At 51.2% G+C, this 68,410-nt stretch overlaps 1 protein-coding gene across 1 annotated transcript; it reads right to left on the reverse strand.

The window, feature by feature from the left end:
• Nucleotides 1–20,054: 20,054 nt before the first annotated feature.
• Nucleotides 20,055–58,081, reverse strand: SORL1 (sortilin-related receptor, L(DLR class) A repeats containing). The gene is made up of 47 exons (XM_010581428.1): nt 57,968–58,081; nt 57,525–57,650; nt 56,507–56,668; nt 55,109–55,176; nt 54,579–54,759; nt 53,215–53,316; nt 52,647–52,816; nt 52,281–52,473; nt 51,973–52,090; nt 51,360–51,433; nt 49,478–49,566; nt 49,188–49,366; nt 47,582–47,768; nt 46,362–46,490; nt 46,043–46,128; nt 44,139–44,311; nt 43,787–43,918; nt 43,170–43,261; nt 42,159–42,405; nt 41,537–41,675; nt 40,672–40,845; nt 40,383–40,496; nt 39,083–39,205; nt 38,296–38,415; nt 35,656–35,781; nt 35,348–35,455; nt 34,746–34,877; nt 34,354–34,485; nt 33,517–33,651; nt 32,979–33,134; nt 32,245–32,394; nt 31,706–31,834; nt 30,074–30,200; nt 29,344–29,513; nt 28,649–28,761; nt 28,200–28,304; nt 27,194–27,266; nt 25,896–25,978; nt 25,518–25,614; nt 24,760–24,944; nt 24,159–24,278; nt 23,893–24,057; nt 22,875–23,049; nt 22,224–22,330; nt 21,337–21,529; nt 21,007–21,219; nt 20,055–20,635 (listed from the first exon to the last, which is right to left on the reverse strand). The coding sequence occupies exons 1-47, from the start codon at nt 58,055–58,057 to the stop codon at nt 20,568–20,570; spliced, it is 6,330 nt and encodes a 2,109-aa protein (XP_010579730.1). The 5' UTR covers nt 58,058–58,081; the 3' UTR covers nt 20,055–20,567.
• Between the last annotated feature and the right edge of the window lie 10,329 nt (nt 58,082–68,410).

Raw genomic sequence — 68,410 nt, forward strand, 5'->3', positions numbered from 1 at the left:
ACATCTGAGGGGTTTTCTGTTTTCCTTAGAAAAATTGCTTTACCTTGCTTGTATTTATTTGTTGCCAGTGATGGGGAAAAGAGTGCCGCCTGAACCAGGCTGCGCGCTGCTGCTGCTGCTTCTGCTCTGCAGAGGCTAAACCGAGACAGAAAAGGCATGGGCAGCCAGGAGGGAAAGGGAATTAATCATGTTTTGCCGGGGTCTCAAGCCCACAGATGGGACAGACACAGAGGCACCGTTGCTGAGCTAGGAAGAGAGTTCTCACCCCCACGACCATCTCGTTTTGCTTTAGTACCCCCTGCCCAAGAGCAAGGGCGGCAGCCAAACAGGGGAGGCGAGGGGTCCGCTGCGGGGACCCAGGGGATGGGGAGAGATGCGAAGCGTTGACGTCGTACAGGGAGCCTGCGACGGAACACCTCAGGCTGCCAGCCAGGTCTGTGACCCCAGCCAGCCGCCGTCGCCGCCTGTGACAAACTGGATTTAGATGGGTTCCTGCCTCTGCCCAATTTTCATATTTATACGTGCAACATTTCTCCTTCTCATGCCCCTTCTTCTTCCTCCTCTCGCCTTATATAGTCATGCGAGGCATGGCTTCAAGGAGCAGCGGCAGCTTGCCAGAGCCTCCGACCTCCCCTGCCAACGCCGATTGCTCTCAAGAGCTGAAAATCTAGTCAGAGCTGTGGCTCTAATGTAACAATTTGCTGCATCATGAGACGTTGTTTGTGTAAATGCCCGGGGAAAATAAATAAATAAAGTGGTGGACACCTAGAGCATAATGCGAATCTGTAGCTGGAGGTACAGCCACCCCCTTGCAGCCCTCACTGGTGAGCAATAAATGAAACTTTGTTCCCCCCCCCGAAATGCGTGTGGGGTTTTTTTCCCCATTTGCTGGTCTCTAGCGGTGCTTGAGACCTCCAAGAGGTCTGGGCGCAGATTGCAGTGACTTCCAACCTCGGCTCCAGCTCTTTGTGCCAGTATGGCATTATCTGCGGCTTTTCTTCTTTTTCTTCTCCTGCTTTCTTTAAAAAGCCATAAAACAGCAAGTACTATTCAGTGATTAAGATTATTTGGGTTCACTTCAGTCCTGGCATGGTGCTAATAAAAAAAAATGTTAAAGGGTTTGTTCTCTCATTTGCAGAAGAAACCGTCTCACTATGGAAATGAACAATTAACAACATTTAAATGAGCTGAACTTGGTCCTTTTCTTCCATTGTCTTTGTGCCTTTTGAATCATCTGGAATTGGATTTTCTCTGCTGTATATTTTCCGGTGCGCTAAAATGTTTTACATAAATTGTAGACCAATCCTGAGATGTAACCCCCTCATCCCCGTGGTCCACAAGACCTCGAAAAATTATGAAATGTTGCGGTTAATCACCTGGATCTGTTGTACAATTACAATCTTTGCTGATCACGATTTTTTCCCTGCCATTTTTTTTCCCCTAAAGGAAATACAGTACAAAGATGGGGAGGGCGTTCTCTCCAATTCCGTATCTGCAGGCATTTCTGCCTTCATTAATTAAAAATGATAGCAAGGAAGGCAAGCAAAAGGTTTTGATCTTTGCATTGAAAAAAACAGTATGCAGCCTCTGCTAAAACCTTTTGGTGACAGATTTAAGCACTCCTTTCACATGCTGCAACCTCGGTGGGCTGTTTATATCTTAAAATATTGCCTCCCTTCCCCAGGAGCACGGTGGGACGTGACACATTTGATCAGATACGGGGTAAACCGACAGTGAAAATACCTCACGGGGTTTTTGTCTGTCTCGTAGGTGCTGCCGCAGGTATTCCCACCGGTTTATTTTACCTGGAGCGCAAAGGGAGAAGCCGTCCTTTAGTGCTCGAGCAGTCGCAGGGGACTGCGGAGGGGTGTTTTGGCTGGGCGAGTTCGGGTTTGTCTCTCAATTGCAGCGTGCAGCGGGAAAGGCGATGCGGTGGCATTGCGCTTGGCTGGGGGAGAGTACGCCGGGAAAGCAGACAGGGAGAGGATTTAAACGCGTTTTCTGCAAACTATTAACCTACATATTGGGGCTGGGAAGCAGGGGAAAGCGCAGCTGACATTCGGCGTGGTGTGGCTTTAAGAATCGAGACTGAAACACCTTAAATGAACTCTGCAGCAGACAGCTGAAAAAAGCGCCCTGGCCCCGCTGCTGCCCGCTTCTTCATGATGTCATTTTTCAGGTGTCAGTTTGCTGGAGCGAGATTGGAACAGGCCTTGTTGCTAGGACATGAATGGAAAAGTGGCTGCCGATTGGCTGGTGGGGATTTCCTCGCCAGCCAATCGGGGGGGAGCAGTCGGCATAGAAATGAGAAGCAGAAAAAGCTGCTGGCTGGGACAATTAATGTGTTTGCAGTGTCAGAGCAAATTGTGGCGCAAAGTACTGTGCGGGTACAATTAAACCAAAAATCTTCCCCTGTGTAGGCTGGTGATGCTGCCCTAATGGACCAGCCTTGGGTCTGAGGCAATTAGCAGCCATGCTGCCTTCTGTTTGAGTTGGCAGCTCGGAGCGGCTAGCGCAGAAAGGGGATGTTTTTCACTTGCACGGCGGAGAAGATTATATACGATTTTTATTACCTTTAGCCTGCAGAAATAGAATAGGTAGAATTCATTTCCTCTAATTTTTGTAATTATTGTCATTTAAAAGTCTGTCATGCGAAGAGAAAAAAGTACCAGTATGCTGCAGCGACTCCATGTAGGAGGAAGGAGAGAGGGAAAAGCAGCTGGTGGGAAAGGTCGGTTCCCTACCCTGCACGGTCCTGGAATAAACACTGCCGCAGCGACAGCAAAAAGCCGGCAGGAGCCTGCTCTCTGCAAAGGTCTCTGAGTAGAAAGTACTGCTTTATAAAGTGTAATTGAGTACGATTCTGTTATTTCAGACCCCGGCTATAAAAAGCGTTCCTATTTAAGTTGTTAGTAGTGCCTGCCTGACGGAGGAATAGCCAAGTAAGCAGATTTGCCTGCCTGTCATCCTTAACCGTTTGCTATCGCCGTGCTCCTGCGATGCTGCCGTAGCGGCGGCGGTGGTTTTCTTACATAACCACCCGGCTTTTCGGCAGCCATCCCCCTTCCCACGGGAGCGAGGCACCTCCTGGGTCGTCGAATCCAGCCCCTTGCTTGCCGGCAGCCGCTGCGTGCGGTCCATCTCGGAGAGGGATGGAGCTCCCTCTCCAACCTCCGTGGGGCTGGTGCCTCTTCTTTCCTTCTCTGCCCCCTCGCTGCTTTTCCTGGAGAGTCGTCCCAGCCCGTCCCCTCTCCGTCACGCGCCCGGACCCACGGCCAGGACATACTCAATTGCCTCCTGTGGCTCTGCGGTGGCACGTGGTAGCCCTCTGTGGCTACCGCCGAGACGGTTTCACAGAGCCACGCGCACCCCGGGGAGGTCAGCGGTCCCGTTAACAAAATCAGGAGCGTCGGGTATGGGGCGGGGAGGCTGCAAGGCTGTCGGGGGCCAAAAGTCACAGGTTGTTGTGATGAATTCCCGCGGGGTGCAAGGTCAGAGAGGCGATGGCTGGCCCTGCTGGTGACAGGCGGTGGGGAGCAGCGCTCCACAGGGCTCTAAGCTCTGGTCTCACCAACCGAAATGGCAGCAGGTACCGTGCTGGCTGGCACCAGCTCGCGTTACTAGACTCCGGCTGCTGAGGAGGCCTCGGGGCTGTAGGATGGCAGGAGTAAGTGCCACGACCTGCCCCTTTCCCCAGCACTGCTCCTGGGCACGCAGTGCAGCACACCTCCTCGCGCTGCCGGCGCGACAGCTCGCCCTGCAGCCCAGGCAGAAACCCCGCCGATCCTCGGAGTGCTTGTAAAACCAGCCATTTTATTTATACCAGCCCAGAAGCACCAGGTCTAACCTATACCAATTCCAGTTTTGGAGCATTTGCATTTGTGGCCCATGTGCAAAATGAAAAAAAAATTAAAAAATAAATTTTTTTCTCTGTGTAACCAGAGCTCATCCTTAAAGCAGCCAGTTAACCATTTCAGTTCCTCTCTTTTCCCAGAGCAGAAGCTATTTTAGGTGGGTTTATATCAGTTTTCCCCACAAGGTGAGGCGTACCGAGTGTCCCGTCCCTGTTGGTGTGCATGTGGATGCATACGGGCAGCCACAGGCTTGCTCTGCCCGGCTTTCCTGCACCGGCTGGGTCATGCCCACTGTGCATGCAGCAGTGCCCTCTCAGCGCATCCCCATCTGTCACCCGCAGCCCGGCCGTCCCTCAACAGAGCCCACAGAGCCGCGTGGCTCGAGGAAACTTTCGTCTGGAAGTTCACCATGTTAAAATAAAGCAATTTCCACGTAAGAGGCTGGGGGGGGGGGGGGGAGAAGAGGGAGCGCAGACACACAAGCCAGAGCCCTGCTGCAGAATTAGGGCAAAAGTCTGGCCTTGTTTATTCTTGTGTAAATCAAGAGTAAACCCAGGCAATTTTGTCATTCTCTGCTCTGACGCATTACTGTAAATCCTTCTTTCGTAACTCTGTCATTATTTATGAGTATTACCACAGTGCTATATGAGATCAGGGCAGAGTTATGCCTGGTCACGTGCGTGTGTTAAGGACTACAGCTTGTACGTTTAAGTAGAGGAGACAAAGGCAGTCGATCATCTTCATTTTACAAATAGGGGCGTAAGATTACACGATCTGCTGGAGAGCGTGCAGGAAGCCAGTGTCTGGTCTGGACAGGAAACGGTTTTCCTGTCCTGAAAAACTTTTCATAGTAGGGGGAAAAAAAAAAAAAAAAGCCTGTTTGTTTCAGGCTTGGGTGAAGAGTTTCGAGGGCAGGAAAATGTTATCAGTAACTGCTCGATGCAAGTTCCAGATTTGAGCCTGTGGTCTGCAGGGAGCAGACGAAGGGTGTCCCTTTGCAAATCCCTCCTCGCTCAACAGCTTTCCCCTGGTTGGGAGGGGGCTTATGGATCCTCTCAGCTGCCAGTGCAGCCAGGGATTTCTGCTATCCATGATCAATGATGATCGCTTGAGCAGCATCGATTCATCCTCAGTACTTGAGGTTTTGTCTACTACATCACAGCCAGAGCATAGTGGAAAAGATTAAAAAAAAAAAAAAAATTTCAGCTGATCATCACCTACTAGGACAAAGGCATTTAAAAGAAAAAAACAGGTCTCAAGATGAAAGGCTATATGCTATATGTCTACTGTATATATGCTGTATGTGTGCTGTATCACCTATTTAATCATCTTCTGCATAGGAAGGTGGCTCGGTTGAATGTTCCCATCTCCTGCCCTTAGTCTTTGCTCACAAGCTGAGCTACTAGGAAAGATCACCCTTATGACTATACCAGCTTTTCCATCTCCAAATTGCCAGTCTGAACTACCTGCTCCTCAAAGACTGGTGACTCGGTCGGTTGTTGTATGCTGGGATATCTGTTGCTGGTATTCAAGGACTTCCTCCTGTTTTATTTTGCCATGTTATTTTCCTATATTTAGCTGGAGGACTTAAATCATAGAGGACAAATGTAAATACCATATAGTAGCCTGCCTTTCACCGATGAGGTCACGCATGCAGCGTTCACACAATCACGGCGTCTCGGTAATCTCATGTTTCTGCTTAACTCCACACCCCCCATCTGACTTTTCCATCTCGAACGACAGTATCTGCTAAAACCAGATCAGGTAAATGTAACGCCTCAGTATTGACCTAGGAGGAGAAAAATGACTTGCTAATCTGTTGAAGACGGTGTTTTCTTCTCAAATCAGCCCATCCCCTCCTCCTACCATCATGCAGTGCAGTAGCCAGGAAAGATGAGGTCTCAGCCCAGGTATTGCAGCGGAGCAGTCTTTGTTAAACACAATGTGTGGATAGTGCAAAATACTTGGGAGAGCTGAGTAGGTATTTTTTAAAGGCAAAAAAAGGCAATTAATTAGACTAAATAAACATATATTAGGGTTCAAAATATGCACAGCCAAAATGAAAGCCACATTCTGGTTCATTAAATCTGAAAAGACTTTACACATTTTAAGCCTGTAATCATATTCGCAGATGCATAGCCCCTTCCCAACCTTCCCCCCTCCCGCAGATTTCACACCTTGGTAATGGCTATTGTAAAAAGGAGTTGCCGATCTCAGGCAGGCGAAGGTTTGCAGCGCAGGCAGCCTGCTGCAGAGGACGGGCTGGGGGGGGAGTAGATGCACATGCGGCAGGAAAATGACTGTTTACTGTGGCATCTATGTCAGGTCCTCGCCGCAGAGTCTGTCATTACCCGGAGGATGCGGGCTGGCGTGGTTCAGGTGCACGAGGAGGAGGAGGAGGAGGAGGCACGAAATCTCGGCTCGCGTTCTCCTTCCCCACGCGTCCTGCGTGACCCGGGGCTGCTGGCTGAACCCCCAGCTTCCAACCTTCCCTCCCTCCCCTGAAGGGTGGTATGTTACCAGGGAGCTAAGCTAAAGAACATATGGAAACGTCATGCGTGTACATATAGAAGAGGAGTGAAAATGGATGCTCTTGGGGACAATAAACATTAGTGTATCTGCGGGGGGGGGAGGAGGGCAGGGGGGGAAGAATTTCAGCTATTTGTGCTGCTTTTGTGGATTTTTGTCAGTGGTTTTCCACTACTATTTGTAAAAATAAATACATGTATACATATAAAATTTATTTGCATTAGTAAGTCTGTGAAACCCAGGAGTCATTTTTATGTGAAACTTCTGGGGTTTTTTTCCAAAACGGCACAGTCGGAAAGAAAGATGTTGTGACTGCATGCCAGCAGATATTTGTAAGGAGACATTTTGAAAATCTGAAGTGATCAGTGTGAACATTTTCAAGATGTTGGGGCTTGTTCTGGAATACCTTGGTGATTCAATGCTTTCTTCTGGTTTTAGATAAAATGAGATCAGAATTAAAATGTTTCTAGCATGCAAAATCTCACAAGCAGCTTTGACCATTTCTTTCATTTAGTGTACTTTTCTGGTTTAAAAAAAAAGAAAAAAAATCTAGCAAAGATTTCTCTCTGCCCCAGTATGTATGTGTGCATTATTCAGCAAGGAGCCAGCTCCCTGGTCTGCAGCTCGCTGTATTCTCTCTTTTCAAGAAAGCAATCCAGAGGAATTTGATGCAATTACTCAGGAAAGTAAGAAAGCTCAGCATAAGGTGTCTTACACAGAAACCTGGATATCGTGGTTTCTGTGCCTGGATATCTTGATCAGTTTAAGCTGATTAGAAAAGCTTCTGGGTTCATTCTTGGGCAAGCTGGAAAATGATCCCTGCTTTGTATAATGAAGTATGTTATCTATCCTGCCCTATAATAAATCGAGAGCGGGGCTGGGGGGGGATTGTCATCTGGTCTAAATTAGCATTGCTCCACTGATGTTGATGGTGCCTTGACAGTGCTCACCAGGTGAGGATGTGGCCCATTTAGGGAGTTCCCATGGGGTTACAAAAGCAGCATTGAGGACCACAATTTCAGAGAAGAACAGAAGCCAAGAAGGGAACAGGACAGCTTGCAGGGAATCTTAAATGACATTAATTGAAATCTTATCACTTCCTTCATCTTAAGGTGAACCCAGGGCACAATAAAGAGCAATTATCTGCCATCTTCCTTCATCTGTCCCAAGTGCAGGGAGGGGAAGAGTATATCCATCACTCTTTCTGCTCTACCTTTTTTTTTCGCTAGACAATACGATATATTTACAGACCTGTCACCCCTTCAAAACCCTCCTTTCACAGGAGAGCTGAACAAAAGCAGGTGAAAGCAATGGAGCTGGGAAAAGAGAGGGGATCCGGAAACTGGAACTAGGTAAAAACGGGGGCTTCAGCCCTCCGAGAAACCATTAAAGGGACTTGAGTTACCACCCATCAGGGGAGCTGCCACAGGAGGTTTTGCTGCAGGCTGGAGGGGTGTGTGCTGGCAATTAATTGAGCTGAGCGGGGGCCTGGTACTTTCAAACCTGGGACATGTAGGATGGTGCAACACTTGCTGGAAGCCGAGCGAGGCAGGGACTTCTTAACAGGTCATGGAAGTTGCCACAGCATCCAGTATGGGGAACGCTGGCAATTTTTTTCCCCCAGCTGCCCTCCATGGGACGAGTGGGAGGTGAAATGAAGCCCCTGGCCCCACTTAAAGCATTAGCAAGACTGGCAATGATCGCCCCCTTCTCTTGGACAGAGGCACTGAGGAGACCCAGAAGCTGGATCGTATCCTGGCAGACCAGGAGGGAGACGGGTTCAGAAGGGGAGCTTTGCCCTGTCCTCACGTGTATTATATCTATTCTGCAACTACACGGAAGACCGCAGTCCTGGGACTGCTAACCCAGGACCCTTCCCCAGTGCTAAAATCCCTACAGAAAGTTTCAAAAGCAACATGGGTATGCAGGGTCGTGCCTGGATTCCCTTTACCTAGCGGTACGTGTCTGAACGCAACTGCTTGGGTATATCTGAAGCAATTGAGGACAAATCAGCTCACTCTGCAAAACATAACCCATACTTTTGTTTAGGCAGCAGGGAGGAAATTTTATCAAGTCGTAATAGGAAAATGTGACTGAAACCTTTGAGATGTCTCGGCTAGTGGGAAGAGGAGCAGAAGGACATGGTGTGACCTAAGAGTCTAGAGAACTCTCACTTGTTGCTCACTTTCTCGTGATTCCTTGTGACCTTGGCCAGGTTGTTCAATCTCTCTCTGCCTTGGTTCCTCTGCCAGTGAGCAAACAGAGTCCTACTTCCCATGACATCTTGGATGTGTTGGGTTTTGCAAAGGGCTTCAAAGTCCAGAGGCAGAAGGCTGCTATGCGGTTGCACAGATCGCATGTGGTTGATGGTTTGGAAAGCTGGGACTGCACTGAGAAGAGCAGGGCTCACCAGCTCACTTCTGCATTGGAAAATGTTTTGGGGTGTCAGGACAGCTCAAGCCCTGGGGAGAAGGGAAGAGGGGATGTGCTTTCCTACAGGGTGCATCACTCCATGGAGGGGGGCAGAGAGGCCATGAGCTGTTGGGGTCCTTTCCCTTAGCCCCTGCCCAGGTGTTGCTCCCCCGGGAGAAGCGCCGGCATGGCTCGGGGCCGTGGCTCGTGGCCCCCACTTTCCCCAGCACCAACACCTGAAGCACTGAGTGCAGCCCATCGCGGGGAGTCAGGATGTGAGAGGGGCAGGTTCTGGTCGGCTGGATTTCGACTGTGTGTACAGAAACTCCAAGGCCGTGTTGCTTTCTGACAGCAAATCGATGCTGCTGTAAACACAAGAACAAAAGGAGCTCACAGAGGAGAGGGGGAAGGAACAAGGAAAAGGGAGAGATGGAGATCTGCTACACAGCCAAAGCTAAAACAATGTTGGGAAAAGCTGAATTACTTGAGCACCTATTCATACCCTGGCCAAAGCTGGTTGTTTGCCCATTCCCAAGGCCATTGAGGAAGTCATGGCCTCAAGCAGATTAGGTGTGAGGGCGAGAGCCAGGAGCGTGGGGCGGCTCGGCTGCTTCTGTGCTTGGTAGCCCCGGCCCACTCGCTGAGAGCGCGTTTCGCTCCCAAGGTTTCTCAACTGTTTAATCCCCGAGCCGAGGGGCTGGATGAGGCAAATGCTCTACATGTGCAGCTGGTTAGGATGGAGCATGCCCCTCCCCTGTAAAGAGTTGTGTCTCATGATGGATATCACTGGCAGGGTGAATTCCCATTCATTTGTCCTGTGGCTTTGACAGTGCGAGTGGTTTCCATACAGATCCCGCAGGAGAGAATACCGTGGAAAAATGGGGGTTTGAGAGCCAAGATGCTGGGACTTTCTTCTTCCCAGCTCTGCAGCAAAAGAGCAGATCTGGGGCCTGGCAGGTTTAAGTTTGGGACAGGGTCTGGCTCCTGACCCGATATTGAGGTCATGTCGATACATGGGTTTAGGGTTTAACCCATTCCATATAGGCTGGTGAAAGGGTTATTTAGGATAATCCAGCTCAGAGCACCGTGCTGCTCTGCATGACAGAAGCACAGGTTTCCACCAGCAGTGGTGGAATGGGAACACGGTCAGATGCTTTGCATGTACAACATGCTGTTGGAAGGCTCAGCCTTCAATGAAGGCAGGGTTTCTTGTTTGGTTGGGGTTTTAAGCTTATATGTTTTCTCTGGCTGTCATTGGGAAGGCCACATGGAAGAGCTTTAAGAACCGATCCTGAATGGGGAGAGGGGAGTCTGGAGCACGCAGCTCAGTCCCTGAGTCTACCCATCTGTAAAGAATCAGGATAACAACACTTAATATACTTCCCCAACATGGCAGTTGTGGGGCTTAATTAAACTGTGCAGAGTGCTCAAAGATCCTCGGATTAAAGGCTGTGTGTACAGTGAATTACAAAAGCAAACAACATGAATTTTTCCTTGTGTTGTGCTAGAGCTGTCTTCATTTACCAGAAACAAATCATTTAATGTACCTCTTATATGTAACTTGTTGGTATAGGATGTGCTTGTTGCTCCAGTAGGAGGGAAATCTGGTAGTTTTGATTATTGTTTCTGAGTACGTAATCCACATAAGGCATAAAATTTGAATATGATGGTAAAATAGTACAAATAGGTTTTTTAACTATATGTGTGTGTGTTATTAGCCATGGGAAATGTCATCAGTTTTAATAGGCCTGAAAGATGGTGGGAGGTAAATTTAATGTAGTATAAAAATAAAGGTAATCCCAGCAAAAGACAAGCGTGGAGCAGTTACTAGAGTCACCGCAGGCAGAGACAGTACATGTTTTGTGTCCAACAATAGCAGTGTACGTGACTTGAAATGCTCTTTCCTTATAAAACAAAATACCCACTGGTTTGGCTTATTAGCACTAATCTTCAAAGGGAGAAGCAGTCCTGAGGTTCCTGGTTCAATTCATAAGTTCAGCTCCGCTCTGGCAGCGCTGGCTTGACAAAGTGCCATTGTTGCCCACGGCCGGGGCCATGCGCGCGCGTGTGCGTGTGTGTGTGTGTGTGTGTGAGAGGTTTAACCTTCTGCGTTTCCCTTTTTCGGCTGCACAAGGAATGCCCAAAGCCACGCAGAAATATGTCTCTGATGTATAGTTTACATGTGAAAATGCTGCATTTGAACTTGCACTGACTCTGCTAAGAGTGGATCGGGTTAAATGGGCTATTACAATGGCAGGAGCTCATCTGGAACTAATAATTTTTGAGGCCACCAAAAGTAAAAAGTAAAAAAAAAAAAAAAAAAAGAAAAGAGGGGGGGAAAGGAATCCTCTTGAGTTTGGTGGCCAGTGACTAAAGCTTCTGCTGCCATCTACTGCATATGGGTGGCAGTAGGGCCAGCTGGGAACTGCTCGCTTTGGACCGAATCGGCCACAAAACAGGTTAAAGGGGGAATCATCGGTTCTGGTAAGGACGGAGCAGGTTCACAGCTCCGCATACCCTGCTCAGCCCTTCGCATGAGCGTAGCTGGGGCCTGGCTCAGGCTTTGCTCTAGCTGCTGTGGAGCATCTGGTGGGTCTGTTACAGAAGGGAGAGGAACATGGTGCTTCAGTTGTCACAGGTTTTGAGCTGTGCTCGTTTTGCATTGTTGCCACTTGCTTAGGATTCACCACCATGGAAGAAGTTTTTGGCTCCGATTTGGGGGGCCGTTAACAAAGCCCTCATCAATTGCATGCAAGTGGCTGCATCACAAATCACACGACAAAACCGGTGCTCGGTGACCGACATCTGTTTTGTCTCAGAAAGCGCAGCACGAAAGAGCGATGCTGGTCGGTAGCCCCACCCGCTGGAACCGGCTCAAGCATTACCGTGCTTGCCGGCCTGGCTAGACAATAAACGGAGTCTATTTATTTATGATGGCTGGACTCTAGCAGGTCATTGGCATGGTCTCCAAGGGCGATGCATTCGAATCCCTTTCTCAATTTTCTCTCTTCCATCTCTCCAGGCTGCCTTCTATTCTTTGTGCCTATTCTCCCAGGAGATCTGGTCTTGAAACAAATAGCTCACCATCATTGTGGCTCTTGGTTGTGAGGTTAAATAAGTTTAGGAGGAAAAGTACATTTGAAATGGTGCTGATCCAAATGAATGAGCCAAACGTGCTATTGTCTTTACCAGCTCCGAGTCTGCCATGGTAATTTCCTGGGTACATAGACATGTTGGCTATGAGTTACATATAGCTACTGTGAAGTGGAACTGGATTGAAAATGAAGCCGGTCTTGTGACTAAACACACAACTGGGAATTGGCCTCTGGGCTTCTGTTTCTGGCTTTCTGAGGGATCTCAAGAAAGCCACGGTAGGGGGGAAAGGAAAGCTGTGTAATTTCAGAAAGCCAGCCTAACCCCGGTGCCGGGCCAGCAGCCCTCAAAGGGGGAGCACGGAGGGTGTCAGGAGAGGACCTGCCATGCTGCTTTCCACTGGCAGCATGAGTGGAGCCTCCAGAAGCTGCTTGGAGAAGGGGTGCTAAAAAAGCAGAGGTATTTGGCGAGGTCTCCTCTCCAGCCTGCAGCACAGGGTGCGCAGCTCTGAAGGCAGTGCATGTGCTTCAGGAGCAGAAAGGGGCTGCGTCCAGCCAGCCCCTGGGTGGGGGAATGTTCTTACCCAAGTCATGGGTTTGGGGATTCCGTTTCACATAGGCTGTAGTGTCTTGCCATCACAAGCCTCAGTGTGAGGTGGTCACCTCGAGTTCCCTTTATAGCAAAGAGTATCATCTGATCTATTTTAAGACAAGGGGAAGCAGTCTCTGAACTGCTGTGCCCCATCCTTGGCGACAGAAGGGGCCTGGAGTGACCCTCTCAGCTTGGGCAAGGATGAATCCTGCCTGATGTTACACAGAACCCAGGCCAGGAGGAACCTCCGACCTCTTCTCTATCAACTTGCTGTTACCCTTGGGGATCTCAGGCTTGGGGAAATACAAAATGCTCAGGCAGCCATTCTTGCAGTGGGAGGAGAATGAAAAAGTGTAGAAAAACATTTGAGAATAGCTCATTCAGGTTCCAAATTCCTCCTTGGAGCGCATCTGCTTCCCTCCACTGGCTACAGAAAGATCCATGGAAAATAAGCCTTCTCCTTTGGCCAAGCCACCCTGGAGATGTGAGGTTTGGTGATGTGAACGCCACATCTTGTCCATCTCTGCCTCAGATCCTCTACCTCTAAAATACGTTCCCCTCCTGTAGAGCCAGTGTCAGGTCATAGCCAGCTTCAGGATGTATTTATTTAATTAACTCCTGCTCAGCTCACACCCACATTCGCCATACACTGACTGTCTTCCCAGCCTTCCTTTCCAAATCACTGCCTAGTTCCTTTTTCATCACTCTCCATTGTCCTCCAAAGCAGTGGGATTTTTTCCAGCCCAACCCCACGCAGGTGCTCTTGCTGAATATGAGGTCAGGTCCATTCCCCGCTTTGCTCTGCAGGGCCTGGGGAGAGCAAATCTGCCGGGCATCATGTGAGCCCAGCTATGAGAATTTGGGGGATGTGGGCTTCTAGATGCCTATAATTTACAGGGAAGAAATAAACCACACATCCTGGAAGAGCGCTGGCCTGCCATTTTTCTTGCATCCCGCATTTGGCAGGTTGAGAGGTTTGTGGCAGGAGCCAAGATGTTGATGGTTAGCATGAATCTTTCCTTCCCACAGACCCCCTCTTCCCTCCTTAGAGCAGGGGCTGGGCTATCTGGGAGCTCTTGGCTCTTCCATCCCAAATTCCAGCTTGAGTTCTGCTGCGAAATATCCTCAGTTATTTCATCTTTCCTGCCGAGAAAGGCTAAACACAAACGTTCAAGACTCTGGCACAAGAAACTCAGATTGCTTACTCAAAAGAGGAGCAGCGAGCCAGAACTTCAGCTGCTCTCTCTCAAGATCAGAGCGCATCTATTTTGTGAAATGCTTAACCCATGCTGGGAAGTGCATTTGCAGTCTTGGCCTTGCTGTATTTCCACCTGGCTTCCTCTCTCCTGCAGGCAGCTCACTAAGTCCTAAAACAGTGGTTGTGGTCCCTCCGCTGGAAGCGGCCCCTGATGTTAGCTGTGGGAGAGAGAGAGATGTAGTTTTAGGAGCAGCAGAGTGAAGGGAGCCTGGATCCAGGCCTCCCGGCTGGGTTTGCACCATGTGCTCCGACCAAAGCTCCGCTGGTGGTTGGGATCCTCCTCCTCGATGGGTCCTCGTCTGTCTCATAGTGGGGGAAAATGTTTTGCAGTGGGAACGCTCACTTGGATCTCTTTCCTCTGCATAGCCTCCTGTTTGCAAGGAACACATAGCATAGTGGCATGTTCTGAGACCTGTCCCCCTTTGTCGGATGTGCTTGATTCAGAGGGTGCTATGGGGAAGGGGAGGTTCAGGGAAACATGCATGAGCAATGCGATCCTGCCTAGCTGTGTTTCTTCACAGAACTCTGACTCCAGCCTGAAAGCAGTGGGGAAAAGACAGCTGGATGCTTCCTGTGGCACGCTTGGGTTCAGATGTGAAACAAGAGACAACTGGGGTCTCAAAGAGAAAATGAAGTCACGTAACGAGCCAAGCTGGGAGATTTATTTGGGAACTGCCAACATGCTCAGCAATATTTAAGATACCATTATTCGTTAGGAGTCATTGCCTAATACCATTACCTAAAGTGTCTGAGAGCAGGGTATACCTACCCACACGGGTACTATAGAGACTCTACAAGAAACTCTCTTAATCTTTCAAGAGCTTGTTGCATTTAGAGGCTAGACAATAAGGAAAGATCATAAAAGCAATAAAAATGGAGAAGATATACAAAGAAAAGAGCCAGGAAAAAATTCCAGTGCAGACTTCCAGAGTCGGTGGGTTTAATCTGCTCCTGTGGCTTTCTGGCTGCTCTCTAGGTAATGGGTCTGAAGGTGACGGTCCGCTGAGGGCCAGTGGGGTCTTGATATAAAAAGTCCATGGGCAGCCCAGGGCAAGGTTTGTAAGTGGGATGGTGGGCAGGAGAAGCTGGGTCTCTCAGAGCAGTATTTCTTCAGTTCATCACAAGGTAACTTGATAAATACAGTTCTGGTGAAGGCAGTAAAGGATGAGGGGCAAAATCTTTCCTATCCACAAAAATCTCAAGATTTGTTAGAAGGAGAGGCATGAACAGATCTCTTTTTCTGTCAGGCCTTTACTCTGTCAATATTTTCTCAGGGACACTTAGTGCTGAAGTTTTAAGAGTCACGTTGACTACTTTAACAGAAAGGAGGTGCATGGGAATGAGGTGTAACTTCTTCTGTCTCCTGGGGGGAGCAATCTATTTCAGCAACAACAGGGAAAAATCAGCTTCATTCATGAAGAAGGGGGCAACGGGGAGGAAGGAATGGCTGTTTGTTAATGTTGCCTTAAGCTAAGCATTAATGACGTGCAACACTTAAGAAGCTTGCATGCCTCGATTATGTCCACCGAGATCACATGTTGCCTTTCCAATTATGTAGGCTAAAAAATGAGGTATGTGTGAAGAGACTGCTGCCTGCTCATTACCTCTCTCTGCGAGCAGTAATTCTGCTTGCTTTCAGCTGCTTGTGTGTCAGGTGTACTTGCGTACATAGTGTTTCAAACAGCAACAGCCAAACAGTGCAAATGCACCATGCGGCGTGGGGACGGGATTGTTGTGGAAATGGATTTTAATCAGGGAAATAATGTGTGATGTTAGCGGCAAGCCGGGCTTAGCGCTGGAGATGTTGTTCTGCAAACAGGGAGGTGAAGCTCGGAAAGGCTCGAAATGTTGTCTGGTGTCTGAGGGTGTTGCTGACTGACTGGTGCTGACCTTGAAGGAAGGCACCAAGAACTAGCCAGATGCATGATTGCATTACGCGTGTTAGTGGTACCTTTTAGCAGGACTCCGCTGCTCCTTCTGCTGAAAGCTCAATTTTTCTGTTTCTGATCATCCTGTTAGGTTATACAACGCGTCCTTCTAATGTAAACCAAAACCCAAATACAGTTCAGAAAAAAGTCTCCTTTTTATTGCACTAGACACACAGATGCTAGATAATAATTTTGGAAACCAGAAATTATTTTGTTTACCCAGTCCATTATTATTATTATTATTAATTATTATTATTAAGTGGAAAAAAAATTGACAGACAAAAATTCCTTCAAAATTGTGCAATAATAACATAGCAGAAATCAGTGAATGAGGAAAAAAAAAGACACAGAGTAGCAATTCAAATGGTATAGTATTAAACTTCGCTTAAGGAGTCAGATTAGAAGTTGTCACTACCTCTAAAAAAACTCATTAGAGACTGGCTGCTTGTAGACTGCTGCACGTTTTGAAGGATTAATTATAAATGTTACAGCTAGTTCCAGTAATGAAGATGCTTTCTGGGTCCAAGAGTAACTAAGTCAACTGCACCATTTCCCTTCTGAAGTCCATTTGAAGGAGACTTGAAAGTTGTTTCAGAAAATGTTATTTTGGTCTTTCCTAAACACAGTTTTACATTTCCACCAGCAAATTAGTGAAGTTTGTCATTAAATAGTACTCTGTCCCTACAAAGAGATTTCAAGCATGCGTATCCTAAGGCTGAAATCTGCCCTGCGGGGAAAGGCTGTGCTGCTCGGAGGCAGGCACTGGCCCAGATGAGGTTTCCCTGGTGGCTAATGGGAATTTGGGGCTGCTTTTGGTGACTCTACAGGATTGCTAAATAATCCTGCCCTGCCGGTTGTCTGCGCGAGGCAGATCCCTCTCCACCCAGACCGGAGCTCTCAAGTCACTTCTCCCGGGGTTTCTAGAAGCCAGCAGGAAGCAATACCATTTTTTCTGACCACCAAGGTGACCCGCAAACACAAAGGTCCTTTGGTCACGAGGCCAGAAGACGATGGCGTGGATGTCGGTAGCCACCAGCATTGTCACAGCACGTGCTCCCTCACGCTCGTACGCTCTCTCCTCCCCTTTCTGGCTGGGTACGCGCTCGTATACATCTACGTAACTTGATCTCTGTCCAAGGAAAACAAGTCTTTTCCCAGTACTGGATCTGCAGCTGTCTCCTGCTAATGCTGTGTCAAGGTAGAGGCACATGGAACAAGTTACGGCAGGGTTAGCCGGGGCGCGAACTTACAGCACGCCAGCTATTCTGCAGATTAAATATCTGCGTGCACGGTTTTCCCCTGCAGTCAACACGACATGCTTCACCCCTCCCTGAAATTCCTCTTAGCGTTTACCTGGGGTCCAGGCCGTCAGCCGAGCAGCGGAGGAGCTGGTACGCTCGTGCTCCGGCTGGCTCCTGCGTGCGCCCGCAGCGGGCGCTGGGATGCGGGGAGGTGGGCACGCGCGCGGGTCGCTGCGGGAGCTGGGGCGAGCTGCTCGCCGCAGCCACGTTACAGAGGCAGCCGGCAGATGAAGGAGTGATACGATTTATTCAGGCCGAAAGGGAACGCTTTTTTGACCTCGAGCGGGTGTTTTAGATCTCAGACCTGGAAAATGGCACCTCCTTGTCCTTTCTTGTGAAAGCAAAAACCCCCGCCCCCAAAAAATGCACAACCCCCCCTCCAAAAAACCTGAGCCAACGCAAAACAAACCTCATAGTCCTAAAGCCCCACCAGATTTTAGTGTTCAACCTTAGTCTTTCGTTCAAATGGACTTCAGAGTACCAGCGGGCATCTGCGGTGAAATCTGAAACGGATGCAAACACAAACTAACTGGAAGAAGTTCCTCCTAACCAGGGTACTTCCCATACCCCCTTTTTTTTCCTTATGGATCCAAACATTTCACTGGGTTCCTACGAGGTAAACCCAAGTCACCTCCCAAAAGTTAGGGCAACGAGTCGTGTCACATTGCATAAGGCTACTGAAACAAAACCAGAACAAAATATGCATCCACATCCATGTACCATATTTACACCGGAACCCTCCCACCCCCTATATGTCTCTGTGAACAAGATTCCGTGCTTCGAAAGTTCATAAAAATATACAATTTCCCCAGAACTGCATCTATCCTGCTCACTCCCTGCCTGGAGCTTGGACTTCTCTACCTATATATAAAATACACTAGCCCTGTGAAGTTGCTTTGCTGAGAGCACAGTGGTGATTTTTGCAATGAAGGGAAAGTCTCGGAGGGTAGGGCATGCCTCTGCATTACAGTACTGTCCACATAAGGTAAATTCAGCATTGCACAAAGCCTGGCTGCTGACGTGCCCCCAAACCCCTGTGCAATGCAGGGGCGACTCTGCAGACCGAGCGCTGGGGGCTCTGTTGCGCCCGCGATGCGTTAGTGAGGCACAGGTAACCAAGAGCGTTGCTTTTGAGTACAGTATTACAACAAAATGCTTTGCTGGCAATAGACTGAGCTCCGTGTGAGTGTGGCTGGGCCACGGGTACAAAGGAGCCTTTCAGAGTGGCCAGAAGAAGTGACCTGTCCCCCAGCTGATGCTTGAAAGCATCCAGCCAAGGGATTTCTGCAGAATATAAAGTGGTTACAAGGGTTCCCCTTGGCATCTCTCTTCCAGCTAGAGGTGGGATAAATTCTACTCGCCTTACTGGCGCAGGATTTACCCTGGAGGAGTAAAGCAGCAGTATTTAACCAATAGCAATTCTCACCAGAGAGGTACCAGCTTCTGGGATACTGTACTGTAGTTTTCAGTTACCTGTGCCAGAAATATCTGCTTAATAAGGAAGGGGTTCAATACTCTTTCTCTCTGCTTTCAGGCTTTCTTTCCCGTATAAAAACTTTTGATTTATGTCTTTAGCATAGTTTAGCCTCTGGGTCAGATTCTGGACTCTCTATGTAGCTGTAATTCTATGCAAATTGAGCTACACACACTGGGTTGATTCACTCAAAATTTTTACTCCTGAACAGCACCCGACCCACTGACAAGGTAAAAATATTGCAACTCTGCAAGCTTGCTGCTACTTATAAAAATCTGATTATGGTTTGGTCCCAGCTTTGGGGGGAAAAAACCTGTCACTGGGAATGATAACACCAGTAATTGAAAATAGAGTCAGTATTTCTATAGAGTATCAAACCATACAGAACTTCAACTTTTTATACATTTTCTGTACGTGAAATTAAATGGATCAGTCGCGTATCAAAACATAGTTGGCCCTTCTCATTTCATCTGTCGGAAGACTGCAATTATAACTTAATTTACACAGCAAAAATACTTTTGGTTTAAACAAAGAAAACAGTGTGACAAGACAGTGTGCTGTGTTTTACTGGTGTGAAGTTTTGCATATATAGAGCATGGACAGGCGTGACCAGTGAACATCCGCTCGTGTCATCGCTCTTGGGTTGGCAAGTAGTTGGATTCGTGGCGAGATTCACATTTTGCTATCACAAAAAAAGCTCGACAGTGGTAACCAGACATTTCTACTGCTTAGCTCTGTAGCCAGTATTATGTCTACTGGAAACGTGAGATGACTAGTGATGGGAAAATAATATATATGAGTATATATATGTTCCTTCTAAAGCTGAAGGTGCAACTACAGCTGCTTTTAGGAAATGCTAATGAAGGAAGATCGAATCCCTGCTGTAAACGAAATGAATTCAGATGTTTAGTAATTACCGCTCTGTATGACTGTGGAAAATCTGTATTCGAAGCTGTTTCCCAGTTGCGCACAGTGGAGGCTCCCCCTTCCGTCCCACTGACATGCTAGCATCTTAGAGAAGCTCCACAGAGGAAAGGTGTCCTGATTAGCTGGGAAACGTGTTTTGAGGTGTGCGCTTTAACTTCAGGTGGTGGCAAATTTTTTCAGTGACGTTACTGACGTAAACCACAGATTAATTAGGCCACGCATGACGGGCATGGGCAGCAGCTCAGTAACTGCAGGTGCCCTCCGAAGGGGTTTGGGTGGGAGGGTGCAGCGTGTTGGTACTGTACGCCTGAAAGCGAGGGTCAAAACTGCAAAGCCTGGGCGCTTGCACAGTGCTGCTGCCCAGGGATAACCTCTTTCCTGGGGGCAGAGCTCCAGAAACCCTACTGCTAATGGCCCGTGGCGTGTCACACCCACGTGCAAGGGTTTGCATGACCCTTGGCAGCACGGCTTGGTAGGGATGCTTTTGGCTTATAGGTACAGCAGCAGGAAGCTCAACTCATACATTAAGTATGCTGCGGTATCTTGACTTGGGCTCTGAGATTGCTGAAAGATTGGGTCCTTTAATAAGGGGGAAAAATATGTAAAAATAAGGATTTTTATTATCATGGCAAGAACAATGACGGAGATGCCAAGATACTACTGCCTTGCAAGATAAAGTGGCACATGTTCTACACAATAATGTGTACAATGTCTGACGACTTTGGAAATCTGTTCTCAAGCAGATTTCCCAATAAATTAACACAACAAAAACACTTTCATATAAAACAAAGTCCAAAGGATTTTTTTTTAAAGTAAAAGCAAAACCTTCAGGGACTATATTACTTATCTCTCTCTACATATATAATCTCCTGAATTTTTTTTAAATAAATTTATTCTTGTCTTAGAAAAATAAAACGAGTAGCCAATTTAGTCAACGGAAAATATCTCACAGACTTAAAAGCATGCCCAGCAAGCATAGCCTTGTAAGACTAAATTAATGTTAAATCAAAGCAGTTTGTTACTAAACCAACCTAGTCTGCAATTCACAGTTGATTACTACAAAGTGTATTTTTAAAATTTTTTTGGCCCATATAAAAATAACATATTGCAACTCAAAAGTGCATTTTTAAAATAAACAATCAACTATTTTTATCAAATAAAATATTTACACCATTTGGTTTTTACAGTCAGAAATGCGCTTCATGCGATGACCATGGGAACGTCATCTGAAAATCCAGTTATCATTGGGGCTTCGTCATCCTCATCTCCTGAAAAACAAACCCAGAGTGCTGTTATGCCGCCCTCAGCATTTCACGGGGCACGACTGGACAGGCTACCAAAGTTGGCCACAAAACTGCCCTCAAAACCAGTATATCATGGCCTCGCTCATGCTCTTACCTGGTTGTTATACCTGTTATATTCGGGTTTTAACTGATTTGCATTAGAGGGAATGGTTTAAGTGAAGTCGCTAAAAATGTTTATCCTGCGCTAACTTTGTACTTCTAGGACAAGATCAAATCCATAGAGAATTTTATGCCAAAGGTGGCCCAAAGCATGACAGAGAAGTTAGGTCTTGCACCGATTTTGCATCCTTAAGGCTGTCCTGAAATGCCACTGCATGAAACCAAGGGCTACGTACCTAAATCATCTCCCGAGGAGAATATGGCCGAACCCAGGCGGGAGCTGTAGTGGCTGTTTGCGAAGGCAGTGAAGCTGTTCTGCAGCCGTCTGTGCCTCATGTACAGCACCACGAAGCCAATCCCGAGGGTCACCAGCAGCAGGAACAGCACCGGTACCACGATGGCAGCGACGTCTGTGGATCTACCGGCTTTTGCTGCAGAGGAGTCTTCACCTAAGATGAGGGAGGGAGAGAAGAGCCATTCGCAACCAACACCACATTGCTCTAGTGAGTTTGCGAGGCTTTCCTTAGTCTTTGTTAAGGAGGATGGGGAAAATGCCAGGGACTTACCAGTTCCTAGTTCATCATAGAGAAGCGTGGCCGGCTCGCCGCACATCTGCCCGCTATACAGGCACCTGGCCTGAACAGTGAACGAATAGTTGTGACCTATCTTCAGGTTGGAAACTTTGAAGAAGTTTTCTGTGGTGTTCCCGAGATAAGCTGTGATGTTCATCAAGCTGTCAAACATGTGAATCTCGTAACCCTGAGAGTTGTGAAGACAAAACCACAAACCCCAAATCACTCGGCTGCAGAGGTCAGGTTTGCTCCTTCCAACTGGGCTTTCAAACTTGTTTCATCTCCTGAATCTAGCTTTGATGAAATGCGTTGGGCTATCAGTTGGGAGAGAGCAATGTAGACGCTCCTGCAGGCAACCCTGTCAGTGTGCATTGACCTTGGCCAGTTCAGGGAGGAGAGAAGATTCCGGTCTGTCTGGTTCACTCTGTTCTTAGCATCCACCCGAGACCACCCAAAACACAGAGTCCAGTAACGGTGATGGCTTTTTTGGCGTAGTTTGCTACCTGCCCGGACCCTGACAGAGAACAAGTCGCAGATTTTCTATCAAAGGCTAAATCAAGACAATTCTCAGACGCTACTGCTGCGCTTCGCGGCACAGCGGGGCAGTGTCCTATTCCCAGTCCTTTCACACGTGTGACAGTTGACTTTTTTCAAGAGGATAATTATGTTCCTAAAAGGTGACCGATTGGATCTATCAGCTTTAGTGCCTTAGTCGTGATACGAATTGAAGTGAGCTCTATGTAGAGGGCTCATCAAGGACACTAAGGGGAGCAGAGCGTACTGGTGTATTTTAAAGAGTCTGTGAAAGGAGCCTTGCAGAGACTCTGCTCTAGGTTTTTCTGAAACATGGCCCATAGGACAGGAGAGACAGTGCAACTTACCCGGCTTTCATTGAAATTGCTCTCTTTTAATGCCAAACTCTTCCAAAAAAGCAGAATATGGTCATTTTCTGTTATAATCTTTAAGGCGTCTGGTGCAGACAGTGGAACTGCAAATGAGAAAAAATGGCAGGCAGGTTAGGTTTTAACACTGGTGACATTTTGGCTGAGAAACAGCAATGGGGTCACTTCTGAGACGTAGCGTTTCTTAGGGATCAGAGCAATACTCTGCTTAGAAAAGGACTGTACTGGAGGAGAGGCTACTGGGACATGTAATCTGGTAGGAGTTTTTCAGTGGTTTTTTTATGGTGGGACCTTAATGGTACTTCATGGTGTCTACACCGCCAGCCAAAGAGGTGTCTTTCCCATCTCCATCTAGGCAGGGGAAAATCTCCTTGGCTATCGTTTGAGAGGCTTCCTCTCCGCTGCTGTTGTTCGGGGGTTTAATTGCCTTCCCTGGGAGCTGCAGGGGAAGCCTCTCGGAATTGGGCTTCGGCTGTGGAAGAGGACTAAGCGATGCAGAAACACTACTGCAGCCTCCAAGCAGCGCAGGGGTGGGATGGATGGTGTGTGGGATGGGCGCTGGATTCCCTCTAGTGGACACTGCTGCAAGGACTCACCCCAGCACCCACCCAGTAGTACTCTTTCCTTTACCTGTGTTGATCTTCATGCTGGATTCTTTGCTCATATTTCCCAGTTGAACAATCACATGGTATTTGCCTCCCGGTTCAAGTTTCTTAATGGTGTACTCCACCGTGCTGTTCCGGGTTTTCACTTTGTAGATTTTATCTGTTTTTCTTACTAAATCTTTAACTGCGACAGCATATAACTGGCGGGGGAGGAAAGGCACACACGATGAAAGATCTTACTTTCCTGCAGACTTGCTAGCAATCTCATACAATGGTAGGACATTAGACGGGGGGGCAAAATTTGAATTAAACCGTGCCTGCGCTCTACAGAAAGCCTCGGAAGTAAGATTTCAAGCCTCTTGCTGGACTAGCTGGATCCCTGCCCGAGATCAGTATTTACAGATACAGAAAACGCAGTTACTGGAACAGACGAGGGCAGGAGGAAAATCTCAGGTTGTATTTCTTAACGAATCACAAGGATGCAATGCAAACCCCTGTCCTGTCAGTTTCCAGTTTTGCCGGCAAGATTTATACCTTGAAACCTTTGCCGTTAAGGTCTCTGGACCAGAACAGGAGCAGAAAGCTTGCTGAGAAAATGACTCGCCTTCAACGGAGCGAGACCTGACCGTACGCCAGCATGCTAGAAAACAGAACCGGGCTTTGTCGGGGCTGCGGCTGGAGCGGGCGGCAGAGACGCAGCCCAGCTGGCCCGACGCCTGTCCTGCTGACCTGCGGGCTGTGCTCGGGCCCAGAAAGGTGTTTTAGCACATGCCCAGGTTTGCTCTCGGACTCAGTCAGCAAAAGATATCCCAGACCTGACTCTTTTTAAATGCAACGTGAACGTTATAGGCCTGAGCTCGTGGCCAGTAATGTGAAGAGAGGAAATGGAGGTTCTGGAGGCGTCAGCATCTTGACAATGACTAGATGGAGATCAGTCTGACCTGATCTCCGACTCAGGTCTCCATCAGCAGCAGGGCAGGGATCTGTCTTTGAGCCAGGGGTTTGTGTGCAGAGGGACAGGAGAAGGCGCTCTGAGACATTACCATGTCCTGGTCGGGCGAATCGTAGGGCGATTCCCACTTAATGACCGCGAACGTCTTTCCGGTGTGCACTGAGTGGAGGTGCCGAGGGGGAAGGCGGTTGTCAGGGATCATCTTCACCACGACGTAGTCGGACGGTGGCCCTTGGTAGGGAGACATCACACGGACCTTGAAGGGATGAGACAGCGGTGAATACTGTGCCGGCACCCTTCGGTTAGCAAGCTACAGCCCGCGGTGCAGGCAGGAGCGGGAACGGAAAAGGAGCCTACCAGAAACAGGTACTGCTCGTCCCGCTGCACGATCACGGTGACGTTGTGGGAGGTTGTGGTGGTGTTGTGAGGGCTCCTGTACAGCTCTAGGAAGGAGGTGGCATAGAAGATGCCATAGACCTGCGGAGGAAGAGCACGACAGGGACGGTACAGATTTTGCCAAGGGCTGGAGCTCCCCGCCGAACATTCACTGCCTGCCGCTTTCTAGAGACATGATGCAAAGACCCTTTTTCCTCGGGGCACTCCCTCCTGCCCAAGCTCAGGTTCAGCCTGCCCACTTGCTGCTGCACTCCCCACCCTAAAATCCTGGGCTCAGCTCTGATAACACAGCAGTCAACTGAAAGACCACCGGAGCATCATGCTATCTGTGTTTCAGCCAATTCTCCACTGGATCAGTGGCTGAACAAATAGACAACAAGAAGGCTTTCCTTGTTTCTGTTTAAGAGGCAGCAGGTGCTTTCTCTCGTTTTTTGAGCATAAAATTTTCAGGGCCTTGCAATTCAATCCCTACAAATAATCCTGTTTTAAGGTTTTGCTTGTGTTTTGAGGCTCTGAGCTAGACCCCAACCTGGCTGGTGAGAAAAGAGAGTTGGTGCCTTACGACATTCTTCGGTCCGGTCCAGCTGCACTCCACTGCAGTCTGGTTGATGGCCTTGGCTTTGAGACTTGGCGATGCAGGTCTTGTCCCACTGGTCACGACATGTACAAAAGACAGAGGGCTGTCACCCAGCTCCGTCTTCGCCCAAGCAGAAATTTCATAGGGGGTGTGTGCTGTCAAATTTGCCACTGAGCAAGAAGAGAAACATGCACTGTTAGGTGAGGCAAAGTACTGCAATGGCAGGGTGAGAGCCCTAGGAAACGGTCAGCAGCATCAGACAGTCTTAGACAGGAGCCTGCCTCTCTTGGTTTGTGTTTTCATTAATTTTGAGTAACTTCCTTTATACAGAAGCACCTGGGACTCTGGTATCTAACCTAGCCTGTGCTTTTCTGTATCAGGATGCTTTCCCATATCTAGACTGTGCACACCAGAGATTTTTCCAAACCAGAAATTTGATTAATAGAGATATGTACTGTATAGAAGCCCAAGAAATTGTTGACCTTTTGCGGAGTACAGAACCACAAACAAAATTCCACGTGATGAGAAAAGGCTAGCACGGCTCTGGGGGATAACTCACAAATCTGCCTGAAATCTCTAAGTCCTAAAAACAGAGGCCAAGGATTTGCTGGTTTGTCCTCTCCAGATTTACTCTTTCCTAACCAGAAACTACTAGTTGAAAAAAAATAAAAACCACAACCTTCTGTATAACCTTCCATTTGGTGTTGACTAAAGCAGAATTTTACACTTTGCACAGATTTTACCTTTTTGGATGGACTTTTCTCCTTCTACGATCAGAGTCCTTTTTTCCTGCCTGTGTGTATCAAATGTCCAGTAGATGTTCACAACATAACCGCTGACCTGTCAAGCAGGAAGGGCACACAACAGGATCTTTCAGTTCAGCTGTTTTTGCATGCAGTGAAAGAGTCACCGCTGAAAGTCTTTGCATTGTATTTTCCATCCTAATTAAGAGAGCTGGCACGGTTTATGAGTAGTAAGAAATGATTTGGCATGAAATAACTAGTTCCAAAAAGTTATTGCAATACTTAAATAGGTGACAGCTTGCCCTATCCAGTGTTTACCATGTACCCAACAAAGGCCTTTTTTTATTTTAGTTTCGGAAGTAAAGTTAAAAATGTTACCTTGATATTAGTAGTCATTTTTAGGCTGAAACTTATGGAGTCCTCGCTGTAGCTCTCAATGTGTATGACAGGAGGAGGAATGACTGGAAGGAAAGAGAGAAACAGCTGTTACCGCAGCACAAAGAAATACAAACACTTATTAAGAGGGGACAGGTAAGATACAGCCTTTCTTTATGACAACCTGCTCTTAGATCAGGAATGCCCCATCTTTCCAGCGCCAACCTTGCCTGTCTCCAAGACAGGCTTGTCTCTCCCCTCAGAGAAGATACTGACGTGCTGCGCCTCCATCGTTTTTTCCGTCAGCCACCCAAAAGCTGCCTTATCTGTGCCTTGCTCAGCACAGACTGGAAGCAGATAGGTCTGGGCACAGGTATTTTACTTCTGAACTCAGTGGGACAAGCTCGTATCCTAGTTAACGGCTTCTGGCCTTCCAAGGAACTGGTGAGGGAGGTCAGGAACTATCGGTGGGGATGGCTGCCAAACACTCGTGCAAAACCTGAAGTTAAAGTTACTATGGTTCTTTCTACCTCTGTTTTTCTAACCATCAGGTACTCATGTACTTCATATTATCTGAATCCTGCCATTTTAGTAGCATAGTGTTTTCTTTCCTTCCTTTGTCAACATAGAGAGGATGCACTTTTATCTAACAAATTAGCAGGCAATTTTGACATCAGAATATAGGTTTGGAAGAAAAACTTGGCATGAATACAAATGATTTCAAAAGGCTTTTCTAAAAACAGTTTGGAGGGAAATGATGTACTGTGTTGTTTGAATTCATCTACTGTCAGACTGTAATGTTGTGATAGTTCTTGGGAGCCTTAGTGGTCTTTTAGTGGTCCAACCTTCACGAGATGCAGAAACCATCGTAATCATAACCTAAGAGGGAGAAGAATGAGCAAGCATTCTTTCAGCCAGTGACAGCAAAGAAGTTAGTGGTAATGTGTCTTGCCTATCTGAAGGTAGGATCTAGCCTACACAAGTCAGAGGGAATCCATCTGCGGTCTAGGAGGGAGGGGCACCTTCTGAACAGGCTCCTCGCCCACTTCCAGGGCAGTACATCCATCCTACGTGTCACAGAGTTCAGAGGAAGAGTCAGTGACCCATTCAGACTTGCCACTGAACTTTGAGGCAGCTCAAGTTAAGCGAAATGGTACAGCAAAGTTGTTAAATAGCGTAAAACACTCGGTAGGGAAGAATAAAGGATGAGGAGGTGGTTATGCATGCTGATGCTAACAGTTCAGGCTTGTACTCTGCCTTTTTGCTACGTTGTCCGAGTTGACTGAAACAACAACATTTACCTTTGCCTTTTATGGTGGTTATGGATTTGGAGTCACTCCAATTTCCCACTCCTCGACTAGTTACAGCAGCAACCTTTTCAAATAAGAGGGTTAGTTAATATGAACAAATGTACGCCACCAACATTGTATAATGCAAACAGAGAATGAGGTTAGAGCAAGGTTATGGACATGGCGGAGCTCACGGGAAAAGGACTTTGAAGCAAACAATAGCTTAATTACTCGGCAATAAAATGCTTATTACAGAGATAAAACAGACTACTTTAAGTCAATTAAAGGAATCTAAGAGGAGGGAGGTGCATCTTCTTTGCAGATAACAGCTCTTTTATGAGATCTTTATGAGTCCATCAAGATAAGGAGCTTTGGACCCTATCAGCTGTAGTGAGGTAAGAACCATGCCCATGAAGTCCATGTGAGCGCTGAATCTAGTTCCAAAGATTTATTTGGGAACGAATTAGTACAGGAAGGAATACCATGGAAGGAAAGACTTCATGGGGGGTGGGGAGGCATTTATCCCACCTCCCAGTGAACTCCCCCAAGAACCCATGCTCATTCAGCACAGGGAGGATGGACAATGGCAGAGTATACGTTTCCCAGGGCTCACTGTGCCGACTTTCATTTCCTATTCTTATTACTTCTGTCTATAATTACCCAGCTTCTCCCACGTGCATACATTCCCCGCAGGCGGATCTGCTTCTTTTCCCAGTGATACAGTAAGGACCAAATTTATCTCTGGTCCAGCTCCAGTGCAATTGCAGTGTCATTGGAATGGGCAATTAGTGGTGCAGATTTCATAATACAGCCTGGCCTTCTGGGAGAAGCATCAACGCCCTTAATTCAGGCCTTGAAACTATATACATTAGCAGTGCAAACGCCAAGCCCCCATTGTGGGTTGACATTAAATGGCAGGATTTTAAGAACAAACTTGTTGTACTTGACTGTGCCGGACTTAGACCACTTAGTGAAAAGTAATGGCAGCATGCATAGATAGAACTTTGAAAATACTCACTCTAACTGTGTATAACGTGTTGACCTGTAAGTTCTTGATCTCAGTGTAGTTCTTGGTGGTTCTAAGGGATGACCACTCCTTGGATCCGCTCCTGCTGTATTCCACCTAGGAGCACCAAAACAAGGGATGAGGGCTCCACAGTTAACAACACTGCGGGGTGACAGGTCCCTCTGTGTCAAAATGTCAGTGGAAAGAACTATGAAAGCTTAGAAAGGGAGCCAGAAATGAGATTATGAACTCGAGGGCTTTGTTGCTACCTGCAGCATTTCTTTTCCCAACCTGCCCAATGCTCTCAGCAGATTTCCTCTACGAAATGTCCTATTCCTGCCCCCCCGCCCCGCAGACATAGCTGTGTTCAGAAAGGCCAGCCCACGCTGCTGTGAGCCCCCAGCAGCCTTCCCCGTCCCACGGCCGATCTGGACTCTGCCCTGCTGGGCAGCAGGACTCACGATGAATTCCCGTATGAGGCCATGGGCGTTCACAGGGGGACTCCAGCAGCCCGTCACCACACCCTCAGCTTCTTTTTTCAGGGACAGCTGAAGGTTAAAGGGAGCATCTGGTACTAGGGAGAGAAACAGAGGTGTTAGTGACAGTCGCAGTTGTATGTCCAGATCACACAGGGAAAAGCTGGGTCTCCCCGAAAGATGGGGACAAAGGGGGATGGCCAAGCAGTCCTGGCTCACGGGAGATGTCTTATTCCTGCAGTTGTGTCCTGAGTCCCTTTCACCTCCCTCTGGAGCAATGAAGCCTTTTTCATAACTGCAGTGAACCTACGATTTTGCTAAGCTCTTTGCTTTATTTTACATCCCTTCCCACACCTGACCTCCGCTCTGCAGCTAGAAAAGATCTTGCTCCTTGCATGCGGTACTGAACAGTCCCACAGGCTCAGCGCTGCACCGCGAGAAGAGATGAACTTCCCAGTGATACTAAACCACTCAGTCACAGGGAAGAGGGCAGGCTGGTGACTCAGTGCTGGACCGACTCTAGGCAGGGAACCCGCAGCCCTTTTTCCCAGTCCAGCACAATTCCCAGGCCTTTGGAAAGACACCTTTTGTTAGTAACGGGGATACCTCCACAGTATCTACTTTCTAAGCTGAAGTGGCATGCATCAGGTCACTGATATGAGCCGTGCAGGTCTGCTTACATCCTTCGGGTGCCCGGAGGGTGATGAAGTCGTTGGTGTTGTAGACTCGGCTGAGACACTGCACTTGGACTTTGACCTGATAGGTACAGTCAGGCTTGAGGACTTTCAAAACGCTGTTGGTTTTGTTGCTGTGGGTTTCCAAAATCTTCCAAATGCTTTCACCGACTGTCCTGTACGAGAGAGTCGCACCCCTCCGGTCAGGACAGTGTTTAGTAACAAAGGGTGAAACCATCTATCTGTATGTTAAGAGCTTGCTGCTTAGTTTTCTTTTCAGTAAAGCCACACCACTGGCTTGAAAAGGTACTCTTTGAAAGCCTGAACTAAACATAGCTTAGTGACTTATAAGCACCGTCCTCTGAGGTTTTCTGTAACTGCTGTGCTCTAATTTCTTGACTTTGTTCTTCTTGTTAACGGTCCCACAAAGACAAGACCTGACTGGAAAAAAAACCCTGAATATAGCCACATTACTGTCTGAGTAAACAGCTGTGGATGAAGCAAATACAGCTTTTCAAAAATGCCCCCTAGTTACAGCTATTTTGGGTCTCCTCTGCAGCCAAGTATTAGAAGATTTTTCAAGCAGAACTAGATTGCGCAGCTCTCGGTCTTTCAGGCCTGATTCTGTATGGTACTTTGCTGTAAACATGGGCATACTGGTATCTGTGCTTATGCTTGTCCTAGCCTTTACTTGATACAAACAGCAACGGGTCATGCAGTCTAATGGGCGGTGTACCTGTAATAGATGTTGTAGACACAGGAGGTCGAGGACATCCTTTTCGGCCGAGCCCACGTCAGAGTGACATCGCCAGAGAAATCAGCAGTCCACTGGAGGTTCTGGACTTTGTACACGATTGTGTCATCTAAGCAGGCAAAAGGAAAAGTTAGTCTATTGGAGGGAAACAAGCCCATTGCCCAGAACAGAAACAGGAGTTATGTTCGTAGCACAAACAACATGTGGAGGCAGAAACAGTAGTATGACTGAAGGGAGTATCTGCGCCATTCAAATTAGATGTGTAATTTAGGTGGGCGTTATCAGCGGAGAAGAGCGGGTTTGTCAGAAGGCAGTTCAGAGCAGGAACGTACCCCTCGTACTCTTAGTTCTCCCCAAAATGTCTTGGTTGTATTTACGCTGCATCATGCAAGCATCTCCTTTCCTCTAACAAAAGATAAAGCGTGGCTGTTGATGAAATACTCTTCAACATTATTTTGAAAGTGTACGAGATTAGTGCAAGCTAAGTCACTCTGCTACTTGTGCGATGAATCTGTGCTGTCGCTGTAAGCCATCCAGGGCCTTTCTTTGCGTGGTTTTCCTTATCACATCCCGTGTTCTGCAGAAGGACCCAAGCGAAAGCTGGTAATTAAGGCAGTCGTCTGGGGATTGCCTTGAAGCGAGCTCTGTTGGCTGAATTGCCGCCTGACCTTGCGAGAGGCATTTAGGGGATAACGGCGCTGTGAAATCCAGCGCTGGCAGTGGTGGGAACTGGAGATGCTTATCTGAAATGGCCCAAATCCATACCCTGCTCCTGCCAGGCCATTCCCTCCTCTCTCCCTCCGGGGACCGCGTGTTGGAGCCCACATCCAAATGCCATGGCCTGGCCCCACTCGGGTGCTCAGCTTCATTCCTAGCGCTGTACAGAAACAAAGCGGAGTGGAGCCAAACTGTGCTGCTTCGCTTTCTCTAACCGGCTGGAAATGAAACCCAGCAGGCACGCGGGTCCATGGACAGGCACTGTAAGACAAGCTATCCAAGAGAAAAGAGATGGTTTCCCCTTGGTGTAGCAGTCAGGCAGTGAACCTCAGCAGCTCCTTCCCCCTCCTCTGAACCTGCTAGCGTCTCCCAATCAATATTTAATTAAAGAACTAAAACCTGATTGATGCACAAACCCACAAACAGTTCGGTAGGAATCTCACGGCTGGCCAGAGACAGCGATTGATCGCTGTTATCTGCCCAGGGCGGGCTGCTGCATGTGTCCTGCCTGCCTCTGCGGGGCCACCAAAGACCAGCATGGGAGGGCCAGTGATGGCAGCAGGGCACGTGCCATGGCTCCCAGGGTCACCTTGCAAAGGATGACAGAGCTGGAGACTATTGCTTCGCCTGTGGCCCACGTAAAATAGACAGCTTTGCTCCTACCCATCCTAAAGTTGTTTTTCTGTGTGTGAGGCTGCCGAAGACAAATTGTCAGTGTAGAATCTGGCCGGGAAGTTTGTCCCAGCTGGTTATAAATGAGCAAGGAGGTAGCTTGGACAACTGAAGAGAGGCAGATACATCTGGGATGTTGTGAATGAAAGGTCACATATCCAAGAGAGCACCTCTGCGTGCTAACACAGAGCAGGGCCTGAGAAATGGGAGAGGGCTGCTGCTTACCGGTACAGTTCCTCTCATCGCTGCTGTCTGAGCAGTCCAGATATCCATCACACCGCTCTGTCACCATAATGCAGGCCTCTCCGTCCTCACATTTATAACCATTAGGGCACGACAGGGTGCTGTGAGTAGCTGAAAGAGGCAGAATGGTTTCAGGACTCAAGGCAGGAAAGTTCCCTCACCAGCACTGGGCTCTTTGCAGTGTCAGTGCTGCTTCAAAAGCAGGCATGATGCTGGGGTGGCTGCATGTCGGGGATGGAGCTCAGGCAGAGCGTGTCGGTCATAGGGCCGTCTCGTTCTGGCTGCATCGTCTGGCATGGTGGCATCAGAAGAACCTGAAGCTTATCCTATGGAAAACAACAACTGCACTTCTAATAGGAATGGCACTGGTTGGTTGGGCTTTTTATTCCTTTTTTACTGTAATGCTGCATTTACTGCAAGGATTGCACCAGCAGTAAAAGTCCTCGGTGGCTGCCCCGTCCTCCCAAAGAGCTTCCCAAGGGGAAGAGCCAGGCGAGATGCTCTCCCCTCCCCGCACTTACGGCAGTTCCTCTCATCCGTGCCGTCCTGGCAGTCCCGCAGGCCGTCGCACCGCTTCCAGTTGGGGATGCACTTGTGCAGCTGCTGGCACTCGAACTCGAACCTGCTGCAGCGTCCCGGGAGCGCCGGAGAGGTGGCCGTCACGTTGGGTCCTGCACATGGCAGCCGGTGAGGAAACCACCCAAGGCATGGCCAGGCCAGACTGCCGCTGCCACCAGAAGGGTCCAAAACCTGTCCCCAGGTCCCGACTCCACTAGATGGCAATCTCTCCCCATCTAGCAGGTAGATGGACGCCTAAGCCATCCTCTCTCCTGACTGCAGAGGGTTGGAAAAGCAACCGGTTTGCGGGGGATGTCCTGCGCCAGCTCAGAGCTCGGCAAGCCTCAGCAAGGACCGCAGCGAGGGAAAAAAAAAAAAAGCACCTCTTTTACCTTCAGCGTAGGTGTGAGCTGAAAAGCCACCCTGCAGCCCCGCTCTCCGTGATCTTACACGGTCTCGGACACAATGGCATTTAAGCAGGGACCTGTGGCAGTAATTCATGCCTCCTGCAGGGCTGGAGCAGTGTCCCAGCTGGTGGCAGGGGGTCTGACCCCAGGGAGAGAGGAGACGGTGGGCTTTTACACCACAATGTAATGTAGCCCTGTTATCTGGCAAGCCTCTGAGACTGAAAGGCCGAAAGTCCTTGCAGATGTGATCCTACAGAAAAAGGAAAGGGGTGAGGAAGAGAAAAGCTTACGTGAAGTCGGGCAGACTTCCTCGTCGGAGCCATCGGTGCAGTCCTTGTAGCCGTCGCAGACCCAACTGTTCATGATGCAGGTGCCGCTGTTGCAACGGAAGTGATTCGGTAAACACGTCGGTGGGATCGATGTAGTAGTGGGGTGAACTGGGGAACCTAAAAATACACCGGGGAGAGCTGATCTGAGATCCCTGCTCCTGCACGTGGCCTGTAAGCTGTGCCTGCTCCCAGCAGACTGGGAGCCGCTGTCAGCGGAGGGAAGCGGGGAGCAGGCAAGGCATTACAAGCCCAATGTTTTCATCTGCATTCAATCTGCGCAGCTCCTAATCAGGATTTCCAAAAACACAGAGTAAAAAGATGCTTGAGAGTGCATGCTCAGCGCATTCATGGGGGATTTTCAGAGCCACGGGGGCTGGTGCAGGCTGTCCCAAGCAGCCCTGCGGGAAGGCAGCTGATGCTGAGAGTGCACCTTCAACATGCTGCAGCCCAGCCTCGAGCAGGGCTCCCGTGAGCAGAGCAGAGTACCATGTGCCCTTACCCTCACAGTCCTTCTCATCGGACCAGTCTCCGCAGTCGTTCTCCTTGTCACACTTCCACCGGTTGGGGATGCAGTGCCCGTTCCCGCACTGGAACTGGTAGTACCGGGAGCAGTTCGGGGCCTCTGTTGGGTTTTCTGACAATGAGAGGAGAGCCCTGTGAGCCCCAGCGTTATCTCACCAGTCTTGAGCACAGCCGAGGTGTGGGAGCATCTCAGGCCGGGCTATGGCTGGCCCAAAGAGCATCACCCTATCTATTTGCCTGAGCAGCACGGCTCGTCTCCAGAATCCCCACTCCTCACAGCCCTCGCTAACTTGTTGCCACCACTATTACTTCTGTGTGCTGGGTGCTTCATGGCCAGACTCCACCTATGATCTCAGAACCAGAGCTGACAGCAAAATTAAGACAGAGCACGGCACAAATGGAGAAGCAAACCCTGCAACTCTGAAATGAAGACGCAGCTGCTTCGTCTGGCTGGGTACAGCTCCTACAGCTACCCAGAGAACAGTGGTAAATATTGAGTTTGGCTGAAAACTGCCTGTCTGCTTTGGGCTGTGAATCTGTGGAGTAAATATGGTCACATGTGACTTAGTCAAGCACAGGATGTGCCAGCCGTATCGGATTTTTCGTTGGGCTTCAGTTTACCTATCTGCAGTATGAGGAAAATGATACTGATCTCCCTGTAAGACACCCTACAATGTGCAAGTGGAATGCTACACACGCATATACGTACATACACAAGTGCGTATGTAAAACATGAAGAAGGCAGTACTCTGTGCTCCTGAAATTCAGAGGAGGCTGGAACTACGGTGACGAGAGACCCTGAGGTACTGCTCACCGCAGTTCGCTTCATCGGAGTAATCGCCACAGTCATCCATCCCATCACACTTCCACACCAGGCTGATGCACACGCCGTTCTGGCACTGGAAGCTGAACTGGTCACAGGTCCGGTGGAATTCAGGGTCCTGGGCTGCAGGGGTGGCATGGAGGGACATCAGAGGTTTGGTGTAAAGTTCAAGGGCTTGAGGGAAGCTCGTCATTGAGGAGGAAGGAAGGAGCACACTCAGAGGCAATCACAGACTTATAAGCAGAGTATTACAGTTCAGAGCCAACTCTTTAGGAGACCTGGCAGCTTTCTGGTACCCCAGGTAAGGTACTCTCCTCTCCATGCCCCTGGTTTCATTCTCTATCCAACCCTCCTTCTGCAAAGGTGCACAACATCACACTTACAGCAGCCAGCATAGTTGGCATCTTCATCTGATCCGTCTCGACACTGGACGATGCCGTCGCACACCATGGAGTGGAACAAGCACTGCTGCCGGTTCTTGCACACAAAATCCATGTAGCGGGTGCACAGGGGTTCTGGAGAAATGGGAGGTCAGGAGGAGAGGGGATGGCACCTCTGCTGTCCTTGGCAGCAGGAATGCCACCCACTGTGATCTGCACAGACCTGAGCGCAGCGGCCGGATTTCAGGAATTTACAGAAAGCGTCCAAGACAAATGTCTCGAGCTCTGTCCCTGCGCAGGCTGCCCTCGCCCGATAACACGTCGGGGTGCAAGCGGTTTGGCACAGGCGCCAGGAAGGGTTTCATCACGTCCTGAACACAGCTCCTGACAGCGCGTCCTCCCTACCCGTCACAGCCCTGCCTACTGCGCCTTTTGCTGACACATGCAGACCAGCCAATTTCCCAGGGGGCTCGTGAATGCTAACTAAGGCTTTCCCATTATCTCACCAGGGCTTTTCTCCCAGCAGGATGGGCTTTGGCAGACCCTGAAGGCTGTCAGCCCTCGCTGCCGGGGCCCCGCCAGCTCCCTGTGGCCCCGGTACTCACCGCAGTGCCTCTCATCTGAGGCGTCGGAGCAGTCGTTGATGCCGTCGCAGTGTTTGCTGGTTGGGATGCAAGTGCCGTTCGGGCACTGGAAGCCGTTGCACTTTTTTTCTGAAATTCAGAATTGGGTGGATGTTGCATGGGGTTTTTCAAAGCTGCCTACAAAAAAACAGTTGCCTTCCCCCTGTGTCCGCCTGCTTTTGCAGGGATGGGAATCGTCCCTCTGAGCTTGCTGCAGGCTTATCTCAGCAAGTTTGTAGAAATCCCTCCCACCCCGTGGCAGAGCCCCCTCCTCACGCGCCACGCGTTACCGCAATTGGCGGGGTCCTCGTCGGAGCCGTCCTGGCAGTCGGCGTCGCCGTCGCAAGCCCAGCGCTGCGGGATGCAGTGGCCGTTCTGGCACTGGAAGCTGGAGGCCTCGCAGGTGTGATATACTGCTGAAACCAGAGCCGGGGGCGGGGGGAACCGTGCCTGAGCACGGGGTGCCGACGCGTCCCCGCCGAGCTGCGGCACGCGTCGAGTCGGGCCCCGCTGCCGTGCACCCCCGCTCCCTCCGCCTGCGCCAGGACTTCACGCCACGGCAGGCATGCCATGCGCCGAGCGACCACGAGCGACCGCCCCGTGGGCCCCGGGCAAGAGATTGCTGGGGGTCCGCGTTCTTCGTGGAAGGAGCCCACGTTCTCCATGGGTCACGCCATGGTCTTTCCCTCTCCGTGCCGTGCTTGCTCACAAGCCTGCTGTGCCTCAGGGATGGCTTTTGGAGGCTAGCAAGCTCTCCCAAAGTCAGGAGCCTCTTTCCCTTTGATCTCGGTCCTTGGTGTGTCTGGGCAAAAGTGACGGTGGTGACATCTGGCCAGAGATGGCAAGAAACATCACAGCGAGCAAGCAAGCCTTGGCAGAGCGGCAGGGTCCCCCGTGCAGGGGAGGACGGACACAGAAACGGCCTTTAATAAGGCAGGCAAGGCTTTTCCGTGTTGCTAAAGCCAATTAGAAATACAATTCTCCTTGGGTTTACAAGGGAGTAGGGCCCTGGCTTTCCTTAGGCTCCTGTCATGAAAATATCTGCCTGTGGGGGATCTTGGTTGAAGCCTAGTCTACGTTGTCACTTTAGAGACAAATACCGCTTTTCAGCCAGGACAGCGCTCGTCATTATTGAGAAGAAAAGCAATGTTCAACTTAATTAAATTGCATGCTACTGAATTTTAGGTTAGCAAGTGACATGCACTTGCAGATATTTCAAAATACTACAGTCTTGTGGCAGTAATAGTCTATTAGGTATTCAGCGTGAAATGTAATTATTTTAGATAAGAGCAATAATTGCAGCCAGTGAAGTCAGATGAAATGTTTCTCCAAAAATTGTGATCCTCTTAGATAATTTCAACTTTAGCCTTTACAAACCTGATATGCTTTTTGAAGTAGGTTCCTCTCCTGTAGTAATTCTCTCTGGAGAAACTCATGTGAGAGATAAGCGATAGCAATATAAATTAAACCTTCCTATATAGCCATGCACTGGGAATACTAATGACCAGGATCCCCAGCGGCACGCTGTAAACCCCGTATGCTCGAGGCACGGCAAATGCCTCAGGGGGTGAGCACACAGGAGCTCGGAGGCCTGAAAGGGATCTCCTAGATCCTCGTGCCAGAGCCCCACGACAGCAGCTAGCCTCGCCGTCTGTCCCGGCGGCACCAGGGCTGCAGCCAGAGCAGATACTGGATGGTGCCAGTAGCCCCGGGGGCTCTCATGGGCCCCCCAGGGCTTCCCTGGTCCCATCATCCCGTCTCCTCTGATGGGCTGATCTCAGCCGTGTGGTGTGGAAACCACTGCTTTTGTCTTGAAATATCCCGTGTAGTACTTTCCAAGTATGATCTTATGCCTTTCACTGATGGACTGAAGCACTGCCTACTCTCAGAACTCTCTTCTCATGCAAATACTTAGGTTTTTGGCTTTGTTGGGTTTTGGGCGGGGGGGGTTTTGTTTGGTTTTTTTGTTGTTGTTTTTTAATGGGAAAGACCAATACATTGTTATCTGTTGACTTTTCAAATGAGAAAAAGGCTCTGTCTGGGTGTTAACCTCGGGAGACTGCTGAGGAACATCAGTTTCATGCTGCGGTGCTGAGCATGGTTGAGTGTTGTGACTTTCAACTGCAAATAGAGAATGAGGCTCAGGGGCGTAGGACTTGCCGCACAAGAGGCATAAACTAGGAACAATACTATTTCTGGCAACCGGGTTGCATTGATATGAGTTGTAAGGGAAAAAAAGAGCGGATCTTCCACGTGTGACTCCATACGCATGAGACCCTCTTTAGATTTCCAAACTCACAGAGCAAAGTGAGGCCGCTCAGAAGAGGAGCCGCTTCCCGAACTAAATCTGCCACTCCTTCGGATCAATTGATTGTGGAAAAGCTGCAAAGAACATGCCTGTTTTCTGCAACGTATTTAACGGCAAGAAAATGGTCAGAGTTCAACCTGTGAAATGCGATCAGCGCACGGTGGCCTGTTCGCTGCCTCCGTGCAACAAGGGAGCCCTTTTTGCGCAGAAGCATTCTTTGGCTGCCCGGCAGCCACAGACCCACTTCCCCACTCAATGAAGCCTCAAAGGCACAGCCACTGCCAACTGGTACGCAGAAGACGTATGGCCCCGTGGCCAGCGCAGCGAGGCATGCCTGTCTGTGCAATCTTGCAAGTAAAAAGCAGAGCTGGATCACTGTGTGAGCATCGCAAAGCTGTTGGCAAACTCACAGCGAGCCCTAAGGCCTGTTGAAGGCACTGGAGGGAAGAAATCCTTTGCTTTTTGAGCGTTACAGCCCCCTGAGCTGAGCTGCAGGCTGCCTGGCTCGGCTAACGAGCAGGGAAACTGAGGCACAAGATGCTGGCCAATGTCTTACAGCACCTCAGGCTGTAAGTAATGAGTGTTTGCAACTGAAGGTTATTGATCACATCAAAGTGCTTACCAGTGCAGTTTGCTTCATCGGACCAGTCCCTGCAATCGTTATCACCATCGCACATCCAGGAGAGACGAATGCACATCCCTGAGCTGCAGCTGAATTCATCGTTTCTACACTGGTGAGCCTCTGCAAAAAAGCGCACACAGTTCAGATGTTGTCGGGGCCGGGGGAGAGGAGGAGGAAAGCTTCACGTGGGCTATTGACCGAGGAGAGGAGGCTGATTTCTCAGAGGCGACAGACTAGACAGCCCTGCAAAGCAGGCTCATCTTGAAAGCATGTTTTCCTGCCTCGTGCCTAGCCCTGAACGACCAAGAGCTACCACCTTACTGTTTACCAGCCTCTTCTCTCCTTCAATTCAGCACCCCACCTCTCCAAACAGCTAAGCTGGAGGTGGATGGCCACAAACATGGCACCACTGAGCAACCCACGCCTCCTGTGTGCTTGCTGGGCAGCTGCCCAAGGTCAGCTTGTACTCTCCACCAAGTATTTGGCTTTGGGTCACAGGAGTACCCAAGGAGCAGAGCGGGAGAGCTGGATGGTGACGGCACAGAAGTCTCCCTGCCGGACCACAGCGAGGGGGAGAACCAGCGCGCAGCCTCGCTCTCCTGTCCCTCATTGCCCAGTAACCAGTAAATGATGGGAGGAGGTGGCTCTTCGCCAGGATAAACAAGGGGATCTGGCGAAGCAGTGCTTTGCCCTACAGTGTCTACGAGTAGCACCCTGCCCCAAAACACTGCTGGGTTTTCCGCCCTCGCACAGGGACAGGGAAGGAGGTTTGAGTGAGGGCACTCACCACAGTGACGTTCATCACTGTTATCCCCGCAGTCGTCCTCCAGGTCACATTTGTAGGACAGTGGGATGCAGGTCCCCGAGCCCTGGCAGCGGAACTGGGTCTCGGTGTCGCACACAGTGGTGGCTAACGCAGCGGGGAGGGAGAGGAGGAGGAGGAGAAGGAGGTTGAGGTGGTGGTTAGGAAAGGGTTTCTGCTGTCTGAGTCTGCGTACTCGGTACAAGGAAATGAAGGGAGAGGGACAGCATCCTGCCAGCTTTGCTCAATGCAGCCTGAGTTACTGTTATTGTATTTTAATGTCATTATCAGGCACTCCTCATAAAGCAGAGCAGAGCAGGGTTAGCTGTCTGTCTGGGGATCAGGACTGAAGCTCCTGCCACCATCATGCCCACTCGACAGCCAGGGGCAGTGCCTTCCAGCCAGGGAGCAAGCAAGCCGAGGCTGTAGAGCTGCATGCTCCCCACAAAGGGGCTTCGTAAGCAGTGAGATCAGGCAGGGAAGCCAAAGGAGGGGCAAAGCTGGGCATGAGCATTGCTATCCAAGGCAGCATCCCTGTGCCAAACTGGTGACCCCTTGGCGAACCCCTGCAGAGGAACGGTACCTACAGAGGCTTTCCCTCACCTGGAGCCAGGCAATGAGCTTGAACTTGGACTCTGCTGACTGGTATTGCAATGTTGGCAGGAAAATAAGCTCCTTCTCAGTACAAAATGGCCATAAATGGCATCTCTGCAAGAACACCTGGTCCTCCACCAATTCCTAACTTTAAACCCGGCCCTTTTTCCACAGCGCACTAATCCAAACCCTTCAGGCTCTGCAAAGCTGTGGAACATCTGCCCCTTCTGCATGCATTGGTGGTCCCTAATTTTACTTGAAAAGGTGACCTCCACCTTTAATGTGTGAACTTGATTTATTAGCTCAACAAGAGGCCCGTGTCTGCACGATGCAGACAGAAAGTCACTTTCTATCTGCACTCTTTTCCTCGGCATTGGCTGTGCCCTGAATTATCCTCAGAAGACAATTACTGCAGGAGACAAACACACGCCCTCACATGACAGCTGAAATCAGTCTCACTGAATTTTAGACATTTACACCTGAGCTGGTCAAGGGGGAAATATTGGCCCCTGCAGGACACAGCTAATCCGACTGGCTTTGTATGTCTGTCAGAGGAGGAGATGAGTTGCACCCCCAGAGCGCCTCTCACTCTCCATGACTATGAAGGGTGCATAGACCATCGGTTCAGTTGCGATGCCGACACAGCAGACATCTAAATTTGGACAGGCAAATGCCACCGCAGGACACTTACGGCAGTTCTTCTCATCGCTCATGTCCCCACAGTCATTGTCATTGTCACACTGCCAAATGCTGTTTATGCAGTTCCCATTGAAGCATCTATACTGGTTGGGCAGACACGTGTTTTCTGGTGCAAAAGGGAAAACAAAAACAAGCTGGCACAAGGCATGACACTGCGCTTTCAGAAGACAGGCCATACTCCTCCTCGCCTAACGGGCAGCGCAAAGGTCGTGCCGACCTCTCGCAACGGCAGAAGCTGCCTCTCAACATAAAGCAGCAGCAAGAACCAAGCATGGTTTTACCTTCCTTTACGCAAGTGTTGTTTTTCATGCTGTAGCCATGAGGACAGTCGCACTTCACCTCCCCCGTGGGCAGCACGGTGCTGGACACCCCCTCAGGGCACTTGCAGCTCCTGCCGTTGTTCGACTTGGGCAGGCAGAGCAGGCTGCAGGGCTTGGTGATGCAGGCGTTCTCCCCTGGCGAGAGGGCAGGGAGGAAGGGGACGTCATCAGGATAGAGGGCTGGAGATGCCGCGGGAAACCCAATTTCACCTGCCATCCCAGGCTTTGGGTTCAGACCCCCATTAGGAGCCAGTTCTGCAGCGCCGAGCGCTGAGGCTGGCCTTAGAAATGCACAGAGCCATCTGCTCCAGGGAGACCGAGGGCCTTAAAGGTCCTCCCAGTCTCTTGCAGGCTGCTGACTAGCAAAGCCCTTTGATGGTCTTCTACCCATCCGAAAATGAAGCCACTCCCTTCAGCGCGTTCATCATGCCACCGCTACATTATCACAGCCCAGATGGATGACTAAGTGGAGGACAAAGTTAGTGCAGCTCTGAGACCCTATATTTTTTTTGGCCCGTACAGCACTTTGCACGGAAAGGCCATGGTCTGTGACGTAAACTATGAGGTGCCACCACAGCCGAGTGCCCTCTGGGCTCTCTCCCTGATGGGGAGCATCTCTCCTGGCAGCCAAAAAGCAGGGTGCACCACTCGTGAAACGCATTCCTTACGACGGCACCTGAGCGCTTCAAACCCTGCAGGAATGGGGATATATTCAGGCTCATGAAACGTGAGCCGGGATGGCCTGGTGGCCTGGGAACTGGTGGAAATGGGGGATGAACACATTCCTAAATCGCAGGAAAGATCGTCTGCACGCTCACGTGATTACCTGTTGTCTTTCCTCTGTAAAAGATTTTCATGTCCATGATCCCATTTAATCGGCCGACTAAGATCTCCATTCTGGAGCCGCTGTTTTTGGATGCTCTGAAAATGCTCAGCTGCGACCAGTCGTTCCAGTAGATTTCATTCTGAAACACAGGCTTTACTCTGAGCGCGAGGAGCAGTGCTGCTGGGGCCGTGCTCGTCAGCGGTTACCTGTGCTAAGCCACCCTAACCGCCTGGATGTGTGGGGCAATTGAGAGTGCAAAGTCTCCCTAGCCCAAGGGGCAGAAGAAGAGGAAGACCTGAGCTGGGATTTGAGCAGGAATCAAAGCAGCAGTCAGATCTGCTGAGTGGCAAACAATCTGGGGAAGACAGTGCAGTGCAGCTGCTCGGAAAAGCTGCACGTCTCTTGGATGTTGGTCCCGGTTTCAACTGCACCTGCCTGCTCGTTTCAGGGCTTTGTGGGAACGTGCCAGGAGTGGAAATAGAGCAAGCATCACGCCAGCTCCTACCCTCCGAATCCAGCGTGCTCAATGCTCTTCTGCCACCCGCCCCACGCACATGACAACCTCTGAGCGCGTATGCTACGGAAATGCATACCAACTGGAAACGACCCGCCGCATACGTACCTTAAATACAGCAATAGCGTAGGGGTGAGGGAGGCTGTCCAGGATCACAGATCTCTGCAGCCCATTGAAATCGACCCTCTCGATCCTGTCCATGTAGGCTTCTGTCCAGTAGATCCAGAGGTCATCCACAGAAATGCCATTTGGCCACCGCACGCCCTCCGAAACGATGCACCTGGCTGACGACCCATCCATGTCACTTCTGTAAATGCCAGCTCGGGAGTCTCCCCAGTCTGTCCAGAACATCAACCTGACAACAGGCAGAGACGTTACTCGAAATAATAACAAAACAGCTCATCGAAAGGAAACAGGTTATGAAGCAGAGGTTTGAATACTTTACATTCCACGTCTCTTGCAAGACATGCCTTTGGAAAGGGAACTCTTTGCAATTCTAATGAACACCACCGGCAGATCTACAAGCAGCAGAGAGGCTTATTGAGCTGCAGGTTCTGTGGTGTGAGTGCAGCTGTAGGTTACCTTGCATTGATCTGCTTTGCTTTAGTGCGCGCAGCTGAAGGCAGCTCAGGTTTGTCAGCGCTACATTTGCAGCGCAGCAGCGGTGGCAAAACTGTACTTGGAAAAATGTAACTTGCATTTGGCTCTTGAATTTGAGTGTGGCTCGGTTTCTTATGCGGCTTTCTCGCTGCAACTTTCCCCACGGATCAGACCAGTTTTACTGGCAGGAAAAGTTATTTACTAGTAGATATGTATGGGTAGGAAAACAGCAGTTTAACGGAAAGAAAAACCAGTTTGTGATCTCTGCTCCCAGGCAGCTGGTGCCGTATTTGGGCACGCGATGGCAAGAGTGGGCTCCACGGGGCAGGACTGTGAGCTGTACCCCACCGCGCTGCCTTCCATTGCGCCCTTCGGGGCCGAGCCTCGCAAAGCTTTCTGTGCAGCACCCTCCCTCGTGTTTGCCTCTTACGAGCGTAGCGGCACAAGAGGGGCTGAACCGGCACGGTTCCCTTGGGGAATACCAAGGCACCCGACTACTTGCGACGCTTTCGTTCTTACCCGTCTCGGGGAACCAGAGCGAGGGCTCTGGGTCGTTCAAGTATCGAGGAATTGAGGACGGCGAGTCGCAGGTCTCCGTCTGGATTGGCAACCTAGAGTCATAACCAGCAACAGGAGGGGTGTGTTTGCTGAGGGCAATACGGAGGGCAATCGCCCTGGCTAAAGTTACATGAAATCTGTGGCAGGTAATTACTGTTCCCTAATAAAGTAACTGCCGTGGGCACAGGGAGCAGTTACTGTGAAGCAGGTGATAAAAGAGGATAGATCGGTGTATTTATTGACATTTCTGCGTGACTGAGTGAGCAGCCAGCTGCTGCCACGCTCTGTCCGTACCCCGTGCAGGCTGTGCGTACTATGCAAGGATGTTGCTCCCCCCCCCCATTTCTGCTGTGTGATTTGGCCTCACAAACTGACCTCGGTTTAAGTGCACAGGGCTGAATGTTATCATACGCTGTTTGCATTTAGATCCAATAAAGTGGCACGTGGGATGTGGGTTGGTGTTCAGTAACGCCCCACCAGCAATGAGAATTCAGGGCAGTAGCCGACTTAGGGCCCAGCCACCTCAAAGATGCACTGACAAAATCACCTCTCTGTAGCATGGGTTGGCGTAGGTGTACCTCAATTTTGGGAATCCCGGCATTGACCCAGTACAGCAACTGACTAAGAGGTTCAAAGGCCAAAGCTTCCACTGTTTCCAGCCCGGTGCTTATGATTATTTCTTGCCCAGAGCTGCCGTTGAGACAAAGACGCTGGAAAAAAAAAATCAGAATAAAAGATGAGAAACTTCTGCTGCCTCAAGGCGATGGCGGTCAAGGGTGCAAGGCAAGCTGTAACAGACAGCTCAGAGGGGAGGAGTACCCAAGATAAACATTTGTATTTCAGGGTGTGTATGCAACACCGGCCCCCGGTGCGAGGAGGCGATGACACGGGCGGCCGGCACCGCGGCAGCCTCTCCGCCTCCCGGCTCACCTGTATAATGTCAAGAGTGACATCGGCCCAGTACAAGCAGTTGTGGTCGTAGTCGAAGTCCAGGGCGACCGCCCCTTGCAGCCCGGCCAGGGGCAGCTCCTCGCTGACGCCAGAGGCGAGGTTGTAGCGGTGGATGGAGTAGCGGGTGGCGTAGAGAATGAACTCGTTCTCCTCTGCAAGAACAGGGAGCGCCTTGTTTAGACGCCTCTGGCCATTTTAGGCTACTCGAGGGGCAAAAAGAAAATACCAGGTATTTTTCCTTACCCCGGCCACACGTTTTAGCACCTCAGCATAAGGGAGGCAAAGGTCCTTTGTCTTAGTGGGATTAGGTTAATGAGAACACGCTAATAGTCTTATGTGGGTCCCGTGCGCACTCGTGCCCGGGAACACACTGCGGCCGTTGTTTGTTCTGGGGGCTGAAGGAGGAGGTAAGCACGGGAAAATCTGTCGTGACCCCTTCCTTCCCACGTTAGCATGCCGCCAATTAGAAACAAAATACTGATCTCCCGTTCCTCAAAATTCTCATTAAAAAGGTGGGAGTGATGTAAATCTGCAAGTCCTAGGGGACACCGGCACCGCAGTAAATGTCTCGGAGTGGGTTTTATTTCTAAATTGCGCCGAATCCAGCGTAATGGAATCCTGGTCCGGGACAAAGTCTCCTGGGCTTCAGCACGCTACCGGTCAAGTCCAATAATGCTATTAATGAGTAAAGCGAATGTCAGTAAGTAACTCTGGCTGTGCATCCCTAATGAGATTATACGGAGATAGGAAACAGATACTGTACATGAAAGTGTTACCATGGTGCAAGCCAACACGTATCTGAAGACGATCAGCAAATACTCTGGGAACATGGCACTTCAAAGCCCAGCCCGGTAGGGACTGCAGGTTTATTTTTCAGTCAGCAAGGCCCTTCTCAGCATGACTAACACAGCTCTCCAAATAGCTCAAGAGGGCCTGGAGGGGTGAATAACGTGGCGGGCTCTGAACAAGGAGGAAAACTAAGCATGGCATTGGCATGAATCCCAGCAGCGGGAACACCACCCCAGGCACCCGCCGGGCTGTTTTGCACCCGGAATATCTTTTGCACCCTGAAAAATCTTAGGACAGTGCAGGGAATCCTCACGCTGGCGGGTCTGGCTGCACCGCAGCCCTGCGGCTCCGTTCAGCCATGGCTCCGGGCTCACCCTGCCCGCAGCGCCGGCTCAGCCGCCCCATCCCTTACACGAGCCTCTTCCCTGTCTCAGGCTCGCTCTTGAGCTGCTGCACGACAGCATGCTAATCACGCATCTTGTGATGGCAGATTAAATTAAAGCTGTAATGAGCGGAATGCAAATGACTTTGGCAGCACAGGAGCACAAGATCGTTGCAGCGCCTCGTGCATTTGAGAGGAGAAAATAAGGACGGAGGCGAAGTCTGGCAGGCACGGGCGAGAGGACTAAAGGGCAGCCTTTGCCCCCGTCCGGCCCCAAATAGCCATCGTTCAACCGCACACGGTGGCCCATCTCGGGGTGGTACCTTCCCAAGGGTTTCTCCAGGATGGGGGTAGCTTTGATCTAACTCCTATCTTTCTGGTTGGGTTCAAGCCAGCTACAGCGAGGATGCGATGGGGATAAGAGGGTTCCTGCCTGCAGCCTGCTCTGAAGGCTTTGGCCTCCTGTGAATTCAGGAGCAGAGAGGGCTCTGCACCACAGGCTGAAGCTGCTCCTGAGCAGATCCCTCAGAAGCTCTCTGGCCCCTGGACGGGACAGGAGATCACACATTTGTAACCCACGGAGGCATTTCAGCTCTTGCATCATAGGTTTTGTCCAAGAGCCCTCTGGGAATTTGTCTGTGGTCCCTCAGGCACCGGCCAAAGGTTTTACAAATGAAGCCCTTGTGCTCAAAGCAATCCTGTACATACTCACCAGCTAGCGGGCACGGTACCAGTTCCCCGTCGAGGCGCGACTCAATGTCTCCACCTGTACAAGTGTCCCCAGAGATCTTTCGGTAGCTGCAACATATACAGCCAGGCAGTTTATTTCATGGAAACTGTTAATACGCCATCATGTGCAGCTAGAGCAAGCAGTGGTGCTTAGTTACAAATTAGATGTTGGGATGTATGTCCAAACATGTAATTTGTTTACTGCTGCTTGTGGGGCATTTGTGTGGGGGTTTTGTGGTGGTTGTTTGTTTTTAATCACCAGTGGCATAAATCCCAGCGTTTGGAACAAGTACAACACATACCCTCGAGTCTTCTTGTAAGTTGAGCCAACAGGGCAAGGGACTGGCGGGTCGTACGGTTTCCCAGCGAATTCAGGGTCAGGGACGCAAACTTCTAACGATAAGTCGTCGCTCAGTTTAAAGCCAAAATCACTGCAAGGAGAAGAAAGATGTAAGGAAGGATGGGGGAGAAGGAAAAAAATGCAGCCATGCTATAATATTACTCTGCTCTATTTCTGCATAGAAGTTTGAAGAACACAAAGTATCTCAGAAGTCCACTCATTTATTATCAGTATTTAGCTGCATAATAATATCTTATAGCCAGGCAGCTTCTGTCTCCCGGATGTTTCAAGAACATTTTGCGAATAAGCTTGCCAGTGGCCGAGCAGACTAGGGTAGGTGAGGCAGCAAGGCATAGCTGAGCCAGCGTGCCCTGAAAATCTGGCTGCAAGCCCCAGTTCTCCTGCTAGCTGGCTTAGGTCACTGGTCTGTCTCTTGGCTTTTCCTGTTGGTAAAATGGGAGTTGCAGCGCGTCTGTTCTTTGGAAAACACTGTGGAAGAGGTTACATCACTTTGATTTTGCAGGGAGCCCAGGGCTGCGATTCTGAGGCAGGGATCGGATCCCACCAGCCCTGTTCTCAGTCTGCTCGTGACAAGCCAGACTCGGTCTCTGTCTCAGCATCGGACAGGCAGGTCTGGACCCCTGTATTTAACTGTATGTACCAGGCACTCGGGCAGTCTGGCCGTGAGCTCTGCTGAAAGTCCAGTCCCTGAAAAGCAGTTCACTTTCCAAGCCCAAACCTTTGCAACAGATTGCAAGAGTGTGTTTCCTAATCCTGAGAGCTGTGCGGTGTCAGTAATGTGCAAACTGCAGATAAAATGATAGAGCAGGGCCAGTTGCATCCCTGTGGCTAAAAAGGTCACTAAGCTTTTTAGTGGAGGATCTCCATATGTGATGGGAAATTGTCTGCCATCATTTGAAAGAAGGTGATGGATTAACAATACTTTCCTCTTCTATGGAACCTTTCAGAGGCTCCCGAAAGGCTCTAAAGACATTAATTAAGTCTCATGCCCCATTATTAATGAAAGGATGTTTTCAGTCTATTTATTTTCCTCTCTCCTATAAAATCAAGCAGCGATACACAGAGCTAAGTATATTGGATGTTTGTTCACTTTGAGCGATTGGTCACAGATACTTATCTCAGACTTACAATCCAGACTAAAAGAAATTAATTGGTATTTACCATTCAAAGTCTTCCCTTGTACAAGAGCAGTTGGAGACCATGACAGGCCTGTCAAAATCTTCCCCATTGAAACAGGTCGCATGAGGAGTCCTCCTTTTGAAAACGGTTTTATGCCCCAGTAAGCATTCATTGCCTCGCTCGTCAGAGGGTGACCACAGTTTGTAGTCGTTCTCTGTGCAAGGGACCCCTAAGAGAAGCAACAAGGCTGGGGTAAAGAAAGGCACAGTCCTTGCGGCACCCCAGACCAAGGGTTTAAAAGCAAGAGAGCTGCAGATGTCCCTTGGTCACTGCTGTTGATGCGTGCCCGGCAAGGATGCGCAAAGCGTGGTACCGTGTCCTGCGCCAGTGCCGCACTGCGCTTCGGGGACTGGGGGGACGCAGAGAGCCTTGCAAAAGGCCTCCCGGGGAGGGGTTGCAGGCTCTGAGCAGCCAGCCCAAGCTCCAAACAGCCAGCCCTGCCTCGGAGGAGGCTGCATGAACCTCGGCTTCTCGCCACGGCTAGCGGCATCATGGCATTGAGAGCCAGGATGCTCGGAGTGAGGGCAGGCATGCTGGCACCCAGCCACGCACCACGATAATGCCCACGGCCCCTTCCCTCTCGCCGCCCTCCTCTGGCACAAAACAAGCGGTTTCCACTGCGAAGCTCTAGCCCTGGCCCGAAAGTAAAGGCAAAGCAGAAAGCATTTCAGCTCAGAGCGTGCAGCGGCACTCGGTGACAGGAGGCAACAAGCAGCTTCGTCGCGGTGACAGTGAATTTGTGATGCCTCATTTAAATGAAGTCGTTCTGGTTACCAAACAGATCTGTTTCTAACAAAACGTCAAGGGAATCAGTTATAAATTTTAGTCAAGCAAATTCCTCTGCTGGGTTTAACTGCTCTTTGATTAAAATGCTGCCTTGCAATCAAAGCTGAAATGGGTTATAAAACATTCATAGGCACAAGCCTTCAGAAGGATTTTTTTTTTTTTCCCCTTTCCTTTTCAACAAATTCCTCAGTGAGGAAGGAGGGGATACGGGGAGAGCGCAGGGGACACGAGTGCCTTCAGCAGCTGGGTCCATGTGGACATGAGACGCGAGGGACAGGGCACCCAAATGCAAACGGCGATACCGCAGCCCCTCCAGGAGATGCCCTCTCTCCCCCAGCTCCTGCAGGATGGCCAGGGCAGCGGGGTCGGTCTGCTGCTAATGGGAATGAGGGCATCTCTCCGAGGTCTCTTTTGGAAAATAGGACAGAGGGCAAGAGCAACAAAGGTGTTTCTGCACCCCATTCGTATTTAGGCACCCAACCTCCCGTGCTCATCACTGGGAATCTAAGAGTCTTAGATAACTAAATAGTTTGGTTCGTAGCCTCAGGTCTCTAGGTCGCTTTGGGCTTCCGAAATCCTCTCCCGTGCCCCCTCCTCGCTCTCATCCCCCCAGAGAGGGTACAGCAAGATCTCAATTGCACCCCCAGGGGTGCTCGGGGCAGGCCGTGCAGCGTGGGGACCGGCTGGTTTCAAGCGAGGGCTTATTAGCGTGCATAACCTGCAAAGCCGCGGTGCGGAGACAGGGTGGCTCTCCCACCTGCACAACCAGCGTCAGCGAGGGCTCTGTCATCTGTCCCCTTACCCAGCACGTCAGTGGTGTTGATCTGCAGTATCAGCCAGCTGTGGCCGTTCTCTTTGTACGAGCCGAAGATGGTGAATATGGTGCTTTTCTCCCCGGGCTCGGTAAGCAGGCCATACACAAACACTGGCTTCTCCGAGAAAGTGAACGTTTTCCACGTTTCCCCTTCGTTTGTGCTGTACCTGGAGAAAAAGGATTGGGAGAGCTGCCAGGGGCAGGTCCTGCCCGCCGCAGGGGACTCTCTCCTGGCCCCAGCCCAAGCGCCAGAAGCAATCTCCCTGCCTGCCACTTACTTGAGTTGGTCGGTCTCGGTGCCTTGCGCGACGGCCACAAGAATGCCACCATGGTCGCCCCAGGTGTAATAGTGAGGTCCAGACAGTGCCTGGAAGAGAAACGGTGCCAAGGGGTGAATCGGAGCCATGCTGAGTTAAGGGAAAAGTTTGGCTGGAAAGCACGCTTTGTCAGAAATGCTGCCTGACCCGAGCTAATGTTTCGGGTCGCCTGGGCTGGCTGAGCCAAGTATCTGGAGGCACTAGAGATTAGAGTGTTTATGGGCCAACATCTGTAGACAAGAGCAGCCAGCCCAATTTCCCTAAATGTATGGCTGTGTTTAAGAGCAGCACTGCGCTGCGGACTCTGCTCCTCCCGCGCCGTGTGCAGGGAAAGAATCGATGGAAAAACTGCCATTCCGTGAAACCAGAGTCCATCGCTCCCCCTCTCAGTCTGCAGCTCTTTGTCACATCTGCGGGGCTTTCCTGACACTCAGCAGGGACTCACCGCCTTCCTAGGACTGCAGATAAGTATTGGTTCTCAGGCCGTAAGGTTTTTTGAATGCTCAAAGAGAAGTGGGGCCACGGCATGCAGAAACAAGCCCCAGAGACAGTTCATACATCCATCCCGTGGAAAGAAACTGGTATTTCACACTCACCTCCAGCTCTATTTAGTGACAACCAACACAAAATTACCTTTGCTTTTCTATCTGGGGAGCCCGGTGCAGCTCAGGATGAAAATAGGAAGCACGTACGTGCCTGACTCCGCTCACAGGACGCGCTAACGCACTCGGGGACGTTCTTATGCAGGGCACTGAATGTATTGTTTCTTTCTTTTCTGTGCTGTGAGATCATACCAGTGATCGGGAGAGCAATGAGCCTTCCAGCCTGCTGCTTGCCAAAGCCAAGAGGAAGGAGTTGTGTTACTGCTTCTCAGCTGAGGAACTACAGTGCTGGGTCATTCCGCACCTCCACTCGCAATACAAAGGGCCCGAATAAGTCAGGAGCTGGGCGTCGTTAACCGTGGGTCAACGCTTCCTCAGCATGTTTTGATTGCACTTCAGCGCAAACCTGCCTGCGAGCTGGGGAGGTTGGCATCCAAAAGTCTTGGCTTTCGGATACTCTTCCCTGGCTGTGAGCACTCCTGCCTTGCTGCGAGGCTCCCGCAGGAAGAAACGGCAGGTCCCCGCGGCTGCTCCCCGGCTGAATTTCGGAGGTGCCCGCTCTCAGCCAGGGCCAGTCTCTGAACCACGGGCGGCTTTGGCAGCAGCCAGACCTGTGGCGTGTCCCCACCGCCGCCGCAGCTGCCCAGACATTAACCCAGACCGCGCAGCACTTACAGGAGGAAAAAGAGGTCGTTTAATTCACGGGATTAAATAGCTTGCAGATGTTGAAATACCATATTACACTCGCAGCAGAATGCACAGGCAGACCACAAATACTGCCACAGACCAGAACACCCACTTAGTAAACAGCATCACACTCCCCATAAACTGAGGTCAACATCCCATTTTTCTGGAAGATGCTGGAGCCTCTCCAGACACTCGTGCATACAGAGTCCTGCCCGTCAGTCCTGTCTAAAAGGGGCCAGACGCCCCATGCCAGGGACAAGTCCCACCAGCTGAAGAAAAGAAACAGAGAGGGAGCTCTCCTGCATCTGAACCCACCGCCTTCACCATGAGATTCATCTCCACGCCAACCCATGGGTGGTCCTTCCCCTAAAGACCTTTTTGCCTTGGTCTCAAGGGACTTTCAGCACCTTCCAGCTACAGCTCTTGGATGCGTACATGGAGGTCAGTCACCTTTAACGCTCAAAGGCTGCACGTTACTTATCTACATTGCTGCCAACATCCTACCTGCTGCACCACCGCATTGGCTGAGCTGGCAAGCAAAAAAGCAGCCTTACCTCTCTCCACCTTGCTCCAGCACTGCTTGAGACATAGACGTTGGTTTTCCTGGCCATGTTCTTGCCAATGGAGCCTAGGAGAACAGAAGAAATTGTTCTTCTTGAGGAATGCAAAGCAATTGCTTAAAACGAAGCCAGACACCTCTAATCTAATTTTATCTGTGAGCAAAATGACAACTATTGAGGAGCTGATTCTTCACGCTATAAACTAATCCCTTCAAAACCAAATATTTTAAAGACTATTGCAAGTTTAAAAGCAGCTGGGGAAAAACCTATGGCTAGAAACATGATCAAACAAAAGGTGCAAATGTTTTCTCCAGTACAAGAGTGAGACAAACAGGAATTTCTGTATGTTCAAGAAACCCTCCACATGGATAGCAGCAGGAAAGAAGATCAGAGTAAAGCGGGCAAGTTTTCTCATGTCACCGCGCTGCAGTAAAATATACGAGCTGTAATTACTGTACGGGGACTGCAGCAGAGAAGGGACCGCAAAACATACAGTTTAATTATATTTTTGTAACCCGCATATGCAAACTAGATGCTGCCAAGTTCTTCACGTCCTGACAACAACGCGCCCCAAGCCCCTGTGCAGCTGCGGGAAGGAAAGCAGTACCAGTGGCAATGATCAGTCCCGGCGCCGACTCCTTGGAGAGAATGGGCATCCTACGCAGCTGGAAGTTAAGCAGCTGGCTCAGGCGTTGGGCCAGGTGGAGAGAGCAGCCCTGAGAAAACTGGAAAAGCAAAACACGGCGGTATTAATTCTCCATCCCGCGCTCGCCCGTGCCCTCGTCCCACCTAGCACGTCCCTCTCCGCTTGAAAAGGCGAGGAGGGACGCCCTCGCCGCGGGATTGCTGTTTCAAACTCTTTTGCGGGGGACTTCTCCCGCGCTCGCCCCTCTGCCCCTTCCCACCCCACGCTACCTCGCAGTCTATCTGCTCCCCGTAGCGCGTCTGCGCCGGGGGCTGCAGCAGCTCCCAGGTGCCCCCCTTGTCAAAGGTGATGACGGAGCGCATGTTCTCCTCGCTGAAGGAGCCGTTGATCAGAGTGGCGATGTAGACGCCCCGCACGCCTTCGACGCGATGGAAGTCCGCAAAGGGCTCGTTGGCAAAATACCTGCGAGGAAGCGCAAAGGTCGGATCAGCGAATCACAGCCTCCCTGGGTCTGGGGAGTGGGCGACTGTCAAGCCCCGGGCTCAGGGCAATGCTTTGATCAAACGCAGCCAAAAGCTACAGATTTTGGCCGGTGTTCTCATTTACCGCAGCCGATTAGGTGTGTCCCGCGTTACCTGACCAAGGTGTCACTTCCAGCTCCTCCCGGGCTGTAGTAGAGCACGTTTTCTAAAGACAGCGAGAACTTCAGGCCTTCTGCCTCTGAGATGTAGAGGTTGGTACGGTTGTTATCGTGGCTGACACACACAAACACCTGGTCCTCCGAGGCATCGGCAACATAATATTCCTTTGGGATGTAAACGACAGGCGAGCAGACTTCATACGTGTGGGCATACAAGCAGGGTTTATGTATGGGACAGTTTAGCATTTCCTCTTAGCTAGGTGAAAGTTAATTCTTCCCTCCACCCATTTGTATTTTTTCCACTTGGCAAGTAAGTATCTTCCCTCTGCTTTTTGTGTTTCTCCTTCAACGATCACTATCCTCTGCCCTCCGCCCTGCACAACCCACTGACAGAGTCCCCCAGAAGCAGCACTGAGTGCCAAGCCCCACCGGTGCCGAATGTCTCTCTGCCTGGACCCCACCGAGGCCACGGGCGCCTCACAGCCGGGAGCGTGCCCCGCTGCTTGGCCAATGTCCTTGGCGAAGGAGGGAGAGAGGAGGTCTTCTCAGAAAGCACCACTTACCTTAATTGGATGCTTGGTTACGAACTGTGCCACGCGCATTGGCTTGCGGTTGAAGGAAACCCAGAGCTGGACCGAAGGCGGCTGCGAGCTGCCTAGCAAATGCTGCGGCAGAGCAGAGGGACACGTTAGGAGTAGCTCTTGCCCCCAAAATCACCCTGGTCTCCAGCGGTGGCCAAAAGGCAGACTGGGGCAAACCCACAAACCACATGCCTGGGACATTACCCTCCCTGAGTGCGGGCAAAGCGTGGCAGCTGCCTGGGACTGATGGTGGGGAGCAGCATTCCCCGCTCCTGGTTTACGTTGCTGCAGCCAGTGCTCAGCAAGGAGAAAACCCACCCTTTCTGGATAGTCGAGTGGAGGTAAGGAGGCTGGATTTAATTCCTCGTCTTTCTGCAGAGCAGTCTGTCCTTTCCTTCCTATTTTTAACAATTTGTGCAAAATGAAAGGCACCAGCGAGAAGCCAAAAAAGTAAAAAGCTGGGGGCAACCTATTTTGCATGGGATGCCAATGGTAAGAACCTAAACCCAGATTTAGGCTCCAAAAATAAGCGGCCTGATTTTCCCAGGCTCTGTATCGCTAAGCAACCATGCCTCCCACGGAAAGGAGAACAAGTCAGAGTACTGGACGCCTCTGCCACCCAGCCTGTCCTCTCTCCAGCGCCGCTGCTGCTGCGGCCGAGGTTTGATGCAAGCGCCCAATTCCAGACTTGTCTGAAACTGGCCAACAGCTGCAAAAAGCATAGGGGGGCCTTGGCTGCAGAGGGACCAAAAGACCGCTTTCGCTCACCAGCATCCTCTTTTCTTAGGAAAGCAAACTGGAAATCTAGCTTTCTTTCCAGGCTGGAGCACGTTAGGCTACTTGGACCTAGTCCACGTTTGATGGTAATCCTCTCTGACAAGCGGCCTCCTAACCTCCGAGCTGCTAAGCCACATCCCCCTTCCCCTGCCGCCCCCCACCCCGCCATCCCCCGCCTTGCTGGCCTTCCCAGGCACCCTGTGGTTTTTCCCGGGTCCCAGCTCTTCGCAGCCTGACCTATTTCTGCCCAGCCTGCTGAAAGCCGGCGTACGGAGATGCTGCCGCTCCGAGCCCCGCCGGGAGAGCAGCACCGGGAGGTGTTGCTTTGTCCACGGCAGCACGAGGTCAAGCGGGGAAGGCAGGCAGCCGCAGGCAGCCTGAGCGACACGTCCGCGACAAGCTGCGACGAGGTACAGCAGCGAGTAGCGTCGTCCCTAGCGAACGCTCTCGCTAGCGTTTAGACACGGGTCCCAGCTGAAAGCAGAGCTGCTGCCCGCTGTGGCCGTGGTGGTACTGTACCAAAGCATCGACCGTCACCGTCAGCAGCAAATCACTCGCGTGATACTTACCACCGACTTTGTTGCAAACATGTATTTGTCCCTGAGCTGGAAGTCTTCAACATCTTCCAGGATTATCTCTTTATTTTCTCGGCTTTGAAAGAAATCGGTGCTGCGAATGACAGTCGAAGCCCCAGAAGGCTCGTGCCGCTCAACGTACACCGTATTTGGCTTATCATAGGGCTCAACTCCCCTAGGAAGAACAAAAAAGGTGGCGGCGGCGTTATCCCTGCACTCACCGAGCAATGCAGAAGGCAGCAGGTACCAAGGCGCAGGAGACCTTTCAAGAGATGGGGTGGGCAGGCAAGAATCGGGGGGAATGCGGAGCACCCCGGGTGCCCGTGTCGGTGGCTGTCTCTTGTCGCCCCGCCGTGCCGCATCCCCCCAGCGCAGGGTCTCTGCTGGGTGAGGGGAGCAGGGGGCCGGGGCCGGAGCACACTTTGGTACCCGGGTCCTCGGTTCGCACAGGGCAGCAAACAAGGCGAGAGGTGAGGAGCGAGAGAAGGCGGGAGCTGCGCCTAATGCACAGGTGCGATACATACCAAGAAAAAGACTTCACGTGTTCCTGAATCATTATCCAGGTCTGGCCAAAATCATCCGATTTCCAGAGCTGCAACGACAAAGGCGAGCGATGCCAGCGGGACTGGGCAACCAAACAGACCCAATCCTTTAAGAGACCCAACCTCAGGCAGCAAAGGCAGGACGGACGGGCGTCCGTCGCAAAACCGTGAACTACTTTGATGACTTCTCTTTACGTGGCAGCTGCCTGGAGCAACAGCGATCTTTCTAGCTGCAGGAGAATAATCCAAAGAGGAAAAAACTGCCCTTTAGTCTCCTACCAGAAGGATTTCCCATGTCTGTTGATCCACCTGGTTTTACACTAACTCAGAAATAAAAATAATTTGTTATAATGAACTTGTGGAGTGCGATAGCAAGGGTAAATAATCGGGCAGAGCAGTCTGCCCCTCGGAGGCTGTTACAACCCCAAGCACAGCCACAGGCTGTTGTTGCAGATCTGCAGGCGCTGGCATGGCAAAGGTCAAGAGGAGAGATAGTATCTTTGATGGTGCAACAAAAGCAGCAGCCATAAACAAGCCAGCCTGCAGGCACATCAGCCCCTCTGCAGATCCTGTCTGTCAAAGGGCAAGCGTCCCCAAAACCTGCCTGTTTTTTTCCAAGCGCTAGGGTGGCAGCCAAGCTGCAATTTTTGCCTCTTTTTTGCAGGTACGTGGATATGGCCAGCCAGACTCCAGCCTCGACAGTCAGTTGAGCAGCCTGCCCAGGGAAGGTACAGCTCCCAGCGAGCTCCGTCCCCTGGGGAAGGCATCAGCAGCGCCCAGCAGGACCGGACTGAAAACAGCATCGTTTATGCTGCCTGTGTCTATCTGAAGGTGCTGTAATTATTTAGAATCTTTACCCAATAGGTCCAGGAGGGGGGAAAAAAAAAAAAAAAGTGTTTGGTTTCAAGAAGCAATTCGTTATGCAAGACCCAAAGCCAAACCACACGCCCACATGAAATACTGCAGAGGTCAGTCCTGCCTCAGCTGCAAGCGCTCCGCGGCTAGTTACGACCACAATAGCTGGGGAGATCAATACAGTCAGGAGCGGTGTGGGTGAAGGACCGGCATAAATGAAGGAAAAGGGAGAGGAAATGTTTAAGCCAGCCATCCTGCAGGTCCTATACCCTCACCGCTCCAGATGTCAGAAACCAGGCTGACCTGGAGGGAAGGGGTGTCCCAGCCGATCTGGGGGAGCTCTGCATGCAGCAATCCCAGATCAGACAGCCTGGACGGTCAAAGCACGAACCCACGCAGCGCTGGCATGAGGCAGGGTGGCTCTCGGCACCCCGTAAGGGCTGTGGGGCACATAATGGGCCGGGGGATTGCCGTAGCAGGGCAGAGGCTGGACGTTGGCCCTCCCGTCTAAGCAGAAGCGCTCACCTGTTTTTTGGGGTGAGACCTGTCGAAGCCCAAGAGGAGGTTGGGGTTCCTGCCATGCAGGAGGAGGTCCGCTGCTCGGAAGGGAATCGAGAAGCCTTGAATATTGTTGCAGAAGTCGGTGGTGATCCAGAGGTATGGGACGAAGGCGTCCACGAAGATATACTGGGAAGAGAGGGACCGACAAGGAAGAAGGAAAGCAGGCGGTCAGCCTCCAGGAGGTCAGAGCAGAGCTCAGGCTATCGGTAACACAGGCACACGTCCCGGGGGAGCCTCTGGGAGGGCAAACTCCGGAGAGGAGGAATTTGCCTGCCCCAGCCACCCCCTCTCCCGCCACACTCTGATGCTCCTGAGCATTGCAGAGCCGTACAGGAGGTAGGGCAGCCCGGCATGTCCCACCTCTGCCCCAGGGACCCCCAGGACGGCCTGAGGGGCTCTCCCAGCAAGCGAGAGGACCATGCAAAAACAGCCTTCGGTCCCCATCTGTGGAAGAGGCCCGTCCCTCCCCGGTGCCACAGCGGAAAGGCCCATGTGAGCACTTGGCCTATGCAAAGGCAAGTTTTCAGCATGACCCACGGATGTGGGTCGGGGCAGTTGCATGCCCGGTTCCCGCAGCCTGGCTGTGGAGAAGAGAATACCTACAGGGATGGCAAGTGCCAGCTTCAGCTGCTGCAGGGCAAGGACATCTCACCTCACCCTAGGAGAGCTTCAGCCAGGAGAAAGGTGACCTTGATGTAGATAAAGCCTAAATAAATATTTGTGTCTGTAGCTCTGTAACGATGCTAGTGACGGGCACGCAGCTCGTCGCTCTATCGGGATGAGCCGCTACAGATGCGGTCGCTCTGCCACCACAATACCTTTACAGTTACTCCTCCCACAGCAAGGAGCAGCTATATCGCTACGGGCACCGTGGCATAACTGCCCCAGCACCAAGGGCCTCGTGTTCGCGCCGTCGGCGGCGATAAAGCGGCGCTGCCCTACGGAGGAACCCGGCTGGGGCCGGCTGCCCCATCCTCCTCACCCTCTTGTTGTCGGCCGGGCTGTGGTAGAACTGGGCGATGGCCACCTCGCTGCTGTTCTCCCCGCCGAAGCTGAACTTTTCTGAAATTTTCTTAAAACTCTTCCCGTAGTCATAAGACACGTAAACCTGCAAAGAAGAAGCCCCAGCGTGAGGAGCTTAAAGCTCTGGGTTCCTTTCTGACAGATTTGGTAAAAACTCAGAAAACTACAAGGCGGGAAGCCTTAGAGATTGCCCGAGCCAGTCTTTCAGGGCTCAGACCTGGGGGGCAACACAGAGGATACCAAATGGTTCTTTTTATGCCTCTGAACTCAAACTCATGGGCCTTTCTTTCACCTTCCCAGCACGTGAGAGAAAGGCAGGCTGTAGCTCAGCAGCCGCTGACACCTCCCCTGGCACAGAAGCAGAGAAGGTGCCCCGGGACAGCGCCAGGTTGCATTACTTACATCGCTGTTTTTGGGACCCAGCAAAGACAGGCTGTCTCTGGCCAAGGCCACGATCACGTTGCTCTTCTCTCCCGCCCAGTGAACGACCATCTGATTGTGGGAATCGTTGAGGCTGACCTGCAACGCCAAGGAAAAGGGCACCCTGAGCCACAGCCTCGCCCGCAGGGACAGTCGGAGAGCAAACACCTGCTCGCACCACCCCTCCTGGGAAATACACAGATTTGGGGGAAACTCATTCAAACCAGGGGCAGAAGTTAAACAGCCCAGAAGGCAAACAGCAGAGGGGCACTGTGTGTCCAGCCCTTCAGACCTCGGATGTGCTCAGGGCCACGCTTGGGGCGAGCTCAGCTCCAGCCTGGAGTGCTAGAATGCAACGGGATGGCCTACAGCTGTCTGGCATGCACCAAGGGCTTTATCTTTCCACCGCCATTTCCCAAGGTTGCTGTGCCTTCATCCCACTCCCACCTGCCCCTGCGGTCTCATTTAAAGCCCCCCCCGCCTTTAAAGCACAGCCAAGCAAACTAGTGGCCGCTCAGCATGATGGGGTTTGGAAACCTCTGCCAATGCGACGGGGATGATGTGGACATTGCCACCGAGCCAGGGCTGCTGTCGCTTATATCGAGGCCACTGCTCACTGCAAGCCACCAAACGGTTAAAGAGAAGGCTTCCCTGCGGGGGGGAGCTGGTGCTGGAGCGTGGCCCCATGTAAGGCAGCATCTCTCATGAACATGTTGGCAAAAAGCACGTGCCTGAAGGGGTTAGTCTTCCCTTTATTCTTCCTCAGAGAAATAGGATTCGGGGGATGATGAGAACGAAAACAAAAACCAAGGACCAAGAAGTGATTTCAAATCCGGGCTGACTAGGCGCAGGGCTGCAGGGAAACAGAGTCACCTTTCTATGGTGACTTCTGTACCCTAAAGGACGCGCTGGTTTCTAGCACAAACGCAGTCGTACACGATCCCATTATTCCTCGTGCATGCGTTGTATCTGGCAGTGCTGTAACTGCACCAGTGGCGAAGGGCCGGTTTCTATGGGGAAGCTATCGCAGCATCGCCGCGGCGGGGGCTCGAGGCACAGGAGACTCAGGGCAAACTGGGTGCCTGTAGCGACCGCTGCCAGCGAGCGGGGACGGTCAGCCTTGCCGGGGAAGCCGGGTGAAGTAGCTTGGCAGCAGCCGTAGCTCGGCCACACGTGGGCACCCCCTTTACTGCAGCACCGGGCATGCGTGCCCGAGCCCCCACACTCGGGGAAGCTGGAAAAATACAGGGCTAAGCCCTTCCTAGGCCTGATACCCTGCGGCTCCCACTGACCCCGGGATCAGCGAGGAGCATCGCCCGGGGTAAGGGGACGGTTTAACCTCTGCCAGCAACTGGTAAATAAAACGCTTGGAAAAACGACGTCTTTATTCTGGAAGGAGGGGGGGGGGCGAGTGAAGCCAGAAGCCCTCAAATCCCTCTTATGCAATAGGCTCACACAAGGTGGGGAGGGGAATCAAAACCTGGCAGGGAGGCAGTGAGCAGCCCCCAGGGCTGGTGCCCCCAGCTGCCCCCTGCTCGGCCGGAGACCCCCCCCACCAGGCAAACCATGCCGTAGCACCCAGATAGCAAACACGGCGGAGATTTAGGTCAGGCAGCAGCAGCAGCTACAAAGCAAGCTGGTGGTAGTCTTGCACACCCGCTGGAAAAAAAAGAAGCGAGGCTGTTTGAGGATGCAGGGAAACAGGGCGGAGAAGAAGGAATTGCTGATGCCCACTGAGACGGCCGACATACAGCCTCGGGTCTGAAATCCAGAGCAGCTCTGCGCTCCCAGCCCCAATCCCCCTCCCCTCCTTTAAAAGTGGAATGACCCTATCTAAATCTCTTACATCTATATCAGTTATTTTGGGTGCAGCTTTTCTGGGTTTTCAGCTGTGCCCAGGCTGAGGTCGCTGGCTTCAGGCAAAGGGCTAGGTTTATTAGCCTGCCTGGAGTTTTGCTGTTACTTGGAGGGAAGGGGTATAGCGAGGGGGAGCCTGTAGCTGCACATTCAGAGACAGAAGCGAGCAACCGTGCCCGGCTTCCCTTCCCCGGGAAAGCGCCTTGAGAGAGATTTGTCTGCTCCCCCAAGGAAAGCCGAAGTCTGGATGTGCCAGACCTGTCCAGCTCCCTTCAGCCAAGAGGGGCTTGTTACTACCTCCGTGGCAATTTCGGTAGAGCTTTGAGGGTTTTTTTCCGCAAGAAATCCGACACTAGGACAGTTGCAAAACCAGAAAAACCACAGGAGGCTCCTACTGCACCTTGCTTTAACCTCAGCAATAAACTTCTATTGCTTTTTTCTGCCTGAGCTAAAAGAGACAAGGAGGCCCAGAGAGATTCCTCTTCAGAGCAGGGAGACCTGGGAAGTGTAGTGAGACCCCAAGACCAGGGGCACCGTGTTTGGGCTCGGAGGAGCCAGCTGAGCCTCATTACTCATTAGGAGCCACATGACCTTTGGCAGCCTAATTAGGGCAGTGCTGCTATAAAGGCCAAACTTGGCATGAGCAAGGTTTGGTTCCCTGGTAGGAGGGAGGAAGAGCAGCACCAAGTGCCTAGGGGCCGTGCTCAGCAGAAAGTTTAGGAGTAGTGAAAGACCGCTCAAGTGTGTCTTGCTAAGGCATGTAAAGAAAGAGAAGCCACTGGAAGGATGCCTTACGCTGTAAGTCCCCCGGGAAGGGCTCGTGCAGCAGCGTCTCAGGTTTAGAAGCCTCGCACGTTTGTCTCTGCCGGCACGGGAGACCACAGCTGGTGGCTGAGCAGCCCTGCTATGGCCCTTTGGAGCTTTGTGGGGACCCGAACAGCTCAAATGGGACCCTGCAGCACCGCACTGTGCCCTGGGCGTAAAGCACCTGATGTCCCATTGACCAGGATGTTTTTTGTGAAATAGTTTTGCAATAAGGCTGTTGTTATCTCTGACATGAGTAACCCTGCCCCTCTTGCTGGGACGAGTCTCCTTCGGCAGGAGCCTGCTGTCACAGACTCCCCTACTGGGGGAAACCTTGCTTGGGAGCTGGTTTAACCTATGAACGGGCAACGGCTGGTGCCTAATGGAAACAGCATTGAGCATAAATTCCGCTTAATGGGGAAATGGTTTGGTCTTTGCCAAGTGATTAACTGTATATGAAATATGCATGAAATTCTAATTTGTCCTCCTAATATGTAAGGTGCCAAATGAAGTCCAGGAGGGGAGAACTGGAGCCAAGACATAGTGGAAGCTGCTTGTAGCTCTAGTTAACGTAGTTAATGCTGCTAGCTTTGCTCACACTATATATTTATTTTTTATTAACAGGATCTTCCAATAAAGGAATCCCCTGCAGAAACGGAGTGAGAAGACAGCCCCTGGAGCTGCCGTCCAGTGGAAGCATGCCCCAGAGCAGGTACCGAGCTCCCTCGTGGCAAACGCCCCGATCCCGTGTTCCTCGGCACCTGCAATGCCTAAGTGCCAGCTCCCCTTCCCGTTGCATCCCTCTCAGTTGCTTATGCCCAGAATTGAGAGGTTGGGGCAGGATTTTGGTTGCCAAGCTCGGCAGAGGCGGCTCACCCCTCGCACGTGACAAACGGCAGTGTTAGGAAAAGCCCCGGGCTCCGAAATGGTGCAGGCTGGCCAGGAGATGAGCAACTCTGGCACGGGCACCTCGCTGTAGCCGCTCGTATGGCTGCTGGCAGGCTAGACAGCAGTATCTCAGGCCTTTCTGTTGCCGGAGGACTCTAAATCCCAGCCTTTGAGCCACCGGCGAGGCTGAGCTGCTCTGTGTAGGAAGCGTAACTTCCCCGTGCAGAAATCACAGTGTTAGCCGCGATGAACCGCAAGCAGAAATATTGTGCGTGTGCTGATTTGTAATGGCCCCTAGCACCCCTGTGCAGTGACAAGTGTCAGGACAGTGTTAGGGGCTATTCTCGGTGCCAAGCGGGCTCGGGAGCTACCTGTGAGTGTTGATGGGTTTTCTCTGTTGAGAATTAATGCTCTAGCTATAGGACTCCAACTGTGGCTTGACCCAGGGGCTCGCTATTAATCAGGAGGTGATACAGCATGACTTCTCAGGGGCTGAGGCTCAAGGCTGTAAAATTGGGGGTGCACAGGCAAAAAGACTCCTAGGGATCATTTATGTGCGTTTGAAGGCTGTCGGGAGATGCTTGCAGAAGAGGAATCGGCTAAACATTTTGTGTCCGGTAGCTGGGGGAACAAGGATGGGGCTAAAGAAAGCTATTGCTGAAAGGGTTCAGAAGCAAAGCCGCAGCTCGGTTAGCATAGGGCTTTAAAAGGAAAGGTGCTCTCACCAGGGTCCTCATCATTCCGCCTCGCTGGAAACCGCAGCGGACAAGTGCCGGCCCTTTGCGTCCCCATTTCCTCTGCCTCCCCCCCGGCAAGGCTTACGCAATAGCCCGGCATCGCGGATGAGTCAAGTGTCATGGGTGGCTACTGCATTCCCGGCACGCCGTGTTCCTCGTGCGCTCCTACTAAAGCTTCATTACTGTACCTTCTGCTCTGCTCCCGAGCATCTGTTTCCAGCCCTGCTGCGATATTTTAAAATACAGTCTGTGCCTGCCTTAGCACTGCTTGTGGCTTGGACTGAAAATGCTAGGGTCTGAAATCATTGATATGAAACACGGGTGACTCATTTCGGAGAGTGCCAGGCCCATGTTAATTTTGTTAATACTGAAATCATCTGCTTGCAGAGCTGTTTTCTCTCTGCTACCACCAACAGAGCTCTCCAATAGCTGTTGTTTCTAGAAGAAGGGAAAAGGGCAAGGGAGGGGGAAGATTGGGGTCGAGGCAGGAGCCCCGTTTACCCCACAAATGAGCAGGTCCCTCGGCAAGAAGGCCCCAGAGATGGGGTCTCTTTCTAAACTGAAGCAGGGAGGGGCGAAGGTGATGAGGAATCAAGGCTGCCCTGGTAAATTTGGGTAAGTGCTGATGGAAGTCACCCCCCATAACCAAAGCACAGAGGAAGGCTGCAGAAAAGGTCTAAAGCCTGCCGGTGAAGCATGCCACAAGCTAGTCGTTGCACCTACAGAAACCTTAAGCGATGCCCCTGGGATGCCGCAATGCTTGCTTAGTCCAACAGCAGGATCTCTGAGGAACCTGCCGAAGGGGAAACAACGAATAAAAACACCAATACCTTCCCTGGCTGCCATGGTGCCAGGAGCAGGAACTGCATGGCTTCCAGAGACCCGTCTTTCCTGGCAAGCTTGGGTGAAAAATCAAGTGCTGGGAGAGGGGCAGGGGTGCCCGTGCCCTGGGCAGACGCAGCGATGGGGAGGGATATCTGCCAATGCGAGGAAAGAAGGAAAGGGGGGGGGGTACGGGAGCCTGCGGCCAGCCCTCTGCCGGGACATGCTGTCACCACCCAGGGCACTTCCAGAAGGGTAAAGTCTGATCTGGGAAGGTCTCTGCTGGGCTGGCAAACCAGGTCAAAATTAAGTACGGTTCAATTCCGATGCAGCATGATTGATGTCTCTGTGCACATAGCTGGATGGCATTTACCCTACGAAGCACTTTCTGTCTTCTCTGAAAGAAGAAAGGCTCTTTGCCAGTTTGCAGGTTGTGAGCAAAGGGAGCTAAGGGGGGGCTTTCTACTTGGGATGTGCTAACAGCCTCAAAAGAAGAGAAGCGTCAGCTCTCTCTGCTCGGGCACTATTTTGACCACACGCTAACAGTATTTTAGGGTAGCTCACCAGCACAACCAGGGCCTGTGCAGCATGCATCGTGAGGGCTGTGGGAAGGGACTCCCGTGGCCGAAGCACAGCTCTGCCTGTGAGCTGCAGCGTGGCTGCTGCCTGCCTGTCTGTGCCTGGGGAGGCTTGTCTCCTGGGGAGTGCTTAGTTTTCTTGGTACTCTGCGAATGTGCTGTCCCACGGTCACAGAGATGTTAACATCTGCGCGCAGTCATCGCTGCGGTGTTACGTTAATGGGAGGTGTTCTTCTCGGCCGTCTTGAAAAACTTCTGTCTTGAAGATCGCTGAGTGGCATCATGGTGCGGTGTTGGTTTTAATCTAATGCAGGCTGCTTTAATGCATGTGGTACTCCAAGTGCTAGCAGCTGAGGAGGTCATCTTAGGTCTTTGTCACTGTGGAGGGGTGGGCGGTGTCAAGGTCAAGCAGGTGGGCTCATCAAAGGTAATTTTGTAGTAAATGGCCTGGAAATGATGAAAATCTGGTCCTTTTGTGCAAAGACAGGATCAGTTATCACCAGGAAACAGGAAGCTTGAGAGCAATGAAGTAGGTCCCCCACAGAAGGGAAGAGATGAGCTGATATTAGGACAGGCAATAATGCCAGTTCAGGGGATGGGGAGGCACAGAGGTGACGGCTGTGCGCGGGTTAGGAGCACAGGGACAGGCTTGAGGCCTCACAACGGCAGCACGCAGGGCGGACTGGCTGCTGCAGGAGCCACCAGTGGGTTGGATAAGATGTCTTTTGTCCCAGAGCAGTTTAAGGCAAAGGCTTCTTATGAGTTGCATGGTTTTGGAGGAGGTTTCGGATAAGCCCTTTCCAAAGAAGGGAAAGGGATGTCTGCAGACAAAGGTTAGACCCGTATGTCTGTATTTATTAGTGTAAACGCTCTCCATAACTGTGATCCTCTCTTTTGCACCTCAGGAGCAGCAGACAGAGGCCGGCCTTCTGCCTTGGTGCTTCTCGCTGTCTGCCACGGCTACGATGTGACACTTGTGAAATGGCCAGCCTCACGGTCACGGAAGACGCTTCGACCCAGCAGGCAGGTACGCAGCCGAAGCAGCTACTTTTCTTTTCCTTGTTTGTTGTAGTAAGTGAAGTCCTTGCAGGCGATGTGGTTCGTGGCCGGCTTTCCCCCAGGAGGGGACAGGATTTATGTGGGATGGTGGGGATGTACTCAAAGTAAAATCCTAGAGCTGAGTACCTGTATCCAGATCTGAGTAGGGATGTGTAGGTGGGAGCACAGAAGCTGTTAAGGGACAGGAGGGTGGGCTGAGGATGAGCTGCTGCCTCGGTAGCCAGGGACTCACGCCAGGATGAGGAGGGCAGGGTACGGTGCTGAGGTTGCTGAAAGGGGTTCGGGGAGCGCTGCCTGCCCTGCGGGGGTGTAGGCAGCAGTTGTCTTGCCCTGGGGATGCTTCTCTGCTGTCAGTGGCGTCCTAGAAAAGACCTGTCACGTGTCGGTGCCTGCTTTGTAACCGTCTGTCCATTGGGATGTTCGCCAAGAGTCCTGTAGAGGTGAGGGCCGTGCAAGGGAAGAAAACCCGCTCTGTCTCGAAGCCAATGGTTTCTGGAGTTATGCGTTTCATCTCTTGATTGCTGGTGCTTTGGAGTCCAAAAGGCAGGGAAAAGCCACAAAAGCACAGGGGTTTAGGCTACTGGTCTTGCCATTCGCTGAGGTTCCCAAAAAGTTTTGCTGCAGCCATGCGTGCAAGCTGCGTGAGCCTGCCCAGCAAGGATGTCATTGGTGGTGAGGATCTGGACAAGGAATCCACATAATGTTTTGTGCTTGTGTCTTTGGCGTCTAGGGCAAGAGGGCTCTGAGTCTGTTGCTGACAGCGCCGATGTCCTGGTTTCAGCTGGGATAGAGTTAACTGTCTTCCTAGTAGCTGGTACAGTGCTATGTTTTGAGTTCAGTATGTGAAGAATGTTGATAACACTGATGTTTTCAGTTGTTGCTCAGTAGTGTTTAGACTATAGTCAAGGATTTTTCAGCTTCTCATGCCCAGCCAGGGCACCTGACCCAAACTGGCCAACAGTGAATTCCATACCATGGGACGTCCCATCTAGTTTAGGAACTGGGAAGTGGGGGGGCAGGGATTCGCCGCTCGGGGACTGGCTGGGTGTCGGTCGGCGGGTGGTGAGCAATTGCCCTGCGCATCATTTGTACATTTCAATCCTTTTATTACTACTGTTGTCATTTTATTAGTGTTATCATTATCATTATTAGTTTCTTCTTTTCTGTTCTATTAAATGGTTCTTATCTCAACCCAGGAGTTTTACTTCTTTTCCTGATTTTCTCCCCCATCCCACTGGATGGGGGGGGGAGTGAGTGAGCGGCTGCATGGTGCTTAGTTGCTGGCTGGGGTTAAACCACGACAGCCGAGTAAGCTGCATTTGGCTCCTGAGGAGCCGCAAAGGGTTTGGACTTCGTTCCCCTCCTCACTTCCAGCTGGGGTGATGCATCCCTCCCTCTCGCTCCAGTCCCCTGGCGATGTCACCCACGGTGGCGACAGGCAGCACTGACCTCCCGTGCCGCACTTTCCTTCGCCTCTGAGCCGAGCCCAGGCTCTAAGCCGTGCCATGAGGCTCTGTCGGGACCGCAGTTGAGAGCCGGGGAAGGGCAGGGAGTTTCAGGGCACGAGGCAGCGCGTAGCAGATGGTCGAGTGACCTGCCAAATGCGCGGGAGCAGGACGCGTCCCAGATAAGGGACTGCAGTGGCACGGCACTAGGATGCTCGGTGCAAGCTCTGCCCCTTATGATGACGTCCCTGAGAGAGAACCGCTTTTTGACTGCATGATTTTCTGCTGGTATTAGAGTGCCAGAAACCTGGGGGAAGGAGGACGCAGGGATCATTGGGTGCTTGTCACAAGGCACTAGACCCTAGAGAACCATGTTGCACAGCTTTCTGGTTTCCCAAACATTGGTAATTCTGTGCGGTCAGAGCTGTAACAGAGGCTAAGACATGTGGGCTCACTCTTCTCCCTTTTATCAAAGCAGACCCTGATTTAAAGCACTGTAGCGCTCAGGAGAACTCAGAACTGTTTAGTGCCAGTAAACTCTTCCTGGTGACATGCAGTACCTGGGCTTTCAAATTTGTGCATCCCACCCTGAAGCAGCAGAAGGGATGGGTTTTGTACGCTAGCCTGAAACCACATGCCACGCCGCCAGCGAAGAGCGACTTGGTTCTCTAGGCAAACCCCCTCTGAAAGCTTAAAGGCAAAGAGAAAAGACTGAACAGTGACAAACTGTTGAACTCCCACTGCTTCCTATTAGTTCTGTTCCAGATAGCGCCGGGGTTACCGCACCCTCTCAGATCTGCAGCTACATGTCCAGGTGACAGAGGCTGCTCCTGCCAAAGCAGCTCTCTACCTGACTGGGGCAGGTGGGTTAGATGAAAGCCATGGAGAGCTGGAAGGGAAAGTGCTCCAACTGTCTTTCTGTAGATGAGAGACAAGTGTCGTGTTTTTTCTAAAATGGGTGGCTGTGTTATGCTAAAAACAGCCAAACGTTGAGGAGGTAGAGGAGGCGAAGCAGATTTTCAAGGGGAGTAGGAACAGCTTTTCCCATCCTCTAAAAGGGGGAACAGAAGCAGGGCTTTAGGAGCAGCACTGGCCCCACACGTGCCCCTCCAGTGGCCCTAGAGCCAGTCCTGCCTCGTGGCCAGTTCTTTCTCATCCTACAAGCAGCAGACAGGGGAAATTATAGGGCACCTAGAAGGGAAAGTGCTAGCCAAGGAGGCAAAGGCAGATGTCGCCCAAGGCTTGAAGCCTCTCCTCGAGTGTGCCTTGGCCCTCTGCGGGCTGATCTCTCCCCACCCCCCCAGCAGCCTTTTGGGCATGTGATGGCACACAGGCAGTGTAAACAAGGAGGGTCAAATGGGACAACACAGTGTAGTCTAGTGTGTGGGTAGTTAAAAAATACAGCAGACTCTTTAAGTCTCAAGCTTTCCATAGCAGGCACCTGGGCAGCCCGGGTGTAATTCCTCATCACTCCTAAAGCCATGATCGTCTGGAAAAGGGGGAGCGAGGGGGAGCCTTTATGGTCCTGGCAACAAAACTTGCCAGTGAATCCAGCCCAAGGAGGGATACTTTCCGAAATAGCTGTTTCTATATTTTTCTGCGATGAGCAACTCCTTTCCCCCTTTTTTCAAGGAGTAGTGCAAGATGGATCAGAAATGCAGAGAGGAGCCCTTCTTACAGAGAAGGGCACAGCGCCTCACAAATAGCAATGTCTTCTATCAGAAGTCACCTCCCTCTGCCTAGCTTCCAAGCGCAAAAATGTTCAACTTGAGCATCTCTAGGTGAAGAGCTGCTGCCCGCTCCCCGCTGGAGGGACTTGCTTTCCCATCCGGCGAACTAGCAGAGGGGATGATCTGGCCCATCTCGCTAGCGCGTGCCCTTGGCCACCCGGCAGCTACCACGGCTCATCTTGCTGGAAACGAACCCGCAAGCAAGAAAATGCGAATCTGACAGTGCCGCTAGCTCGAGGTGGCCCTAAGGGAAAAGGGAAGCGGGGGTAGCTGCAGGCAGAGGTCAGTGGTACCCCACGTCTAAACGCCTGCCACTCCGAAGGGGGCAAGTCGCAGGCAGGGAACGAGCTATCACATGTCGCCAGGGTCGCCTTGCCAGCGAACACCCCCCCCTGCCGCGCTGCACCGAGGGGGTGCCGGCATCCCCGCGCGGGATGCGCTCAAACCACCCGCGGGCGCGCAAGTTATTTTCCGAGCAGCAAGTGTGCAACCCGTGGGTCGTGTC

Source organism: Haliaeetus leucocephalus, unplaced genomic scaffold (assembly GCF_000737465.1).
Source record: "Haliaeetus leucocephalus isolate CR32 unplaced genomic scaffold, Haliaeetus_leucocephalus-4.0 Scaffold773, whole genome shotgun sequence".
Taxonomy (NCBI): domain Eukaryota; kingdom Metazoa; phylum Chordata; class Aves; order Accipitriformes; family Accipitridae; genus Haliaeetus; species Haliaeetus leucocephalus.

What these genes read in the sequence shown, in the direction of transcription:
- SORL1 (XM_010581428.1), bottom strand. Translation starts at nt 58,057, where the DNA reads ATGGTCGTTCACTGGGCGGGAGAGAAGAGCAACGTGATCGTGGCCTTG. An exon ending in GGTCTCACCCCAAAAAACAG is followed by an intron (nt 55,177 to 56,506) that starts GTGAGCGCTTCT and finishes TTGTCGTTGCAG; the next exon opens with CTCTGGAAATCGGATGATTT. An exon ending in GCTCTGGTTCCCCGAGACGG is followed by an intron (nt 42,406 to 43,169) that starts GTAAGAACGAAA and finishes GCCTGTTGTCAG; the next exon opens with GTTGATGTTCTGGACAGACT.